Source organism: Rhinolophus ferrumequinum, chromosome 7, assembly GCF_004115265.2.
Source record: "Rhinolophus ferrumequinum isolate MPI-CBG mRhiFer1 chromosome 7, mRhiFer1_v1.p, whole genome shotgun sequence".
In the NCBI taxonomy this organism is placed as follows: domain Eukaryota; kingdom Metazoa; phylum Chordata; class Mammalia; order Chiroptera; family Rhinolophidae; genus Rhinolophus; species Rhinolophus ferrumequinum.
The window spans coordinates 89,937,125-90,009,213 of NC_046290.1; the positions used below are offsets into that span (position 1 = coordinate 89,937,125).

The 72,089-nt window shown below is 40.2% G+C and overlaps 1 protein-coding gene across 1 annotated transcript; it reads left to right on the plus strand.

Moving 5' to 3' along the window:
• The first annotated feature begins 15,578 nt into the window (after positions 1–15,578).
• LOC117024573 (cytochrome P450 3A12-like) lies at positions 15,579–53,100 on the plus strand. Its single transcript, XM_033109990.1, has 13 exons — positions 15,579–15,771; positions 19,729–19,822; positions 21,883–21,935; positions 23,809–23,908; positions 29,252–29,365; positions 30,093–30,181; positions 31,191–31,339; positions 38,670–38,797; positions 39,865–39,931; positions 43,277–43,437; positions 45,992–46,218; positions 49,806–49,968; positions 52,134–53,100. Exons 1-13 carry the CDS (start codon positions 15,701–15,703, stop codon positions 52,227–52,229), a joined length of 1,512 nt encoding a protein of 503 aa, XP_032965881.1. The 5' UTR covers positions 15,579–15,700; the 3' UTR covers positions 52,230–53,100.
• The last annotated feature ends 18,989 nt before the right edge of the window (positions 53,101–72,089 follow it).

Here is a 72,089-nt window from a genome sequence, read left to right on the forward strand (position 1 = left end):
GTCCACAGTCTTCTGCAGGGTAGGAGAGGTGGCCGTAACAAAGCACCACAACCTGGGAAAGTGGTGGCTTAGTGCAACAGAAGTTGATTGTCTCACTGTCCTGGAGGCCAGCAGGGAGAGGTCAGGGTGCTGGCAGGGTTGATTTCTATTGGGCCTCTGAAGGAGAATCTGTTCCATGCCTCTTCCTAGCTTCTGGTGGTTACCGGCAATCTTTGTGTTCCTTGGCTTCTGGTAGCATCATTTCAAGCTCTGCCTCCGTCTTTACACTGCTGCCTTCCTTACGGGGGGTTCTGGGTTTCTTCTTACAAGGACACCACTCATTGAATTGGGGCCCACACACTCCAGTGTGACCACATCTTACCTTAACTAATTACATCTGCAAATATTCCGTTTCCCAATAGAGTCACATTCTGAGGTTGCTGGTGGACATGAATTTTGGCGGACCACTATTCAAGCCAATACGGGAGGAAATCTGGAAATCTGTTTATTATGCAGATTTTAAGCAATCATCCTGTTCTCAGTCACACCTCCCGATGGTAGACATGCCTGTGCATTCAGTTCCTGAGTCTTTGTGGGCCTGGTGGCCTGGTTCTGCTTTGTCTGGTCTCCCCAGTGCTGTGGGCTCAGCTCCAGCTTTCTCTGTTCTGCACAGTGAGTGACCTTTCATGGCAGATATACAGTGGTCATGCGCGTAAATTCTGGGGCCAGAATACCTAGGTTTAAATCCTGGCTCGGTGGCTGTGTGACTTTGCACAAGTGAGTTAACCTCTCGGTGCCACAGTTTGCTCATTTGTAAAAGGCGGTTGCTAATAAAGGCACCTACTGCATACAGTTATTCTGAGGAGTAAGGGGAGTGTTTAGAAAGGTGTCCGGCAGGCAGAGCTTGTGATGACTCTTGGCTACTTCTACTTCTAGGTTTCAAACACTTGGAGGCAATTGTTTGCTCTGGTTGTCTTTGTCACTGTGAATTCATGTCTTTTAAGAAAACCCTCAGTGCATTTTACGGGGCTTCTGGAGGCTTCAGAAGTAAATGCATGTGTTCAATCACCATGTTTAAGAATCTGAGAGGAATCTTAAAGATGAGGAGGTGATTGGGAGAGAAGAGGCAAGCGGAGCAATATGAGCAAACGTGTGGAGATGTGAGCACCAGGGTGTGTGCAGGGACCTGTAAAGACTCCAGGGTGACACAGCGTGAGGTCTGAGGACGGGCACTGGGAACACAGCAGATGCAGTGAATCACCTCTCACTGGGCATGGCACAGGCAGTGTCTAACGTGAGGGATCAATTCTGGGAGCGCCATGACTGATGTGCAAAGGTCACCCAGGAGGCTGTGGTTATGGTCTAGGTCAGAGATGATGATGTCTGACTAGGGCAGGGGGTGGGGAATGAGAAAGGGGGAAGTTTGAAAGATATTTAAACTCTTAGGAAGTACTGCTAATAATGTCTTCCAGAATTTTTATGATAATTTTCAAATACAGAAAATTTCAACAAAAGATGGAAAAAAATTGTGTAGTACACACCCACCACTCTGATTCTACAATTGGTGCTTCTTTACTTGGTTTATCATTTATCTATTCACCCCTCTATCCACTCATCAACCCATTTTATTTTTTGATGCATTTCAATGTAAGTTACTGAACGAGGACACTGTGCCCCTGAACACAGCAGTATGAGTGTAATTACCTCGATGAAACTTGCTGTGTAAATAAAATTAACCTACTGATCCTCCCTTTATTTAAAATTTGATATTTTGTTCCTGATAGTTTTTTTGCATTAATATTGATTGTTAAATATATTGCATTGCAATGTAATTAATAATTATTACTGAGATTTTTTGGCAATTTTACTCTCCAGTGGATTGTTTTACTCTATTCGTCCTAGTCTCGGCCCTGCCTGGAAGTTTCCACCAAATGTTATAAATAGCCTGTGTTGGTAAGGAGGAAATAAGCTCTCCCCAATCCTTCTTGTGGTTCTTTTGGGTTTTGCCTTTTCTCTACCTACAAAGTAAAGTGTTCAACTTTGGGAACTGTTTAAAACAAATTCTGCTGCACCTGAGGAGGGTGAGAGGGACTTCAACCCATGGGGCATTAAGATCCCACAAGAGTGGGAAAAGGTGGAGTATCGTGGGCCTGCTCCAGGCCCGGTGCTCACACAGTTGGACAGACAGTTCCAGCCCGAATTCGAATCCAGGAAATTGTCTCAACATTTATGAGCTCAGCAGCTCCTCACCCAGCAAGTGGTAAAAAGAGCCATTTATTTTATTTGTTTTTTAAAATTAAATTTATTGGGTTAATAACATTATGTAATTTTCATGTGTATAAGATTATAACTGGACATCTGTGTACCCTGTTGCATTCTCTGTAACCGAAGTCTAGTTTCCTTCTGTTAGCACATATTGACCTCTTTTGCTCACTTTTCCTGCCTCCCACTGTCTTTCCCCTGTGGTTACCACCATTCAGTTGTCTGTATCTATGATTTTGTTTATTTATTTTTGTTGGTTTGTTTGTTACTCTTTGTTTTGTATTTCACAAATGAGTGAAATCATTTAGTTTTTGTCCTTTTCCATCTGATTTATTTCATTTAGCATAATACCCTTCAGATCCATTCATGCTGGCACACATGGCACTATTTCATCTTTTTTATGGCTGAGTAATAATTCATTGTATATTGGTGCCTCTTCTTTTTATCTAATCAACCATCAAAGAATACTTTGGTTGTTTTTATGTCTTCGCTATTGTAAATAATTCTACAATGAACATAGAAATACTTATATCTTTATGAGTAAATGTTTTCATACTTTTCAAGTATGAAATACTTGAAATGGAATGAAATACCCAGAAGTAAAATTGCTGGATCGTTTGGTAGTTCTATTCTTAATTTTTGAGAAATCTGCATACTGTTTTCTATAGAGGCTATAGAGGCGGGAATTTACATTCCCACCAACAGTGTATGAGGGTTCCCTTTTCTCCACATCCTTTCCAACACTTTCTGGTCTTTTTTATAATAGTCATTCTAATGGGTCTAATATGGCATCTCATTGTGATTTTGATTTGCTTTCCCTAATAGCTAGTGATGTTGAACATCTTTTTTTTTTTTGCCCCCACCACCATCACTCACCTCTCCCACCCTCCCCACCCCCCAACCCCCCTCAACCCCCGTCCTGGTTTTTGAGCCATTGTTTCTCAGTCTAGTTGTAGGGCACAGCTCCCTGGTCCATGCTGGTATTATGAGCCTTGCGCTCCACCAGCTGAGGCAGTCAGTCGCCGGTCGTCGGTTGGCCACTCACAGCAGCTCACCATGGCTCTTGCCGGCTGCCGGCCACTCACAATGGCTGCCAACCACTCACACCGATTGCCGGCCACACACTGGCTGCCAGCCAACCTCCAGCTGTTCACAGCAGCCCAGCTCCAGGGAGAGCCATTGTTCCCAGTCTTAGCTGTAGAGGGCACAGCTCACTGGCCTACGTACGAATAGACCCGGTGGGCCTTTGGTGTTAGAAACACCGCGCTCCAAACGCTTAAGCCCCTGGGCCTCCCCTGAACATCTTTTCTTATGTCTCTTGGCCATCCGTATGTCTTCCTGGGAAAAGTGTCTGTTCAGGTCCTTGCCTCTTTTTTTTTTTTTTTTTAATCATATTGTTTTTTGTTGTTTTTGTTTTGTTTTTGTTTAGTTGTGTGAGATCTTTATATATTTTGGATATTAGCTCCTTATTGGAGGTATTGTTTGCAAATATCTTCTTCCATTTGGTTGGTTGACTTTTTGTTTCATTGGCTTTTTCTTTTGCTGTGGAGGAGCTACTTAGTTTGATGTAGGCTCTTCATTTATTTTTGCTTTCACTTCCCTTACCTTTGGGGTCAAGTTTACAAAAACCCCTCCGAGACCAAGGTTGAGTGCCTGTTTTCTTCTATGTATTTTGTTGTTTCAGGTCTTACATTCAAGTCTTTAATCCATTTTGAGTTAATTTTTGTGTATGGCGTTAGATAGTCTAGTTTCATTCTTTTGCATGTGGCTGTCTGATTTTCCCAGCACTATTTATTAAAGAGACTTTCCTTTCTCCATTGAATATTCTTGGATCCTTTGTCAGAAATGAGTTCTCCATACATGTGTGGGTTTATTTCTGGCTCTCAGTTCTGTTCCATTGGTCTGTGTGTCTGTTTTCTGCCGATATCATACTGTTTTGATTATTGTAGCTTTGTAGCATAATTTGAAGTCAGGGAGTGGTATATTTCCAGCTTTGTTCTTTTTTTCTCAAGATTGTTTGGACTCTTTGGGGTCTTTTGTGGCTCCATACAAATTTAGAATTTTTTTCTTCTATTTCTGTGAAAAACACCATTGAGATTTTACATTAAATCTCTAGATTGCTTTATGTAACATGGACATTTTAATAATGTTAATTCTTCCAATTCATTAACAGGGAGTATCTTTCCATTTCTTTGTATATTCTTCCATTTCTTTCAAAAGTGTCTTGTATTTTTCAGTTTACAGTTCCTTCACATCCTCTGTTAGGTTTATTCCTATATATTTTATTCTTTTGTTGTGATGGACAGAGGAGTTTTTTTAACAGAAGAAGGAGACTGTCACCTCCTCTGGGAAGCACACCCGTCCCTCCAGGTGTTTTGCTCCAGATCCCACTTATTTCTGCCTTCCCCAAGCTCCCAATGCCTTTGGAGGTGTCTGCCTATGGTGGAGCCCTACACCTAGGTCCCTTTTTGGTGGTCTTGTTCACAGCTTGTCCCCATGGCACATCATAGCACCAGGCGTAGCAAAGATCCAAGTCAGACTTATAGAGAGGACCCATGGCCCTGGGAATAACCCTGTGACTGATTGGAATAGGGCATCTTGTGCTGTAATTCAGGAATGGGCTGAACTTGGCTGGGCAGGTCTACTGGAAAAAGGCATTGGGCTTGGCAGGCACCATGGTGACTTATCTCCTTGGGAACCCCTTTGAACTGCATACAAAATGTGAGTGTTTGTTTTCTGGGGAGGTTGTTCATTACTTTTATCTGATTATCAAAGGATCCCATGTTCTGACTAAAGGTCAAGAACTCTAGCTTGTGAACCCAGGTGATCTTAGCTGAATAAATCCCTGGGCTCTCCCTCTCCCCCTTGCTCCTTGCTACCCTTAAATCTGGCAGTTCACTCGGCTACATAAGGGAGTAAACTATTGAATTTTCTCAGTGAGTTTCAAACTCTTCGCCCTGGGATTCACAAGCAGGATTTCAGACAAAAACAAATAACTATGTTGGTCCCATTGACAGCAGCAATGAGTTAATCGATGAGATTTTCTTTATTTAAGAAGCTGAATAATACTGAATGTCAACTATAATTATATATATATGTATATATATATATATTTTTTCACAGGATGTGGAGTACAGCATAAGGAATAGAGTCGATGGAATTGTAACAGCTACATACGATGTCAGAGGGGTAGTGCATTGGGGGAGGAGGATTATCACTTTGTGAGGGGTGTAAATGTCTAACTATTACATTGTTTTGTACACCTGAAACTACTAAAAAAATTACTATTTTTGAAAAGGCTATCTGTACACTAGGTAAAATATTAAATTGTATAAGAGGATAAAGTTTTTATACTATGAAGAATGATGTTTTCTTTAGGTTTTTTAGTAGATACTTTTATCAAATTAAGGAAATCCCAGCTATGAGTAGTTTAAGATTTTTTTAGATCATAAATAGGAGTTGCGTATTATCAAATGCTTTTCCTGAAACTACTGGGATGATATGACTTTTCTCTTTTATTGCTTAATGTGATAACTGATATTTATATTTTTTCTCTGAACTACTCTTGAGTTCCTGGCCAAATCCAACTTGGCCATGATGTACTGTCACTGCTGGACTTGGTTTGCTACTGTTTTGTTTAGGATTTTTGCATTGAAGCTCCTGAGTGTGACTCTTACACAATCTTCATTTCCTGTCCTATCTTATCTGAATGGATCAAGTTGATATTGTCCTCGTAGAATGATCTAGGTATGAAATGTTCTTTTTCAATTGTCTGAATTGATTTTGTGACACTAGATTCTCTTCGCTTCACTATGTGGTCTCATTCTCTAACATGGCACCAATGGTCCCTGCCTCCTAATAGTTACATGCCTGTGTAGGAACTTCTCCTTGGTGTGGGGTGGGTCACGTGACTTCCTTCTAATGAATATAATATGGCAAAAGAGATGGATGCCACTTCTGACATTAGGTTATAAAAAGTCTGTGGCTTTCATTGTGGGGACCTGCTCTCCCTCACACACTCTGAAGGAAGCTGGCTGCCATGTTGTGAGCTGACCTATGGAGAGACCCAACTGGCAAAGTCCTGAGGGAGGCCTCCCGCCAACACGCAGTGACGGACTAAGTCCATGAGCTTGTGAGGAACTGAAGCCTGTCAATGACCACATAAGTGGACTTGAAAGTGGATCCTTCCCTGGTCAAGTTTTTTGTTGGGACTGCAGCCCAGCCTGACAGCAGGACTGTAACCTCATGAGAGCTTGAGCCAGAGGTTTCTAGCTATGCCACACCTGGATTCCTAACCAAGAAAATGTGACAGAATAAGTTTGTTGTTTTAAGCTATTCCATTTTGGGATAATTTGTTGGGAAGCATTAAGATCTAACTTACCTATCCTGGTCTTTGGCCACTTGTTTGGTTCCAGCCACCACTACCGGTACCATCTTTGCATAGGTTCCAACTTAAGTTGCATACGTGTAGCCTGAGAGTGCCTCCCAACCTACCAAATCATCAGTGATACAGAAGTTTGGAGGAGTTAATGCTCCATGGGTAGAACATTTGACCAACAGAAGGAAACCAGTGGATGCCTTCTTCCTCTTTCCTTCCCTTGGATGGACTGTCTTAGATGTAGTGGTCATGTAGCCTCTCAGAAGATAGTCTCTCTTTTTTTTTTTTTTTTTCATCTAAATTGTTGAATTTATTAGAGAAAAAAAATTGTTTATGGTATGTACTTCTTCACTTTTTTTTTTTTAAATTTATTTTTAATTTATTGGGGTGACAATTGTTAGTAGGATTACATAGATTTCAGAGAAGATAGTCTCTCTTGATCAGAGTCCATTGCTTTGGATAACAAGTGTTGGCTGGGTGGGTGAGGAACGCTCCAGTACATTCTCCGTCCTTCCATGCTTCATTCCTATGTTCTTTCACTCTTGCTCCCCTGAGATCATATTCTATAACAAAATAGTAGCACAAGTACCTGTGTCTCAGGCTCACTTTTCTTGGAATCCAGGCTGAGACTTATTTGTTCCTTGAGGGTTATTGTAAAACTCTGTGGACATGGTGTTTTCCTTGTGGGAAGATTTTGACTTCTGCTTAAATTTTTAGGACTTTTATAGATTATTTAGCTTTCTGTTTCTCTTTGGGTTGGTTTTGGTACATTATGTTTTTCTAATATTTCAAGTAATGTTTTATACAATTCTTAGCAACATTTAAATTAATAGGTATAATTTTCTTGGGTTCAGGTTTTCAATCCACAAATTAAAAAAAAAGTTACCAGGATATGCTACTGGTTAACTGCTAGAAAGTGCTTGCTTTTGACAAAGTGAACACACAGCAGCAAGTAAATATTAATTGAACAATTGAGAAATGGCGAATTATGCCTTTTTCCTTATAGACATATGTACTTGTAACTGTAATTTTATATTCCAAATCATATATTATAGTTTTATTTTTTGCTTAGTAGTGTATCTCATAGTTGGTATGACAGAATTTAAAATATCAGTATTTCATGAAACAGACTTGTGGCCTCTAGAAGCAGTTGCCTCCTAATGAAGCTTGAGAACTGCTGGCGTTTCTCCGATGTGTGGCCACGTCCAAACAGCCTTGTCCTCCACCTTCACTACCAAGTTCCTGCTTTGAACCTGGCCGACTAGGGAGCAGTGCCAACAGAGGTCTCCAGAGATTCTCAGATGACAGTGCTAATGTTTACTTTATATAGGAAACTATTTTGTATTTCCCACCTCTGAAGCAAACAACCCCTTAAACCAACTGGCTTCCCTCAATGGTGTTTGCATTATTTTACATGACTTGGATGGCTGCTTTGTTGGATCGGTCAGATACTTTTTGGTCATTGTCCTCATTACTTGAGCATTTCCCAACTTTATCTCCCTGATTACTAGCTTACTAGCTGGTTACCAGCTTAGGAGATGCTCACTCTCTCACTTGCTACTCTTTCTTATTTGTGATTTCCAGGATACTCTCAACTCTCATTAACCTTCGTCGATTTGATTCATTCAGTCAGTTTTCCATTCATTCAGCAAATATGTACTAAGTGTCTGTGATGTGCTGGCCAGTGTGCTGGGCCAGGGAGACAGAATCAAGAAGATAGTTCTTGCTCTCAAGTTGGAAATCCATGTGCAGTGTACCTCATCTCCCCAGCAGTTTCATCCCTGGCTGTATGTTAGCGTGGCTTAGAGGAGAAAGTTGTTAATTTTGGTGGTGGTGTTTGTTTTTTAATGCTAACCTTTTTTTTTCTATCCTCAGATATTCTGGTGGGCCTGGGTGTCAGTTATTTTTTAAAGCTCTTTGCACATGGAATGTAATGAGAATTCTGGGCTGAGAGTCACTCCTTATTCCTCCGTAGGTAGAATGTGTAGAAGTGGGGTGCTCCCCACCACCCACCTGCTGAGGAATGATGCGCTGGCTCCTGGAGGATGGCTAGAAATTTACCAGATAGAAAATGTAAATGTAAATGTAAAATGTGTGGGGTCCATTCCAGGTGGGAGAACAGCTTGTGTGGGTACAAGGAGACACAAACATGTCTCATTTGGGGAGTTTGAGGGAGTGCAAATTACACCATTTGCTTAAAACATTGTGTACACATGGGAAGTGTACCAAGAGAAGACTGAAGAAGGCAGCCTTTGTCAGATGAACAGCGTCTTGCATTGGTACCCTGAGGCATTTAGATCCTGTCCTGTGCATGATGGGAGCTGTTGGAGGCATTTGACCAATGGAGAAATGTTACAAGATTTGTGTTTTACCAGGCTCTGTCTGCGGGCCAAATAGCCAAGTAGGCAACCCTGGATGAGGCCAGTCTAGTGTCAGACAAAATACCTCAGGAGGTGACATCAACAATTAGGTTAGACTGTGAAAGATTTGTCCCCATTTTGCAACAAATCCTGAGTTGTTTATCATTTTTTCACGATACACTTCCTGTTTTATTAATTCCTGTCCACTTAGTCTTCTGGTATTTGCCTACCATTCTCTGATTCCTCTTTCACGCGTTGGTTTCATCACCTTTTACTTTCTGTTTCCCTGGAAGCCTAAATGATTTTGACTGTGACATGTCAGAACTATTTGGAACATCTCCTTTCTGCTGATGCCGTAAGTTCAGTGAATACGCAGTTTTGTAATGCGTAGTAGGATGTGCATTTCGTTTTGCGATAAGAACCAGCTGTGTACTATTCTTGCAACTACAGTGGAAGTGTGCTGGGAGGTGTGGAAGGACATGTTTATTCCATGTGAGGCTGACAGTCTGCCAAGTTGTTTCAGGCCTCCTGGAATGTAAGCAAGCATGACACCGGCACACTTTGGAATCACAAGATCTGGCTCCATGCCCTGGATTCATGATTAATTGCTTGGACAAAACTCTTCTCCATCCTGAATTATATTTTCACATCTGTAAAGTGGAAATTAAAATATTCCAGCACTGCTTATCTCACAGGATTTCCACAAGGGCGAATTAAGAGAGATGTGAAAGAACTTCATAAACTGGACATTAAGGGAGAGATATGTTCCTTTTTCTGGAGATCCTCTTCCAGCCTCCCATGTCTGCCCTTTGTTGGTATTAAAGGTTGCAACCTTCCTTTTAAAACTTTATCTTGAATTTTTCTCTTTACTTTTTCAATTAGAGTTGATAGTCAGTATTATTTTTTATTAATTTCACTTGTCCAGCACAGTGGTTGGACATTTGTGTAATCTATGAAGTGATTCCCCTGAATGGTCTAGTACCCACCTGGCACTCTACAGAGTTATTACCATATTATTGACTATATTCCCTGTGGTGTACTTCACATCCCCATGACTGTTTTGTAACTGCCAATTTGTACTTCTTTATCCCTTTTCCTTTTTCACCCAGTCCCCCAAACCGCTTCCTGTCTCGCAATCATCAGTTTGTTCTCTGTATCTATGAATCTCTTTTTCTGTTGTTTATTTTGTTCTTTAGATTCCACATGTAAGTGAGATCATATGGTATTTGTCTTTCTCTGTCTGATTTATTTCACTTAGCATAAAACCCTCTAGGTCCATCCATGTTGTTACAAATGGTAAGATTTCATTTTTTTTTTATGACCGAGTAATATTCTATTGCATACCTGTGCCACCTCTTCTTTACCTTATCATCTACTGAATCATCTATTGATGGGCACTAAGGTTGCTTCCATATCTTGGCTGTTATAAATAGCATTGCAGTCCCTTCTTACTTACCTCTCTGTAGGGCTCCATTATCCCTGCAGAGGTAAGCCACTTTCTCAGCACATTTATGTGTCTCTCTCCCTCCACTGGGAGGCCACTCCCAAGGACGGGGACTGTATGGCTTGTAGCCCACAGCCTGGCATGATAACACTGACCCACTTGTCCTTGACATCCAAATAGGTGTATTCGTGCATTACACTTTCCAGTGGCAGCTATGGAATTTAACGTGTCCTCCTGGAGAAAACCTTAACCCAAAGGTGACAAACCATGATGGTAGAAATTTCAGCTGCGTGACAAGCTTCCAAGTAAATAAAAGGAAGTGGGTAAGATAGTTGGGACTTAACTGCACTTACCAATGAGGCATCCACCTACTCAGTCCAGTGTCAGGCAGCCCTGGGGACTTTCCGGCCAGAGGGACCTAAAGAAATGGCAACGGATGAGTATCACTTCCTGCAGAAGGGCTGAAACTGAGAAAGGATGCAGGAGAAGGAAGTGCACAAACACAATTTCAGTGTCTCCTCTTTCTTTGTGTATTAAGAAACTTTGAGGTTTTGTTTGTGACATAATCCACAGGGTCTCAGTCCAAGCAGACACAGAACATGCATCTGAGTGATGATAATGAGTCTGTGGAAATTCCAGATGCTCAGTTCTCAAATCTTTCCTTACCAGCTCCTCAGTGCCCATTAAAAAAACCCCCACAGGTCTGAAAGCAGGAAACCATCTCTGCTATGACCCCTTTGCCCCAGAAAAAAATCTCATGTCATCTTTCTGCAGTCCTGTATACCGTGTGTACTACCCATAGTGACATTTGCCATGTCAGCTGTGGCTTAGGTGATCGGGGTCCACTTGGCCATCCAGGCTGCTGTTCTCTTCACACCCATTGTTCTTGGACTTGTGGTCTTTTCAGAGAGAGGGAGCCATTCTTTTGTCATGAAACTGTCTGTTTTTCTACTGTAGGACCCTCTGAGGGGCAGGAAAGGAAGCAGCATGAATTGATAAGCTTGGTGTAGCCATCACCCTCTTGTCCACATGCTGCCTCTCCTTCAGGGGCCCCTTGTCAACGAAATCCTGATGCATCGGCCTGAAGTTGACAATCCAGGAAGATGGTGTGGTCACCAGAGAGCTATGGAAAGAATACATAGGGCACCCAGCAATCTCACCTCTAGCAACTCAACATTTCTCCACCAACATTTCTCTCCTTTTTATTTTTCTTACACTTCATTCATTTAGACATTCCATATTATTTCATATAGATGTCAGGTATCTAGCATAGTGTTTAGATATTTATATAATTTAAGAAGTTATTCCCCTGACTGGTCTAGTACCCACCTGACACTATACATAGCTATTGCCATATTATGGACTATATTCCCTATGCTTTACTTTATATCCCCATGACTATTTTGTAACTATCAATTTGTACTTCTTAATGCCTTCACCTTTTTTATTCTGCCCCCAACCCCTCCCATCTGTCACCTCGATAAACCTAGTACCCATCTGACATCACACATAGTTATTACAACATTATTAACTATATTCCTTACACTATATTCTCCGATATTTTTTTTTTTTTAGTTTATTGGGGTGACAATTGTTAGTGAAATTACATAGATTTCAGGTGTACAATTCTGTATTACATCATCTATAAATCCCATTGTGTGTTCACCACCCAGAGTCAGTTCTCCTTCCATCACCATATATTTGATCCCCTTTACCCTCATCTCCCACCACCCCTCCCCCTTACCCTCTGGTAACCACTAAACTGTTGTCTGTATCTATGAGTTTTTGTTTTCTTTTGTTTTTTTGTTCCTTTGTTTGTCTTGTTCCTTTGTTACTTTCAGTTTCATATCCCACGTGTGAGTGAAGTCATATGGTTCTTGACTTTTTCTGTCTGACTTATTTTGCGTAGCATAATAATCTCAAGATCCATTGATGTTCTCACAAATGGCAGTATTTCATTTTTTTTATAGCTTAGTAGTAGTCCAACCATCCCTTTACTTTCAGTCTTGATTAGATCTGAAGTTGGTCTGTAGTAGGCCTCATATTCGTATGTAAGGGTCTTGTTTTTTTATGCATTCAGCCACTCTGTCTTTTGATTACAGCATTTAATCCTTTTTTCACTTAAAGTGATTGTTGATAGATATGTAGTTATTGCTATTTTATTATTCACATTTTTTATCTTTTTTGTTTTCTTTGTCTTAAAGAAGTCCCTTTTACATTTTTTGTAATACTGGTTTCATAGTGATGAACTCCTTTAGCTTTTTCTTGTCTGGGAAGCTCTTTATCTGTTCTTCGATACTAAATGATAGCTTCCTGGGGTAGAGTAATCTTGATTGTAAATCCTTGCTTTTTATCAGTTTGACTATTTCCTGCCAGTCCTTTCTGGCCTGTAAAGTTTCTGTTGAGAAATCATCTGACAGTCTTATTGGAGCTCCTTGTAGGTAACTAACTGCTTTTCTATTGTTGCTTTTATGATTCTCTCTCTGTCTTTAAGCTTTGGCATTTTAATTATGATGTGTCTTAGTGTGGGCCTGTTTGGGTTCATCTTATTTGGGACTCTGCATTTCCTGGGCTTGTATATCTATTTCCTTCGCCAGGTTAGGGAAGTTTTCCATTATTATTTCATCAAATAGATTTTCAATTCCTTGCTGTCTTCTTCTCCTTCTGGTACCCTCATAATATGACTGTTGGTACACTTGATGTTGCCCCCGAGGCTCCTTAAACTATCCTCACTGCTTTGGATTCTTTTTTCTTTTTGCTATTCTGTTTGGGTGTTTTCTGGTACCTTATTTTCAAAATCACTGATTCAATCCTCTGCTTCATCTAAACTGTTGATTCCCTGTAATGTATTCTTCATTTCTATCATTGTATTCTTTAATTCTGACTAGCTCTATCTCTGTTTTTATGTTTCCTATCTCTTTGCTGAAGCTCTTTCTGAGATCATTGAGCATCCTAATAACCAGTGTTTGGAATTCCATGTCTGGCTTGTCTCCATTTTGTTTAGTTATTTCTCTGGTACTTTGTTCTGTTCTTTTACTTGGGATATGTTTCTTTGTCTCCCCATTTTGTGTGTCTTCTTGTGTTTTTATTTATTTATTAGGTAGGGCTGCTATGCCTCCTGGTCTTAGTAGAGTGGGCTTTTGTAGTAGGTGCCCTGTGGGACCCAGTGGTGCAGTCTCTCTTGTCACTGGAACTGGGTGCTCCAGATGTGTCCCTTGTATGGTTTGTGTGTGCCCTCCTATTGTAGTTGAGAGTTGGTTACTGGTTGCACATCAAAGGGACAATGGGAGGGATTGACCCTCAGGCTGATTTGTTATGAAGGCTGACCTTGACTACAGTGGAGGAGCTGTGGTGCTGGGGCTGACCCTACAGAGCAGGGTTTGCTTTAATGGGACTCTGGTGCATGCCCAGTCTGCCGTTTGGGTGTGTTGTCCTTGGAGGTGACCGGGTGATGCTCCAGCTATGTTTGAAGCTGCCCACTGGGCCTGCCAGCCTCGGGGCCTCCTGGGAGGGAACTTGCAGCAGATCAAGTTAAGATGCAGCCTGTGCCCTGCCTTGGGCCATCTGGCATGAGCCACAAAGCAACCCGCAGATGGCCACCACCTGTGCTAGGCTTGAAGGTACCTTGAGAGGCCAAGCCACAAACCAAAGCCTGCTGCTGCTAGTACTGAAATTGGGGCTGCACAGCAAGAGGTGCAAAACATGCCATAGCCAGATGCTACTTGTTTGGTTTTTGTGAACCTTTGAGAGATTTTATGAAAGTCCGCAGCATGCACCAAGGCAGGAGGTTTGTATGGAAAAGCTGCTGGAAGTCGCTTCATTGTGCCCCAAAATTGGGTGGGGCAGTGACTCAAGGGAATTGCTAGAGTGGGGCAGACAAAAGGTGATAGCCAGTTTGATTGAGACTCAGAAATGCCTTCTGCCTGTGTCTGCATACGGGGGGGGGTGCTCAATACAGAAACAATGACTTCTGCCGGCTCTTCCAACCAGTAGGAAGCTGCCCTTCCAGCCTTGGCCCTGAAGCCAGACAATTTAGTTCTTCCCCATATGTCCTTGGCACCTTTTGAGCCTTTGCCCCAGTGCTGGAGCTCAGAGCAGGTACGTCTATCAATGAGTAAGTCCCTTTAAGAGGAACACCTGGGAGTGCAGCCACCCTCCATCTCACCTAACCACAGTCTCCACAACCAGAAGTATTGGGGACTTCTCTCCCTGGCACTGGAACCATGGGCAGAGGAGCCTGGCATGGTGCTGGGACCCTTTGCTCCTGCAGGAGGGACCTCTGCAGGTGAGATATGCCTCCCAATTTTTAATAGTCACACGCTGGGGTGGGACCAGCCTGTTCCATGTCTCGGCCCCTCCTACCAGTCTCGAGGTGGCTTCTTCTGTATGCTGTAGTTATAGGGCTTTGGTCAAACTAGATTTCAGGTGATTCTCAGTGATGGTTGTTCTGCAGTTTAGTTATAATTGATGTGGTCCTGAGAGGAGGTGAGCACAGCATTTACCTACTCTGCCATCTTGACTAGAAATCCTCCACCAACCTTTCTTGAATGCCATGTTGTATAAAGTACTATGCTAGGGACTAGTGACATAAATACCCAGACCGTGTCCTTGAGAAGCTCTCAATCTGGTAAGGGAACTTGATGTGGAAAACAACAGTGGTGCTGGAGAATAGAGAAGACAATAATAGAATTGTGTGCAGGGAATAGAGGTTGTCCAGAGGAGGAAGTGGTTATATGTTCAAGGAGGTCAGTTAAGAAAGACTCTTGCAGAAGGGGTTCTGTCTAGGCTGGATTTTGTAGGATAAGTAGGAACCTTCTAGGGGGCACACAGACATTTCTTGGCTGAGGAAACTGCATGGGTTTGTACACCTTGCTTGTTTGAAGGAATTCAAGTACTTTTTAGAGCAGGCAGCCATGGAGTCAACGGCAGGTTAGAGATTTCAGGCCAGTTGCTTTACTTGAGTTTCTGTAACCTTTGGGCTTGCTGATAAAACTGAGTGAGTTGTTGATCGATTTCCCACAGAACACGAACTCAAGGATGGTCACAGTGGGAGTGTCCATCAACTTTCAAGGTGGAGAGGGCAGGTGCAGGTGGAGCACAGATGGCCCTTTCACTGGCTGCAGATCTAGTCACGCCCCTTTTCTCAGCACATAAACATCCAGTGTAGCTGAGTCACAGCTGGGTAGGAAGGCAAGTTCTGCACGCACAGGCTGACAGAGACTAGCACACACTGCTGAAAGGGAGCCTCAGAGTGGCAGATCTTAGAAGAAAACGGCCATGGACCTGATCCCAAGCTTTTCCACAGAGACCTGGCTTCTCCTGGCTACCAGCCTGGTGCTCCTCTATCTGTGAGTAATTGTCCAAATGTGTATCCTCTGTAACTTGGACTTGGGGAGCTAATCAGGGTCCCCTTTCCCTTATGTATTTGGAAGATCAAACATTTAATGAAGGGGGAGTTGCTTAAGCATTGGGGGCTGCAAATACAAAAGGAGTTATTACTGATCTTGTTTGAAGGAGTATTGCCTCCCTCCCCCTCTAAATCCCAACCTCCGCAGCCCGGGGTTTTTAGTGACATTGTTTACTTCTGGGGATAATCTTGTAATCGACTGTCAGTTTGGATGGAGTTAGACTAACCAGAATTCAGAAGGGGCTGATTAAAAACAACTGGCTTCTGTGCAGTGGGGTACTCACTCCTATCCCATTTTGGGGGGATCCTGAAGGCAGGAGGGCGTGGCCTGGGGATTTGTCTGATTACTTTCACTTTCCAAGTTCCACCATCCAAGTTCTGCTTCTACGGCAAGAAATGTGTAGAAGGATCGTCATCCCCTGTGTGACTAGGTTGGTTCCTCCTCCCCGCCCACTGCCTGGGATCATTAACACAAGGCACCAGGGTGCACCCCAGATTTCATGGGGATTGGAGACTGTCCCACCCTCCTCTTCACACTGGCTCTTCCCTCTTTTCTGTGTCCCTCCCCTGGCGCTCCCCTCTGAAGACTCATTTCCCCACCTTGTAATAGGCAGAACTTTTTACCCCTAAATGAAAATCACAGAGTAGAGAAACTTGGCAGAAATCTTGAAATTGTATTCTTTTCTTTCACTTTTTCCTTCCAGTCTTTGGGGAGGGTCAGCATCAGTATAGAGATTAATATTCCCCGATATGAAATCAGCTAACAGCCTGCAAAGCCATGAACCGACAAGCCAATTTGGATTTGATTTTGTTCCCTTTAAGTTACAGAGCAGGAAGGCCGATCTAACAGAATTCTTTGTAAGGGTGGGATTCCTGGTATCTCGGAGCAGGTGGGAGAGGAACTTTTTTGACATGTGGGTAGGGAAGGCCCCTCCTTGTCCTGTTTGACCTCTGCCTCAATTTCAGTTTCATGAAGAGTAGGAAATCATGATGACATGAATATAGAATATATAAACTTTGCTTAATTTTTTTTGAAAGAAATATTACAAAGTCAGGGTATTGTGGCAACATATTTTCTGTGTGATGACTTTTTAAAATTAATTGACACAATTTAGTTTCATTCTATTTAACACCAGAATTTTTTACTGAGGTAAGACTGTTCCTTCTGAAGGATACAAGAGGGCTGTTCCAAATTTGTGGCTACAAAGGTGTGTAAATAACCTTACCCTTCTAGAATAATGTCAGGAATATGACTCCAGTGTACAAATGTATACTTCTATGACATAGATTATCTATACGTTTTTAAATATACCTGCCCAGCCGGTTATTTTAATCTCACAGTGCAGGTGAGTAAGTGAGATTGTGAGCCAGTGACTAAGACAGGCATCCAGGCAGCATCTGGGTGGAGTGGGAGAATATTTCCCCAGATACTCCGGGTCCTGGCCCATAGTAGGTCACTCACAGGGCAGCAAGGTAGGCATCTCATCTGCTTGAAGCCTGGCGTCAGGGACACCATCTAAGTCACACTGTGTGGTCTGTCTGGCAGTGGGGCTGTCACTACTGTCACCAGTGGATACACAGCACTCCAGCCTTAGGGTAACACTTGTACAGCTGAGTCACTGGCTGTAGTGTAGAGAGTATCCTCTTATGCCCACACAATGTAAATGCAATAGAAATGATTGGCTTTATGTTAGCCCCTTCATTTGCACCAAAGCAGTATTACTCTACCAAAAAGAGGGAAGCTGGAAAGAAACTGAAGAGTCCTCCAGCCCACCCTCGGCCTTGATATGGAACCATGTGAGTTTAGACCTTAGATCTTTCTTTGGGATCAATGTTGCTGACACATTAATTCAATTACTTAGCCTCATTTGAGAGTTTATGTAACATGTTGAAAGTTCAGAAGTAGAAACTGGTTTAATTGATTTGCTGTGGTTGTCATGGCGAAGGAAGGAACAGGGATGGGATGAACCAAGAGTACCCGTTTTTGACAGTCAGTGTACATACTTCCACCAACTTTCTGGAGGAAGGATCCAAACACCCAGCTGGGCCTGGCTGAGGTACCTCTGCTGTGTCCTTAAGTATAAGTACTTTCATACAATTTTGGGTGTTTATTTCATCACACATTATACGATTTGCTGGAGCTGTACAAAATATTTGGAACCTATATTTCCTTAAAGGCTAAACTCCAAAAAAGAGGACACAAGGTCTTAATCCAGCTCTGGAACATTTTGTAGTTACGAATTTTATGTTGTATAATGCATCTTTTGCTATCAACAGGAAGGTACCCTGTTTGCAAGGCCACCTATCTTTCAGTTGAAAGCGTTTGTAGGGTACGTGGGACCATTACACAGAGCCTGTTTTTCAGCCATAACTCCCTAATTTGCCTCTGTGGGTTTAGTCTTGTAGGCCTAGAAGCTTCATGGTTGAAATGGTTGCCAATGGCCTCTTCCTCAGCCTCTCTTCCTCCTCCCCTCTGACCTCTCTCAGTAACCCTGGAGTGGGAAGGCTTGCAAGGATCCAGAGCCCCCAGCTGTGGGACTCCACATATGACACATGGAGATCAATTTCAGGCAGGCCTGCCAGAGGAAGCACCAGCCTTAATGGGATTTTGAGATAGTTGACACACAGAGCCAGTAAACCAACTGCGTGGTGACTGGCCATCATGACAAACGGCGTGAGCCTGGCACTGCTTAGCAGGTGACCATCACAGGCTGGAGGACCAGATGCCACCAGGGGAAGAATGGTCTGGAAATGCATTATTTAGTCATTGGTTCCTTTATACAGCTTCATTCAGGGCACGTGTGGGACAATCACGCTTCTCTAGAGCACAAGGCACCAAATTTCCTGAGAACATGGGTGTAGCTGAAAAGCTATGAGGACAATGGAAGCCTTGAACCCAGTTTCATGCTATAGAAATGAGCACACTGTGGCTAGTCCAAGGCCTCTTTGTGATGATATGTTTAAGAAGACCCAGATCTCAAAACAGGGTCAGGGGCTAGAGGGAAGGAAAGGCTTAAAGTCACAGAGTGTCGTGCAGGGCGGCCTGTGGGGTATCTGCTCCCGCTCCCCACACAAGAACGCAGGATATGGTGACGCCAAAAAGGAACACCTACGGAGCCATAGGTAGGGGAGTCATACCACTATAGTCTCGCTAGTGGCTGGGTTAGAGACACAGGAAACAGGAGCCACACAATTCTCAATCCTCACTGCGCCGCTTGCAGACTCAGCCACCATCTTCTTGCTAGCCCCCCTTTTTCTTCTAGCTTAGCCACGGCAGTTATATTAGTGGCCAATGGCTCACTGGTTACAGCTGACAGCCAACTAGCCACAGCTGATGGCCACCCAATCACAGTTGATGGCCATTTACTACCTGAGCCAGCACCTTCCTATGTGAGGCCGAGAGCCTGGAAACTACTTTCTGGGGCTCTGTCCCCACACAGAGCTAACTGTAAGAACACTGTCTCGGTGGGCTCTCACTAACCCTCAGTCACTGATGGATCCAGTTATGCAAAATCTCATCATCGGAGCAGAAAAACCTTTTTCCTTTTTCTGCCTAGAATTAGAATCTCCAAAATCATGGAAGAGTTAACTTACTAAATAGAATTCCAGCCTGAGCCTCTCAGGAGTGCTCCAATCTGGAAAATTTATCAAGCATTCACTCTAGGATTGGGGCCCTGAAGTCAGCTCTTTTTAGCTAATAATCATTACTTTTTGTGGGTCTCTCAGTGGAAGTGAGAAAGGAGATGACGAGTGAATGGAATTATTGCTGTTGGAATTGCTTTATCAGTTATCGCCTGCCTACATGTTACCTCCCTGGCTTGACTGTTCCAGTTCCAACTCTGTGATCGCCAGCCCCAGGACCTATTCCACAATCCCTGCTTTCTCTTTTTCTTTATAGATATGGGACTGCTACACATGGATTTTTTAAGAAGCTGGGAATTCCTGGGCCGAAACCTCTGCCTTTTTTTGGAACTGTTCTGGGTTACCGTAAAGTGAGTGGTGTTTGGGTTCCCTCTTTCTTTTATTTTAGAATATCATCTTTGTTTATATATATATTTTTTTATTAGTTTCAGGTGTACAAAACATTGTAATAGTTAGACATTTACATCCCTCACGATGCTAACCCCCCGCCCCCAATCTACTACCCCTCTGACATCTTATATTGCGGTTACAATTCCATTGTCTGTCCCAGCTGAGTTCCATAGTCAAAGTGCCCTCCTCAGGAGGACGTTCTGAGGTTTCACACTTTCCGGAAAGGGTGTCATATGCCCCACCCAGCACCGGGCCAAGTTTACCCCAGGGCTCTGTTGTCAGCTGTTAGGAGTCTCAGGTCTTGCCTCAGTTGGGCAACAGTGCCCTCTGGCTGGTGCAGCACAGGACTTGGTGTTCCCACCTGTGAGCATCGTGAGAAGCATTTTCTTGCAGCCAGGTGAAGACCCCTAGACAGGCGTAATCGTACTTACTATTAGGTGAAAAGCATGAAGGAGGTGAGTGGCACTGCCTCATTACGGGTATAGGCTAGAGTAGACTTCCTGCTCGTAGCATGAGCTCCTGGTGGCTCTTGCTTCCTTCCTCCTGGATAGCTTCGAAACTTCAGTGTATTTGGCAGCCCAAGTGTTCACCATCGGGGAATTTGCCTACATGAATTCTCTAAGAACTGCTAAATGCCTGTAGTTATATCCATGGCTCCTACTCACCCTTTGCTCGCCATGATGACTTTGGGGGACAAGAGAGATGGAACAAGAGCTTTCTGCTTTACTTCTCTGCCCTCAGAGGAGGCACCTATGGGTGAGTCTGAGCAGGTATAACTGAGGCAACGTGGGGGCTGTCTATCAGCTTCAGATATTTAACCTCTAAATGAGTTGTGTGGGGTTTTTGTAAGTGAGAAAGAATTACTTATACAAAATCACTAGAAAAGAGATTATTTGACAAAATAATGAAAAATTGAATTTAACTGAATGGAATATAGTAGTTGACACATGGACTGTGGATTTTGGTGCGGCCTTCGTGATGTATCCTGCCCTTATGCTTCACCCAGGGTGTGGCCCCTGGACAGAAGGTTACCAGCTCACATCCCTCAGGCCAGAAGGCAGAGCCTTGCATGCTGGCTGCTCTCTGCCCAGATTTCCTTTCCCAAACAAGACCAGAGGCTTGTTTCTCAGATCCTAATTCTCCCAACTGAGATCTTCAGTATTTCTATTAGTCTAAGAACTTCCCGTAATTTTTACCTCTGAAAAAGCAATAATTTCCTTTCCACCTTGCGTACATCAACTCCTTATAGATGCATCCCCACACCCATATTCTTGGGACCTCCTTTGCATGGTTAAAACATCTAATATCACATCTACAACTTAGGAATCGGAAGATTTGTATTTTAAGTGACAGAAGTGAAAACTCAGAGCAAGTGTGTTAATTTGCTCAGGCCTGGTGGAATGGTGCCATCTCCCCAGCTTTTCCATGTTGAGCTGGAAAACCAGAAGGCAAATCCACTTTGTCATTCATTCATTCCCTCAGTCAGTTTCTCACTCAACAAACGTGTTTTACATTTATTCAAATCTGCTAGAATAAAAGATGTCACTGGTGTGTCAAACTGCCTGATTCTGCTGGAATTCTAGAGGGGGCTCATGAGATAAATGAAAATAATGCTTAACCAGGAGATCAAAGAGTGTGCAGGCCACTCTTAGTTTCCCTCAGCTTCAGTTCTCAGTGTCCATGTCAGGTAATAATTCTGGGGTTTAGGAGATTTTAGAGGCAACACATGCACAACAAAAACCTTCAGAAAGACAAGGAGTTAGTTAATATCATAGACAAGGAAGGGTCAGTCATTCAGTATCTGTACTAGTTACAGAAATTTCAAGAGTAATTTAAAATTTTCCATTTCAATTATCTATTTTCTCTCCATTTCCCAAGACACCTCTGAGTAAGAGCTTCCCTCTACCTACCACTGAAAAAGAGTAAACTTGATTTCATGAGCTTTGAGTCATTTTTGTCCCAATTAGAGGTAGGGTTCAGTACGTTTAGATTAACAATCTAATTTTGTTTCTCCTTGCAGGGTTTTTGGGATTTTGACCAGAAATGTTTTAATACATATGGAAATATGTGGGGGTGAGTATACTGGAAACTTCCATTGCATAGCCTTGCTATTCTAATGAGATCCCACACCCACCCGCTGGTGTTGAAGACAATCTCAGCCTATAGTATTATTGTAAACTTTTGGGGGCTTGTTCTACCAGGGATCCGATATGTCACCAGGTGTCCAGGTCTACATTCGGAATCAGCTGGAGAGGTGCCGGTTATCACTAGTCTCCAGATTTGGTGGTTTGGGGACTCCTGACATCTCTCTCTGTCCAGTGGTTGATCATTCCCCTTTGGTCCATTTTTCCTTCCTTAGGTCACCTTTAATTGGATAAAATGCATTATGTCATTCCTAATATGCTCATAAATGCATGTCATTTCTCCCCACATGATTCACTGTTAATCTAGAGCCAAATGTTCTTATTTAAAATTGGATTTGTTATGTCATTTTGAAAAATGGCTGTGGGTATAGGTACACAGAATGGGAAACCATTTGTACTCTTTTCATTTTCTCCGTAAGTATGAAGTTTGGGTTTTTAAAAGAGTTTTAAGCCAAGACTTTCAATAGAAGTTTAGATTATACAAGTATTGCTTTATCTACCCTATTCTCTAACTTTGAAGAGATGTAGTATATTTCCAAACCACCCTTTTCCTGGTGGGCTGATGGACTTGAGGATTGTATAAAGTGGCCTCAGCCAGTTGCAGCAGCTGTTCCCCTTTGGAGCTGCTAGAGGTGTGGTGAGAGCAGCGGGAAAGGGGTAAGGTGGTGCTTGCATGCTAGAAGCAAGTGGGAGAAGGCTTTATCTCTCTGTACTGTCCATCTTCTAAGTGGCATCTCATTAAATTATGTCACTACTTCAACACTAACTGTACTCGACACCCACTCAAACCTTCTGCATTTTAGAACATTTTTCAGAAATGGGCAGCATTAAGTATGGTGGGTCTCATCCATTTTTATTTGCAAACACAAAACCATTTGAAATCATCTGTAAAGTCAAAGAGAGAATAGGTAAGTCTTGTGGAAAATCTTCCATTTGTTCTACCTAATGCATCTGATTTATAGTAAAAAAATAAAATTCCAGAGGACAGTGTAATTATAGGAATCCAGGAGGTCAGGCCAAATTGGGATGTATCACATAGAAAGAATCCCCTTTGTGTGATACGTGTGTCAAAATTGGGCTTGCTGTGCTATTAACAGATGTCACCTACACGGAGCCCAAGTCCCACAGGGGACCCATATACAAAATAAATATAAGCAATGAAAATAAAGAATTTTTTAATGAATTATACATGCTCCCCTGTATTTTTTAATTCTCTTTCCTTAAACATTTTTCTAACCTTGATTTTACCCAGAACTTCTCTTTCATAGTTAAAATAATATTTCCTTTAAGAAATTGTAAACTACTGAACAAACTTTACAAAATAGGGCAAAGAAATCATTCATGTTCCTATTATATATTTTTGGGCATTCCCAGTCTCTTTCATTTGCTGACACGTTTTTACATATTTATGATCTATATGTCTACAATTTTCATCTAATATGAAGTCATATGCATTTTTCATGTTTTTTGATATATCTTTAAAAGTGTATATTTTAATGACTGAGTGGGTGGACTCTTATTTATTTTTTGTTCTCAGATAATTTACTTGCCTTCCCCTATTTACTAACCTAACTTCATGTTTGATAATAAGGTATTTTAACATATAAAAATTATGGAGAATTGTATAGAAAATACCCATGTACGTACCATCTGGACTTAACAAATGCTCTAATGTTGTTTCTGACCATGTCCTCTAGGAATATGGATTATGTAACATCAAAGGAAAGTCTGGACTTCCAGGAGTGGCTGCGTCTGCAGATATTGGCTTGTTAAATTTAATCAACTCTGTTTTCCCAACACAGGTTCTATGATGGTCGACAGCCTGTGTTGGCTGTCACAGATCCAGACATGATCAAAACAATACTTGTGAAAGAATGTTATTCTGTGTTCACAAACCGGCGGGTAGGCATCCATTCTTTTTTTAATTTAATATTTCATTCATTTTTTAATTTTGAAATAATAATAGGTTAACAGGAAGTTGCCAAAAAAAAAATCCAGGAAGGTACCATATTATCTACCTTGCACTCTGTTTTCCCCAAAGGTAATATCTTGTATGACTATAGTACAATACTAAAGTAAGAAACTTACATTGGTACTATCCACAGAGCTTATTCAGATTTCATCAGTTTTATGTGCACTCAGTTGTGTGTGTGTGTCACTATAAAAATTTATGATCTATGTAGATTTGTGTAACCACCACCACAATGAAGATGCAGAACTGTTCCATTGCCATAAGGCTCTCTCTTACTATTCTTTTATAGTCACAGTGTGTAACTTATTTTTTCCTTTTATTAGGGTTTTCAGCAGAGCAAAAATTTTTGACACCAATTTATCAATGTTTTTATGGGTTGTGTCTTTAGTGCCAAGTCGAAAACTGCTGTTCACCTTGCCCTGGGACCTGAAGATTTTCTCCTATTTTTCTAAATGTCATATAGTTTTATGTTTTACATTTAAGCCTGTGATCCATTTTATGTTAAGATTTGTATAACATGTGAAGTTTAGGTCAACATTCTTTTTTTTCTGCCTATGACTTTCTAATTGCTGCAGCACCATTTGTGAAAAGGCTAGCCTTCCTCCTTGAATGGCTTTTGCACCATTGTCAAAAATCATGGGGCCTATTTGTGTGGATTTATTTCTCATTCTTTGTTCTTCCATTGATCTATGTATCTACCCTCCACCAGTACCACACAATCTTGATTACTGTAGCTATATAGAAAGTCTCAGCATGGAGAATAATCCACCATTTTTTTCAGAATTGTTTTAGCTATTCCATATCCTTTGCCTTTCCATAATACAAAGTTAAAATGAGCTGATATATGTTTATAAAAAAATTGCTGAGATTTTGGTAAAATACAATTTGTCATATGGATCAGTTTGGAGAAAATGTCTATATTATTACTAGATCAATTGTTTCAATCCATGAACATAGTATGTCTCTCCATTTATTTAGGTTTTCTTTGATTCCTTTCACCAATATTTTGTAGTTTTCAGCATAAAAATCCTATACATATTTTGTTAAATTTACACCTATAGTATTTCATTTTCTTTGGAGTGATTGTAAATCGTATTGTATTTTCACATATTCATTATTATACAGAAATGTGGCTGATTTTTATCTGTTAATCTTGTATCCTGCAACCTTGTTGAACTCATTTATTAATTCTAGAGGTTTTCTTTTTATATTCCTTGAGATTTTCTACACTGACAATTATGTCACTGAAAATGGGGACACTTCTATTTTTTTCCCTTCCAATCTGTATCCCTTTAATTTCTTCTTCGTTGTTTCCTTTTTTTTTTTTTTTTTTTTTTTTTTTTGGTCTTCTTACTACACTAGCTAGGATTTCCAGTATGATGTTGTCTAAGAGTAGTGTCTGTGGAGATTTTGCCTTGTTCCTGATCTTAGGGGAAAGCATTCAGTCTTTCTCTGTTTTAAAAATTTTATACATTTATTTTTGACAAATAAAAATATAGGTATATAAGTGTATAATGTGACTTTTTTATATATGTACATACATTGTAAAGTGATTCCCACAAATGAATTAACATATCTATCACCTCTCATAGTACCTTTTATTCATTTGTAGTAAGAACAGTTAAGATTTACTGTCTTAGCAAATTTCAAATATACAATACAGTATTATTAATTATACTCACCATGCTGTACATTAGATCTCCAGAACTTATTCATCTTACAACTAAAATTTTCCGGTACAATGAGTTTACCTATTTTTTTTGGATTCCACATATAAGTAAGATTATCTGATATTTATTTTTGTCTGTCTGACTCAATTCACTTAGCATGTTGTCCTCCATGTTCATTCATATTGTTGTAAATGGCAGGATTTCCTTCTTTTTTAAGGCTGAATAAAATTCCAGTGTGTATATATGTACATATATATACATATACTACATTTTCTTTATCATTCATATGTCCACTTACATAGAAAGCTAGTATTCAGAGGTAGCAACTTACTATTGCCATTTTGTTAATTCAGATATGTCATAGATCCTTTGTTCCATCTTCTTCTCTTCTTCCTGTCTTTCTTTGGGGTTTGATTTTTTTATAGTAGTATGCTTTGATTCCTTCCTCGTCCTCTTTTCTATATCTACCATAGGTTTTTGCTTTGTGGTAACCATGAGACTTATGATCAGGAGCAAGACAGGGATACCTCCTCTCACTACTGTTATTCAACATAGTATTAGAAGTTCTAGCCAAAGCAATCAGGCAAGAGAAAGAAATAAAAGGCATCTAAATTGGGAATAAAGAGTCAAATTGTCACTTTTTGCAGATGACATGATTCTTTATATATAGAACCCTAAAGATTCCACCAAAAGAACTATTAGAAAAAAATAAACAAGTACAGTAAAGTTGCAGGATGCAAAATCAATGTACAAAAATCCATTGCATTCCTATATACTAATGACGAAAGTTCAGAAAAAAAAATGAAAAAAAAATTCTTTTTGCAATTGCAACAAAAAGAATAAAATACCTAGGAGTAAACTTAACAAAGGATATGAAGGACCTATACACTGAAAACTATAAGACATTATTAAAAGAAATTGAAGAAGACACAAAGAAAACAAAGTCATTCCATCTTCATGGATTGGAAGACTCAACATAGTTAAAATGGTCACTGACTCTTCTACTTGATTGGGTCAGATCTTATACCTCTCTGTTGCATTTTTTTAGTTCAGTCATTGTATTCTCCAGCTTCAAAATTATTTTGTTCTCTTTTATGTTTTATATCTCTTTGTTGAACTCTTGTAATTTTTTTTCTGATTTTGTTAAATTTTTCAAAAATTAAATCCATCGAGCTAAAAATGGTTAATTTTAGTACACAGAAACCATACCATTGCAAGACTGTAGGGATCATGACGAATCAGGGAAAATGATATCAAATGATCTTGTTATATTTTTAATCTGTGTTTCTTTAGCTCTCTGAACTTCTTTTGAACAAATATTTTGAATACCTTGTCAGGGCAATTTGTGATCTCCTTTTCTGCGAGGTCTGTTACTAGAAGTTTATTGTGTTCCTTTGGTAGTGCCATGTCTCCCTGATTCTTTGTGATTACTGTAGTCTTGCAATGGTGTCTGTGCATTTGAAGAAGCGGTCACCTCTTGCAGACTTGATCAACTAACTTCAGTAAGGAAAGACCTTTACATTTGGGTTGGAGCACACTGGAGTGTGCTGTGGCCCTTGGTCTAGTGGCATAGGGTGCCAGTGTGGGGGTGTGTGGTGGCTCCATGTCTGGATGGCAATGTTGATCAGGTAGTTAGGTTCACCACATCGCCAACTGCATGATCCTTGGCAGCAAGAGCTGTGGAGGGTCCATGAGGGCTGTAAAGGCTGTTGGTGTATTCAACATCTCAGCAAGTCCAGTGGTGAGGGACTGGGGCAGGCAGAAGTGGTGGCCAAAGTTGATGATATGCAAGTTGTGGGAGTTAACTGCAGGAACACCTGTCCAGTGGTAAGGGCAGGGGCCAATGGCAAGGGTTGGGGCCAACTGTGGGCACACAGGAAGCTTAGAGTCCACAGGCTGTCAGTGTGCACTCATGTGGCTACAGTGGCTACCTACTGGCACATGCACAGCAGTCAGGGCTGGTGAATGGATTTTAGGCTGAAAGTATACAGATGTGTTGCTGCAGGGGTTAGGTGTGAGCATGTGTCAGTGTAGTCCACTGACAGGAGTCAGGGCTGGCTCCAGGCACCTGAGCAGCTGCAGGAGCCTGGGCTGGTGCTATGTACATGGCCAGCCACAGAAGCCATGGCTGGCTGTTGGCATAGATCCTGAGGCTAAGGGTGTTAGTGGTGGCATTTATTTGGACAGCTCTGGTGGGGGTGGGGTGTGGTGGAGCAGGAGTCAGGCCCCTGGAGTCTGCAAATGTGAAGAAAACCTGTGGGTTAACAACAGCAGAATCTGCAGGGGGTTCACGGCGGCTATGCTGGTTGTTGGCTTCCGCAGCAGCAAAGGCTGTTGGGGTCTTCTGTAGAGCAATACACAGACAATTATGGTCACTCCTGCCTTGTGCCTGATGGTAGTTACTGCTCTTCTTTGTTCTGAGCGCTCTCAACTTCTCATCTATACCATAGAGTGGGGGTAGTGAAACCAAAGCACGTCATTTGTTCAGTGCATTGAAAGGCTGGGGAAAATTGTCATTCACCCTGTTCTTTTCTCAGCAAGGGGAAGTAGCTCAGGCTGGGGAGTTCCCTCTTGGCACTGAGCTGTGCTGGCTTGGGGGATGAGATGATGCAGGCAAAATTAAACTATTCTCCTTATCCATTTTATATAGTTAATCTCAGGATTTTTACTTCACTCTGTTTCTGATCTTCTTAAGTGAACTCCTGAGCTCTCCCAGACCTATATTTTTTTCTGAATAGCTGTCTAATTGTTGTTCTCTGTGGGGGTGCTGGAGGCTGGAGTCTCCTACTCTGATCTTGGTGATGTCATTCAATGTTCTTGTCATTAAATGTGATGTTAGTTGTAGGTTGTTTTGTAGACGCTCTTTATCAAGTTGAGGGAGTTTTCCTCTTTTCCTAGTTGGTGAGTTTTTATCATGAATATGTATTGGAGATACTCACTTTAAAACAAAGTATTGTGTTGGAAAATGGAAGAAAGTCTCAAGCGAGTTGACTTGATAAGCCAGTACCAATCTGAGAAATAGAATTACCTACTGTTTTTCTCCTTCTATCCCTGGTGGGAAAATGTAAAGGAAAAGGATTTCCATGTAATTGTATCATTTTTTCAGAATAGCCAATAGATTCCTTATCTGTAAAGTTTAACTCTATTTTACAAAAAGTTACCATATTAACACATCACTTTTTCAAGTTGCTCATGCTGTAAAGCTAGAACTGGTCTGAAGCAACATAGAGTTTGCCTAGGCTATGTGGCTATCTCTCAACAATCCCTTTCTACTCTACTGAGCCCTGCAGGATATACTAGAACTTACTCCTTTTTATTCCCCTGGAAGAGCAGTTTCCCTACCACATGGGTCATTTGCATTGAAAAAGAGATTGGAATACAAATGCCTAATACCATATCAGGTAGCTGGATGTCTCCTCCACCCTCACAGGAAGCTAGACATTTGGGAGAAGTATTTATTGAGTCTCTAGCATTGGGTCTGCTACTAAGTAGACTGTCACTAAATATTTGTTGAATAATTGATGCCCATTTAACAAATATTCTACAACTGTTGAGACCTTCAAAACTTTTGTAGAGCAAAATGTCTTTTGCTTTCAACTCTAGTCTATTGGCCCAGTCGGATTTTTGAAAAGTGCCATCTCTATGGCTGCGGATGAAGATTGGAAGAGAATACGAACGTTGCTGTCGCCAACCTTCACCAGTGGAAAGCTCAAAGAGGTAAGAAAATAGAGGACTTTTAATGAGAAAGTTGAAGAATGTATCTGGGAATAGACTCAGAGATATAGAAAACAAAAGTGTTGGTCGTTAGATGGGAGAGGGGAGGGGACGGAGGAGAAGGTGAGGGATTAGAAAGAGAAAGTTAGTAGACACAATATAGTCATGGGGATATGAAATACAGAATGGGTAATATAATCAACAATGTTGTAAAGATTATGTAAGGTGCCGGATGGGCACTGGACTGATCAAGGGGATGACTTCATGGACGTAGATGCCTGACTAATGCCCTGTACAACTGAATAATATTGTATGTCAACTATAAGAATATATGTATATATGTGGTCATGGGGGGTGGAGTACAGCATGAGGAAGATAGTCAATGCTATTGTAATAGCTATATAAGATGTCAGAGGGGTGGTAGATTGGGGAAGGGAGGTAATCGCTTTATGAGGGGTATAAATGTCTAACTATTATGTTGCTTTGTACACCTGAAACTAATTAAAAATAAAATGAAATAAAAAGAATGCATCTGGGGACAGGTAGAAAATAAGGTAGTTTCCTTCCAATGAGTAGTAGCATGCTGAATTTGAGCTTCCAAAAATGGTCTTTTATCTTTAGGTCCTAGAAGTGACATTAGAAAGGGTCACTGTTCCGTGGTCTTGAAAGCCAGGTCCTTCTAGGACTTGAGTATTCGCATTTAACTTCAAGTGTTGTACTTTGTGTCTAGATGTTCCCCATCATTGGCCAGTATGCAGATGTGTTGGTGAGAAACCTGAGAATGGATGCAGAGAAAGGCAATCCCACCACCCTAAAAGAGTAAGTATGATTGCAGCTGCTGGGATTCTGAGCTCTGCCCCAAGACCCTCCAGCTTCTTGCCATGGAGTCGAAATTCCCACTGTTGAGTAACTCGAGTGACCAAACAGAAGTAGGTGTGTAGTGTTAGAACACCAATGGGGTACCCAAGAAGACGTGGCTCATCCAAAAGGGCAGGGAAGGCAGGAGAGAAAATTTCTAAGTACACGAGCCAAGATTAATGTATCTGCTTAAGTATTATATATATATGTATATATATATATGTGTGTGTATATATATGTATATATATATATGTATATATATGTATACATACATATATATGTGTATATATGTGTGTGTATATGTATATGTATATATATAAATATTTTAAACTAGGAACATTCTTAATTCTTACATTTATACAGAAATGAGTCTGCCTTCGGGGGAACCTCAGATCACTGGAGTTGAGAGCAGGTCTTTCACTTGCTCACCTTAGCAGGGGTGTAGAAAAGGAAGGATGACATTCCTGGCAACTCAGAGCAGGGTGCTGTTGCTCTGTAATGTGCTGAGGAGGAATCAGCTCAGCATAGACTCTGTGGTGACACAAGACCCAGATCAATGTCGCCTTTTTTGACTCCACGAGGAAGAGTTGCTTTTTCTACCCTTTGTCCCCCTCAAACACAGTGCAGCTACTATTGCCCACACTCAAAACACACTACTGTCATTTGTCTGATTATGGTCTCCATCCTTCTGTGACTGATCTCCTTGAGCTCACAGGGGGTGTAACTTGTCATAGTGACCCCATCACCCCCAGCACAGGGCCAGCTACATCAGTGCCACCCGATAAACACCTCATGTGTGAGTGTGGCAAGAGCATAGACTCTTCAGAAGGTCCAGCAGATGGTTTTACAGCATGTGGCTCTTTACCTGTCTGCCTGAGCATATGATCTTACATGCTCTTCTTGCTGCAGCTGTTGGATAAGGATAGCAAAGAGGTGCGGATGTTAATTTCCCATGTCTGTCTTTATGCAGCATCTTTGGGGCCTACAGCATGGATGTGATCACCAGCACATCATTTGGAGTGAACATCGATTCCCTCAACAACCCACAAGATCCCTTTGTGCAAAACATCAAATTGCTGTTAAAATTTAATTTCTTGGATCCATTCGTTCTCTTAATAAGTACGTGGACTACTATATTTATTTTTCTTTCTCCCTCAGTCCCTCCCTTCTCACCCACTTTCCCCACCTCTCGTCCTTCCTACCGTCCCTCCTTTTCTCCCTTTCTTCCTTCATCTCTCTCTTTCATTCTTTAGAAGTTTTATTGAGATATATGAGGTGTGATCACAAAATATGGTGAGTGTCTAAATAAAAAAAATGTATTACAATAAAAGACATTGCCATTAATCCCCTTCAAAATACTCCCCCTCATTTCAAACATACTTATTCCATCATTCTTGCCACTTTTTGAAGCAGTTCTGGAAGTCCTCTTTCATGAGTGTCTTTAGTTGCTCTGTCGTGGCTGCCTCAATGTCCTGAATCATTTTGACTTTAGGGAAGAGCCAGAAGTCACATGGTGCCAGATCCAGTGAACAAGGTGGATGAGGACACACCATAATATTTTCATGTGACAGAAATTTCCATACCAGAAGCTATGTGTGACACGGAGGCTTTGTGTTGTGATCACAAAATGCAGTGAATGCTGCTGCCAAGAGCCATCCAACAGAAAGGCAGGGATGTTCAATATGGGAAGTGGCGCATCCAACCTTAGTAACAGTGTGTGACAAGTTTAAACTTATTCAGTGCAGTCAGTTGGATATTAGCTGTGGTTGAGAAAAGGAGTGTGTGGTATTTATTTATTTATTTGTTATTAGTTTCAGGTTGTACAAAGCAATGTAATCATTAGACATTTACATCCCTCACAAAGTGATAACCCCCTGCAATCTCCTACTCCTTTAACATCGTATATAGCTGTTGTAATACCATTGACTATATTCCTTATGCTGTACTTTACATCCTGTGACTATATATATAATATATTATTTATTAATCTTTACTATTATATTATATTTAATATTTAATTATAGTTGACTTTCAATATTATTCTACTTTAGCTTCAGGTGTATAGTGCAGTGGTCAGCCATCTACACAGTCTATGAAATGAACCCCCTGATAAGTCCAGTACCCATCTGGCATCCTACATAGTCTTTACAACATTATTGATTATATTCCCCATACTGTATTTTATATCCCTGTGACTATATTGTGACTACTATTTTGAGAGAAGTTTGATTTAAAGTGTGCTGTAAATCATCCTCTATCATAACAATGCTCCGTGTCACACATCACTTCTGGTATACAGGAATTTCTGTCAAATAAAAACATTATAGTGTGTCCTCATCTACCTTATTCACTGTATCTAGCACCATGTGACTTCTGGCTCTTCCTCAAAGTCAAAATGATTCAGGACATCAAAGCAGCCACGACAGCTCAGCTAGAGATTCACGAAAGAGGACTTTCAGAACTGCTTCATAAAGTGGCAAGAACAATGGGATAAGTGTTTTCAAAGCAAGGGGGAGTAGTTTGAGGGGGATTAGTAGCAATGTGTCTTTTTTTATTTAAACATTCACATATTGTTTGATCATACCTCGTAATTCACATAGTACATAATTCATTCACTTAAAGTGTACAGTTTAATCACTTTTACAACCTAGTGTCCATTGGTAGATGAATGGATGAAGAAAATATGAACAGGAAGAGGACTTCTTGCTTCCAATAGCGGGGGTTGGGGGGGTGAGGTTACTCAGACTAACCTTTCCATTGTAAAAAACCTGAATAAAATATTTTTTAAAAATATACATACACACAATGGGATACTCTTCAGTTGTAAAGAGGAAAGAAATTTTGTTACTTGTGACAGCAATGCTGGACCTTGAGAGCATTATAATAAGTGAAATAAGTCAGACAGAGAAAAACAAATACTGTATGATCTCACTTATATATGGAACCTAAAAAAATACCAAAACTTGAGAAAACGAGAAATGGTTTGTGGTTTTCAAGGTAGGGAATTGGATGAAGGTGGTCAAAACATACAAACTTTTAGTTGTAGGATAAATAACAGTGTAGATTCTAAAAGTTCTCATTACATGTGAGAAAAATATTTTTGTAGCTACGAGGTGATTGATGTTAACTAAACTTACTATGGCAATTATTTTGCAATATATGAATGTCAAGTCATTATGCTGTACACCTTAAACTTATACGCTAATATATTTCAATTATAACTCAATAAAACTGAAAAAATGGTTTTTAGTACATTCAAAGATACATACAACCATCATGATATCAATTGTTAGAACAATTTTGTCTACTTAGAAACCCTGTAAGTTTTAACTTTCACCTCCCAATCCCCTTAGCCCTAAGAAACCACCAATCTACTTTATGTCTTTATAGATTTGCCTCTGCTAGACACTTCATATAGATGGAATCACATAATATGTGGTCTTTGTGGCTTGCTTCTTTCATTTAGCAGAATGTTTTCAAGGCTCTTTCATGTTGTGCATGTATCAGTACTTCATTTCTTATTATGGCCAAATAATATTCTACTTTATGGACACTACATTTTGTTTATCCATTCACCAGTTGATGGACATTTGGGTTGTTTCTACCTTTTGTCTATTGTAAATAGTGCTGCTATGAACATTCATGTACAAGTTTTTGTTTGAATACCTGTTTCAATTCTTTTTTAAAAAATTAATTTATTGGGGTGACAATGGTTAGTAAAGTTACACAGGTTTCAAGTGTATAATTCTGTAATACATCATCTATACATCACATTATGTGCTCACCACCCAGCGTCAGTTCATCTGTCACCATATATTTGACCCCGTTTACCCTCATCTACCATTCCTCTCCCCCCTTAACCTCTGGTAACCTCTAAACTATTGTCTATGTCTATAAGTTTTTGTTTATTTATTTGTTTGTCTTTATTTGTTTCCTTTGTTGCTTTCAGTTTTATATCCCACATATCAGTGAAAGCACACAGGTCTTGACTTTTTCTGTCTGATTTATTTTGCTTAGCATAATAATCTCAAGATCCACCCATGTTATTGCAAATGGCACTATTTGATCTTTTCTTATGGCAGAATGGTATTCCATTGTGTGTCTATCGAAGAGCACTTTGGTTGTTTCCATGTCTTGGCCACCATAAATAAGGCTGCAATGAACATTGAAGCACATGTATCTTTACAGATAAATGTTTTCAGATTTTTTGGGTAGATACCCAAGACAGGGATTTCTGGGTCATATGGTAATTCTATTCGTAATTTTTTGAGGAACCTCCACACTGCCTTCCATAACGGCTGCACCAGTCTACATTCCCACCAACAATGTATGAGGGTTCCTTTTTCTCCACAGCCTCTCCAACACTTGTTACTATTTGTCTTGTTGATGACAGCCATTCTAACTGGAGTGAGGTGATATCTCATTGCGCCTTTTATTTGCATTTCTCTGATGATTAGTGATGTTGAGCATTTGTTCATATGTCTATTTGCCATTTGTATGTCCTCTTTGGAGACATCTCTATTCAGGTCCTTTGCCCATTTTTTAATTGGATCTTTTTTTTTTTGGTGAGTTGTATGAGTTCCTTATATATTTTGGATATTAACCCCTTATCAGATGTATCATTGGTGAATATCGTCTCCCATTCTTTTGCTGTGCAAAAATTTTTTAGTTTCATGTAGTCTCATTTATTTTTTCTTTTGTTTCCCTTGCCTGAGGAGATATATCAGAAAAAAATATTGCTAATAGCAATGTCAGAGAATTTACTGCCTATGTTTTCTTCTAGGAGTTTTATGGTTTTGGCTCTTACATTTAAGTCTTTAATCCATTTTGAATTTATTCTTGTATATGGTGTAATATATAGTCTAGTTTCAGTCTTTTGCATGTATTTGCCCTGTTTTCCCACCATCATTTATTGAATAGATTGTCTTTACCCCATTGTATAGTCTTCTTCTTTTGTCATGACCATATAGATTTGGTTTATTTCTGGACTCTATTCTGTTCCAGTGATTTATGTGTTTATTTTTATGTTAGTACCATTGATGTTCTGATAACTATAGCCTTGTAATATAGTTTCATATCAGGTAGCATAATACATCCAGATTTGTTCTTCTATCTCAAGATTGCCATGGCTTTTGATTGCCATGGCATTTGGGGTCTTTTATGGTTTCATATAAATTTTAAGATTATTTGTTCTAGTTCTGTTTAAAATGCCATTGGTATTTTGATAATGATTGCATTGAATCTGTAGATTGCTTTGAGTTGTATTGACATTTTAATGACGCTAATTCTTCCTATCCATGAGCACAATGCATGTTTCCATTTATTTGTATCTTCTTCAATTTCTTTCTTCAGTGTCCTATAATATTCGGAGTACAAGTCTTTTACTTCCTTGGCTAAATTTATTTCTAGGTATTTTATTATTTTTTTGATGCAATTGTAAATTGGATTGTTTTCTTAATTTCTCTTTCTAATAGTTCATTATTGGTGTATAAAATGCAACCAATTTCTGAGTATTAATTTTGTATCCTGCTGCTTTACTGAATTCATTTATCAATTCTAATAGTTTTATGGTGGACTATTTAGGGTTCTCTATATGTAGTATCATGTCATCTTCAAATAATGACAGTTTTACTTATTTTTTTTCCAATTTGGATGCCTTTTATATTTTTTTCTTGTTTGATTCATTTGGCTAGGACTTCCAATACTATGTTGAATAGAAGTGGTGAAAGTGCACATCCTTGTCTTGTTCTGATCTGAAGGAAAATGCTTTTGGTTTCTCCCTATTGAGTATAATGTTAGCTTTGTGTTTGTGATATATGGCCTCTATTATATTGAGGTATGTTCCCTCTGTTTCCACATTGCAGAAAATTTTTTTTTTAATCATAAATGGATTCTGGAATTTTTTAAATGTTTTTTTTCTGCATCTGTTGATATGGTCATATGGTTTTTATCCCTCATTTTGTTTATGTGGTGCATCATAGTAATCGATTTGCAGATATCGAACCAACTTTGCATCCTAAGAATAAATCTCACTTGATCATGGTGTATGATCTTTTTAAATGTATTGTTCAATTTGGTTTGCTAATATTTTGTTGATGATTTTTGCATTTATGTTCATCAGGGATATTGGCCTATAATTTTCTATTTTGTAATGCCTTTGTCTGGTTTTGGAAGCAGGGTAATGGTAGCCTCATAAAATGAGTTTAGGAGCCTTACCTCCTCTTGAATTTTTTGGACAATTTTGAGAAGAATAAGCATTCATTCTTTAAATGTTTGTTAAAATTTACCTGTGAAGCCATCTAATCCAGGACTTTTTTTTGTTGGGAGTTTCTTTTTTTTTACTAGGAGGATTTTGTTAGTCGTAAACGGGCAGTTCAGATTTTCTGTTTCTTCTTGATTCAATCTTGAAAGATTGCATACTTCTAGAAATTTATCCATTTCCTCCAAATAGTCCTACTTGTTGGCATATAATTGCTCATAGTATTTTTTTTTTTATAATCCTTTCTATTTCTGTGATGTCAGTTGTCACTTCTCCTCTTTCAATTCTGATTTTATTTATTTCAGTCCTGTCTATTTTTTTCTTGATGAGTCTGATTAAAGGTTTATCAGTTTTGTTTATCTTTTCAAGAACCAGCTCTTCATTTCATTGATCATTTGTATTATTATTTTAGACTCTATTTCATTTATTTCTGGTCTGATCTTTATTATTTCCTTTTGTTTTCTCACTTTGGGCTTTGTTAGCTATTCTTTTTCTAGTTCCTTTAAGTGCAAGGTTAGACTGTGTTATTTTTTTTTTTTTTTACATTTTAAAAAATTAGTTTCAGGTGCACAAACAATGTAATAGTTAGACATTTATCATTTATATCCCTCGCACAGTGACAACCCCCTCCCCCCATCCACTACCCCTCTGACATCGCTCACAGCCATTACATTTCCACTGTTTCTATTCCTAATTCTGTACTCCGCTTCTTGTAACTATATGTATACATATATATAAAATTGTAGTTGACATTCATTATTGTTCAGCTTCAGAAGGTTAGATTGTTTATGTGAGAATTTTTTTGTTTGTTTCTTGAGGTAAGCCTGTATTGCTATGAATTTCCCTTAGGACTGCTTTCACTGTGTCCCATAGATTTTGGATCATTGTGTTTTCATTTGCATTTGTCTCAAGGTATCTTTTGATTTCTTCCTTGATCTCGTTGTTGACCCATTCTTTATTTAGTACCATGTTATTTAGTCTCCATGTGTTTGTGTGTTTTTCAATTTTTTTCTTGTAATTGATTTCTAGTTTCATACCACTGTGATCAGAGAATATGCTTGATATCACTTCAGTCTTCTTAAATTTATTGAGACTTGCTTTGTGGCCTATCATGTAGTCTACCATGGATAATGTTCCATGTGCCCTTGAAAAGAATGTATATTCTGCTGCTTTGTGGTGAAATGCTCTAAAAATATCAATTAAATCCATCTGATATAGTGTGTTACTTAAGGCCACTCTTTCCGTGTTGAATTTTCTGTCTGGAGGATCTGTCTGTTGGTGTCATTGTGTTGTTAAAGTCCCCTACGATGATTGTGTTACTCTTGATCTCTGCCCTTACGTCTGTCAATATTTGTTTTATATATTTAGGTGCTCCTATGTTGGGTTCATAGATGTTTACTAAGGTTATGTCCTATTGTTTCTTCTGCTTTGTGGTGAAATGTTCCTGATTCCTTTATTATTACGTAGTGTCCTCTTTGTCTCTTATTACAGTCTTCGTTTTAAAATCTATTTTGTCCGATGTAAGTATTGGTATCCCATATTTTTTCTCATTTCCATTTGCATGAAATATCTTTTTCCATCCCTTTACTTTCAGTCTATGTATGTCTTTAGATATGAGGTGTGTCTCTTGTAGATAGCATATGTATGGGTCTTTTTTTCTTATCTATTCAGCTACCCTATGTCTTTTGGTTGGAGCATTTAATTCATTTACATTTAAAGTGATTATTGCTAGGTATGTAGTTACTGCCATTTTATTATTCATATTTTTGATCTTCGGTAATTTGTTTATTTTCTTTTTTCTTCTGCTTAAAGAAGTCCTTTTAACATTTCCTGTAATACTGACTTGGTGGTAATGAATTCCTTTAGCTTTTTTTTTTTTTTTTTTTTTTTAATCTGGAAAGCTGTTTATCTCTCCTTCAATTTTAAATGATAAACTTGCTGGGCAGAGTAGTCTTGGTTGTAGACTCTTGTGTTTCATTACTTTGAATATTTCCTTCCACTTCCTTCTGGCCTGCAAAGTTTCTGTTGAGAAATCAGCTGATAGTCTTATGGGAGCTCCCTTGTGAGTAACTAGTTGTCTTTCTCTTGTGGAGAAGGCTGGTGTCTTTTACTCTTCTGATAGGTAGACAAAAATATAATTGCTCCAGGTACATTTTGTATTTTCACTGTGGTTTCCTTTTTTTCCTGTAGCATTCTTTCCATGGCTTACCCCAGTTTTTGAAGCATTAAATATCTCTCTGTTTCCAAGAAGTGTTACTGAGTTTTTCAAAAAATCTGTAAAAATGATGAAAGAAAATCGTCTCCAAGAGAAACAAAAGGTAAAACCTGGTGATGGTTACGAGTGTGTTCACTTTTGATAATTTATTGAGCTGTATACATATGATTTGTGCACTTCTCTGTTTTTAAAGGTAGGTAGAGACTCTAGGGTTTAGCACAGGAGAGTTATAGCATTTCATGGAGAATGAAGAAAGTAGAGGTTTGGGAAGGAAATAAGAAAATGAGTCAGAAAGATAATATTTATAATGTAATAATAGGCTCAACAATTAGTACGTCACTTCATGAATGTTATTGAGATAAAAAATATACTATTATACTACCCTTCAATAAATTGTCAAAAAAGAATTATTGTTTAAAAATTATTTCTGTGGTGTTATAATTTCTCCAGATATTATGTAGGCAAAGAATCACATCAACTCTAAATCTCTTATTTTACACATTCTGCAATGGAAATTCCAATGAATTTCCACCTGATGGAACATAATTTATGTTACATTTGAGCCTGCCAGAGACTGGAGAGGGCAATAATCGTCTCTTGGCATTGGAACTTTGCCTTGATGGGCCTGGAGGCCAGCACAGGAATGTCTGCAGGTCAGGGGGACAGGGCTGGGTACCCCAGGGTGTCACTGCAGGTTGTTCAGAGTTCTGGGAGGGGGGGGCATTTGAAGCTACTCATGGAAAATATGCCGATCAACTCAGCAAGTGTCAGGGTTGTAATCTATGTGGCCATTCATTAAGGATTAAGGATGGAGAAAATGAAAATGATTGAAGTCAGTGACTTTTTTCTGAGCAAGCACTCATGATAGGAGAGAGAGGAGGCAACTCTTTTGTGAGGAAGCTGTGTTTAAAACCAGAGAATTTGCAGATCAAAGACAGTTAAGACCAAAAAGCAGTTGGACATGATGGCTGGATTTCCCTCAGGGAAACATCCTGCTCTCCAAGATTTGTAGATGGATGTTTCATTCACTGATGACTCAGGCAGCACTAGTCAAACTTCTGGACTAAAACAGGCCATACTCTCAGGGAAGAGGTGAAGTACTGCATTCCTGACTTATTTCTGATTTCACAAGTGACTTTCTGTCATTGAAATTTCTCCTTCTGCTTCCAGCACCGAGTGGATTTTCTTCAGCTGATGATTAACTCCCAGAATTCTGCAGAAATGGACAACCATAAAGGTAACCAAGGCGAGCTTCAGAGGGCTAGTGATGGAGAAGCTCAGAGGTAGAGGGTTGGTTCTGAAAATGTGCAGGAAGACTTTTATGCAGATAAGAGTTTCTGCCAAACTGAAGAAAGGCACATGTTTAGAGATTGAAGCTAGGCAGTGGCACTTTCAAGAAGTATGCAGACATGACTTTGTTCAAAGCTTAAATGGCAACCATAAACAAGTATTTTATGCCCAGAAATCAGTTAGTGGTCTGTACGTCAGAAGCTCTGGGGAGCTTATTTCCAATGTCGATTCTCTGCCCTCATCAGCCCCACTGAATCAGAGTCTCTGCCTGGAAGTTTGCTTTAAGGCTCCATCACATCAGGGGGCACGTTGCCCCAGTGTGGGTGACCTTAACTTGTGTTGAAATTGTGTTCACTAGCTTATCTACTGTAAATTTTTATTTTTCCTTTGTAACTAATAAGTAACTTGTGTGGAAGCCTTCGAGACTAAGTAAATATTCTATTTTCTCTTCAAACTTTCCCCTACTAGTTTTATCATCCATGAATGGTTTTTGACTGAAATCATTATTACTGTGATAGTTGCAAAATGATGACTTCCTAATTCCATCATTTCTTTTACATTTATGAGTTGATATTCCATTGTAAGGGAGAGCTCTTCATTCTCCCTCGTTTGTTTGTTTGTTTGTTTGTGTGTTTGTTTGTTTATATGAGTATGATCTCATATATTACCAATTACTCTCTATTATCATTCTTTCTTTGTTGATGGTCAATTCTCTCAGCTTTGTCCACTGGAGCCCTTTCAAGTAGGCTTCGGGGTCCTTTTTTACTTTACTTTCTTTTGAATTTTTCAATAGACTTTATTTTTAAGAGCAGTTTGAAGTTCACAGCAAAATTGCAGGGAAGTGACAGAGATTTCCCATGTACCCCCCACTCCACGTATACTCAGCCTCCCTGACTATCAAAGTCCCTCATAGGTATGGATCATTTGTTATAATCAGAGAACTTACATTGACACATGATTATCACGCAAAGTCCATAGTTTACATTAGGGTTCACTCTTGGTGTTGTACGTTCCAAGGGTTGTACATTCTATGTATAATGACATATGGCCACCATTATACTATACAGAGTATCCTGCATCCTTTTCACCCATCATTTTTGAACACTTCTTTGCTTTCTCATGTGAGCCATTCCAGGTTTCTCTATATTTCCCTTGATCAGCTCTAGAATCAGCCATTTCACCAAGGAGCTCTGTTTGATTTTATGAGATATGGTATTTAGTATCAAAATCTGGGATTTGGGAATCCTCATTACTACTAAGGTTTCTTTGTGTCTAAATCCTTTCAGTGGACAAAGCTAAGGACATCAAATATATTTCCATAGCTCTGATAAACATAAACATATTCTCTCTCTCAAAACAAGAAAAATCCATGTATTAATTTCCATGATATAAATATTCCCATTATGGTTAATTTCAAACTACCAACAGTTTTACACCATCTCACAAAATTTCTGAATATTTAATAGTTGGTTATAGATAGTAGGTATGAGATTACTCTAGTACACCGGTATAAATATATCTATATCTATACCTTTCTGTCTACCTCTCTCTCTCCCTCTCTCCCTTCCTTTTCTTTCTTTCTTCTTTCTTTCTTTCTTTCTTTCTTTCTTTCTTTCTTTCTTTCTTCTTTCTTTCTTTCTTTCTTTCTTTCTTTCCTTCTTTCTTTCCTTCTTTCCTTTTCTTTCTCTTTCATCTATTTATCTGTCTATCCTTGCCTATCTATCTATCAACTATCAATCAATCAGTCTATCTATCTGTCTATCTATCTATCTATCTATCTATCTATCTATCTATCTATCTATCTATCTATCTACATGGTCCAATGCAACCTTCTGTGATGAAGGAAATATTCTATGTGCACATTGTTTAATACAATAACCACTAGACACATGTGCCTGTTGAGCACTTGACATGTGACCAGTGCAACTGATAACTGAATCTTAAATTGTATTAATTTTAATTAATTAAAATTTAAATTGCCACATGTGGCTAGTTGTTGCCATATTGGACAGCACAGCTCTGAACTTTGAATATCATGAGCTATATTCTAACTGGGGGAAAGAATTTGATAGTTGAATTTACCCCCAACAGCATCATAGAAAACCTCATTGGAAAATCAGAACTCTGAAGACATTTCTTAACTCATTTTGTATTGCATTTACTCACAAATTACATGGTTAGAGTGGGTCCCATGTTTATTTCAGTGCTCTAAGTAGCTACAGGTCCTAATCTAGTCCCAGTCAAATAAATTAGAGCCTGACCATGCTTAGTTTCTCTCAGGAAAAAATTAAAAAGGAGGCCAATTTGATCATAAGAACTGTTTGCTGAGTATACAGTAGAGGAAAGAGAGAGTGCGTGTGCTGAGAAAGATGACATTCAGGCCATGATTGAATAAGCATTGCTAATTCCACTCACTGGTGCTGATGTTTCTATATTTCATACTGGTCGATGCCCTTCTATTGATACATTCATTCTTCAGCTATTTTAATGCTACTAACTAGAATAGAGTAGTGCACCCCTCTTCTAGCTTTGTGTCTAGCTCTGTAGTTTCTGTACACATCTGAGATCATCTATGTTGAAGACATTTGCCCAGGTCTTCTATTACCTGATGCCTCTTAAAGGTATAATGCATGCAAATCATCACATCTCTTAAAAGTTCAGATTGTGATTCAATAGTTCTACTGTGGAGTTTGAGATTGTGCATTTCTAATAACCTCCCAGATAGTGCTGATATTGCTGGTGCATGGACGATGCTTTGAGTAAAAGGATCTGTAGCCCAACTGTTCTCTTAAGTTTCTGTAAAATGTTTAAATAAAAGATCCTTCAGTTTTCCCCTGCATAAGCCTCAGTATTGTAAACTCTCTCAAAGTTTTTCAAGTGTATCTCAGCCAAAATAATTTGAATTTTTCCTGATGGAGAATGCTACCCCATATTACTTGTAGCTAAATTACTTTTAGGGTTCTCTGAAGAACATACTGATCACACTGTGTGTGTTACACAAAAATGCTATCTCTGAAATTACACATCTCTGTTAGTGGTGAGAGTGGCATAACCAGGAGCAGATGGCCAAGAATAGCATGGACGTTGGGGAAAGCTAGATTAAGATAATTTTTGCATTTTTCTGGCTCTGTAAGATACACGTCAGTGGGAAAACCACTCCCAGTTTGACTCTGAATAGCTTTTTCAATTTTTCCCCTAGAGCTTTGGGAGTTTCATTTAGATTTCCCTTCACCAAAACTGTGATAATGTACATTGACCTTCTTTACATAAAATGTCTTTCCTCTCCTTTTAGGCTTGTCTGATCTGGAGCTCGTGGCCCAATCTATTATCTTTATTTTTGCTGGCTATGAGACCACTAGCACTACTCTTTCCTTCCTTATGTATTTTTTGGCCACTCACCCTGAAGTGCAGCAGAAACTGCAGGAGGAGATTGATACAACTTTCCCCAATAAGGTGAGTAGGTGATACCTGGAGAGAGAGGGAGAAAGTGAAGCCTTAGCAAGAATGTCTCCTAGCCAGTTCCTAGAATTTTGAAGGACATAAGCATCAATTCTTTCATCTGCGCTATTTAGGAAGGGTGTAAAGAAACCAAAGAAAATGGAAACACTTAGGTAATGTATGCTTTTCACGTATATATAAGATCTTTGAAAAAAGTGCTTGTCGTGGCATGTCAGTTATCTGTTACCATAATAATGCCAAGTAAAAATCAACAAACCTCACTGAATATTAACAATAAGCACTTATTGCTCAAGCCTCTGGATAGTTATCTACGTTGATACTGGCTGGACGTGCTTTCGTGTGCCTCTTGGCTGATCTTGACTGCCTTTGATAAGCTGGCTTGGCTGATTCAGACCCACATGGTCTCAATACTTCTCCCATACTCCAGAAAACTAGCCTGGGTGTGTTCTCCTTAATAATGGCAGAGGGCAGGAGCAAGAAACTCAATTATATAGGTACCTTTCAGAATCTGCCTGCATGACATGTAGCCAGCATACCTTTGGTTCAAAGCAAACCACATGGCCAAGCCCATAAGGGAGGGCTCCACAGAGTTAGATGGCGAAGGACATGGAAACAGGAAGGGGTGGAGAATTGGCACCAGTAGTGCAATGTGCCCTGGATAAACTTTGCAGACAAAGAGCAGCTGGTATACAGGAAAGAGCATAGGGTAGGAAATAGAAGACATGAGTTTGACTCCAGACTGTGGTTTTGGACAAGTCCAAAACCCTTTCTAAGTTATAGGTCATTTGGATATAGGATAAATATTTTAGGGCCTATCAAATGAGAGATTATCTGTCTTCTCTGGGAAAGCCCATCTTGGGATTCTTTTGATTGCAGGAAGATGGAAAGGTCACTAAAGCATTGTGACTACCTAAAGCATTGTGTTCTGCCCTTTTCATAGTAGTAATTGCAAAGAAATAACACTAAAGCTAACATTTGCTTTTTACTATATATGTGTATTCTAAATGCCTTCTATTTATAAATGAATTTAATATTCAAATCTTCTGTATTAGTCAGGATAGGCTAGGCTATGTCTCAGTAACAGATCGGCCTTCAAATCTGTGTGGCTTTATATAGCAAAAGTTTACTTGTTACTCACATTTGCATGTCCAACGTGGCTAGTTAATGGAGGGTGAAAGTGGGACTCTCTGTTCCACATTGTTACCCAGAACTATAGGCAAAAGAGGCTCCACTTTCTGGTAGCTGCACTGTCTGGAACATGATACATTCATGTGAGCTGGGGAATAAAAACCTAGAGCGTTGCTCTTTGGAGTTTCAAATGTTTTGGCCTCCAACTGACATATATCACTTCGGCTCACAGCCCATTCACAAAGTTGGTTTCCCTAACTTCAAGTGTCCTTGGAGATATGGGAGACTACAAGGATACTGGGTGAGCAGTGAATGTCTCTGCCACACAACCCTATGAAGAGTCAGCTCTAACTATCTCCGTGTAACATATGAGAAAACTGAGCTATGGAGAGACGAAGTCGTTTTCATCCACTAGTCACAAAGCTAGAGGTTAAGACCAGTGTATGAACCAGGGTGTCTAGCTCCTGAGTCCAACTCTTACCCTCTACAATATTGCCTCTTCAGTATGACACCAAGTGATAACCACCTTTTGCCCACAGAGTTTTCAGATCTCCGCTGAAACTGGAATGCTTTGTGGTGTGAAGAGACTGGCCTCTGGGGCTGGAGAGGCTTGTTTGAGGTCTTCACAGCTTACAGTCAAGCCCTGAAGTGACAATCAGGGAATTGTTCCAGTGAGACAGCATGGGGCTGATTGCAGTCCATCTCTTTATAACTTTCCCTAGAATGAAATTGTGGACCTTGGAAGCATCCAGCCAAACCCTCCTTTTGACATATTTGGTTCAGAAAGGACCTAGTTTCTCTCCAAATTACTTGTAGAGTCTCTACATAATATAGTGTGCTTCACTAATTTTATGTACATGTATATATATATGGCTCTATTTGCTAAATTTACATATATATACAAATATATACATATATATGTTTAAATTTACATATATACATATTTATACATGTATATATTTATAAACTTAGCAAGCAGGGCTTTTTTACTAAAAACTGCTATGTTAAACATGGAATTTGGTCTTTTACACATTCTCTTACCTTGGTACAGATGTGAAGCCTCTCCTTTGAAAGGAAACAGTGACGTTGGCTCATTTCACCTAAGAGTAAGGGTCCTAGTTTATTAGTTATATTTGTTCACCCATGAAGGAAAATCGCTACGTGGTCATGTGAGGGATTTCGGGTCCTGTTTAGGGAATTGTCCCAACAGTCTCCCATAGTCATAACACCTCTACACGCCTCAGTGGGCCATTGAGCAGGTCAAAGCACACAACAGAAGTTAAAATGCCTGTAAATCTAAGGTCCTTTACCAAAAAGAAGTCATTCTTTGTAGCTCCTAACAGTTCAGGAGTACTGCATAGGCGGAGTTCAAAGTCGATCCCAAATTTCAATTTATCAAAATCTGTTTCTTTCTTCCCAGGCACCTCCCACGTATGACGCCCTGGTACAGATGGAGTATCTTGACATGGTGTTGAATGAAACTCTCAGATTATTCCCAGTTGCTGGAAGAATTGAGAGGGTCTGTAAGAAGGACGTAGAAGTCAAGGGGGTGCTCATTCCCAAAGGGACAGTGGTGATGGTGCCAAGCATTGTTCTTCAGCGAGACTCAACATTCTGGCCAGAGCCTGAGGAATTCCGTCCTGAAAGGTACTGGGCTCCGTGGAGGGAGAACCCACCCTGACGCAAGCTGGTTGGAGCATATTCTGATGTCTGTTAGTAAGATGACAATGTGTGGTTGTGCAATAATTGATTTGTACTTCTTTTTGTTTTAACAAGTTTGTTTACTTGTTATAAGAGTGATTATGTTTACTTACAAAGTTTAACAAATTCTAGACTAGCAGAGGAAAACTGTGTTTTTCTACAGTCCCACTACCCTAAGATAGGCCTCATTAAGAATGTGATGTATATCATATTGATGTTTTTCTATGCGTATATTTTTTAAGTTAAAATGGTCATACATTTTATTTTGAACTTCTTACATCATTTAACAGTAAAGTAAAAACAGCATCCTATTATATATACAATCATATATAGGTGTATATAAACCATCATATACATATTTATGTGTGTGTGATTATATGCATAGGCCATAATTTACTTAACCACTATCAGATTTTAGGAATATAAGCTTTTTTTTTTCTTTAAGTTTTTCTGTGCTGGACTCTTTAGCTCTCTGAGTTTACCACAATGTTCCCACATTCTATTTTTTTACACACTGGCCATCGTTCCTGTAGAGTTACTGTGAGAGTGCAGGCTGAGAACCTGACAGGTCCTCATCCCTGATGGTTTAAGCCGCCTCATTGAGGATGGAGGGGAACTCAGGTCCCCGGTACCTCTGTGGCTGCTGTCCTGTGGCAGCTCCCTCCTACTCTCAGCATTTGGTGACTCTTCCAAAGCGAAGTGATCTGTTTCTATATGTTGAGACACTCCTTGGGAGGGTGGAGGGAGTCTTTAGCAGGCTCTCCTGGGAATTCAGAGCCAAGGTCTGGCCTTTGGGCACAGCTTGAACTCTGGAAAGAGGTGATATTTCCCATTTATTGTATTGCTGAGCAAAATTGGACTGAACTAATAGAGGCTCTAGCTGGGATCCAGACTTTTATCAGCTCGACTGTACAATCCCTAATGGCAGGGACCTTGTCTCGTTTGCCATCATGTCCTCAGCTCCAGCGTAGAGCCGACACATGATATTTGTTGAAAGAAGCAGCTAGAGTTGACCAAGTGCTCTGTTTCCTGGACCAGGGCAACTCTGTGTTTCCTCCAAGCTCAGCAGTTTCCCTCACTGTAGTTTCATGAACATGAAACCAGAGATCCTTACTGTACTTCTCTTTTTTTTATTAAATGTATTGGGCTAACTTTGGATAATAATAATATATAAATTTCAGGGGTACATCTTTATAATATATCTGTATACCCTATTGTGTGCTCTCTATCTGAGAGCTAGCTTCCTTCTTTCATTTTGTATTTCCCCCTCTTTACCCCCACGCTCCTTCTTCCCCCCACCCCCCACTCTCCTTCACTTCTGGTAACTGACATTCCATTATCTGTATCTTGTTGTTTGTTTATCTTGTTCATTGCTTTTTGTTTTACATTCCACAGTGAATGATATCATGCTGTTGTTGTCCTTTTCTGTCTCAGTCATTTCACTTAGCCGAATACACTCAAGATCCATCGATGTTGTCACAATTAGCAATATTTCATCTTTTTTATGGCTCAGTAGTATTCCATTGTGTGTGTGTGTGTGTGTGTGTGTGTGTGTGTGTGTCTGTGTGTCTGTGTATCACATCTTCTTTATCCAATCGTTTGTCAAAGGATACTTGGGTTGTTTCAATGTCTTTGCTATTGTAAATAATGCTGCAATGAACATAGGGGTACACATATCTTTACAAAAAAATATTTACAAATTATTCAGGTAGATACCCAGAAGAGGGATTACTGGGTCATATGATAGCTCTATTCTTATTTTTTGAGGAACCTCCATATTGTTTTCCATAGCGCTGCACAAGTTTAAATTCAGACCAGCAGTGTATGATGGTTCCCTTTTCTTCACATCTTCTCCAGCGTTTGTTATTTTTTGTCCCATTTTGTTTGTGTGTATTCCTTCTATTTATTTATGTATTTTTGCTTTTAACTTTTTCTTTTAATTAAAGTTTACTGGGGTGACAATCATTACTAAAGGTTACATAGGTTTCAAGTGTACAATTCTGTAATGCATCATCTGTATATCACATTGTGCGTTCACCACCCAGAGTCAGTTCTCCTTCCATCGCCATATATTTGATCCCATTTACCCTCATCTACCACCCTCCTCCCCACTTACCCTCTGGTAACCACTAAACTATTGTCTGTGTCTATGAGTTTTTGTTTCTTTATTTGTTTGTCTCATTCCATTGTTGCTTTCAGTTTTATATCCCACATATCAGTGAAATCACATGGTTTTTGACTTTTTCTGTCTGACTTATTTTGCTTACCATAAGAATTTCAAAATCCATCCATGTTGTCACAAATGGCACTATTTCATCTTTTCTCATGGTACATTTGTCCTATTGTTAGTAGCCTTCTAACCAGAGTGAGGTTAGCTTTAATTTGCATTTCTCTTATAGCTGTTGATGTTGAGCATTTTTTCATATATCAGTTGGCAATCTTGTAATTCTGTTTGATTCATTCAGTCATCATACAGAGAGTAAGTGCTTACCATGTGTGAGGAAGTGGGCCAGGCAGTGAGAAATCCAAATGTTAAAATAATGGCTATATGGAAAATTTTTGACATGTACACAAGTCTATGTGTATTTGACATACACACGAGCATTTTCTATAGGCATAAGGGATGTGTCTGTAGAATACTATGGAACACTTGAATGCATCTATGTGAGTCCATCACCTGCCTTAGAGCCATCAGCCCATGTCCACTGTCCCATCCACACACCACTACTGCCCTTCTCCTGATTCCCATATTATTTTAAGGCACATCATCTATAAATAGACAATGTTCTCCAAAATATGGAGACTATTAAAAAATACATAACAACAATGCCATGATCACTTTCGCCAATATCAGATTTTTCCTCAATAAAATCAAATATTGAGGAATCAAATTTAAATAAAACATAGATCTAACCATCAAGAAATTTATAGCCCAGCGGAACAGACAGACAAGGAAATCAGGGATGAGAGTAGAGTAGCGTCATATGCCCATGAAAATCATCTGATTTATGCTATTCTGTGGGAGGTAGGGGGACAGAAGCTGAGAGGCCAGGGGAGAGGGTGGGAAGGAAGTGAAGACAGAGGAAGGAAAGGGAAAGGAAGGGAAAGAAAAACTAACAATGTAACTAATGGGAGGCATTATTCCTGCTTCCTTCCTCCCTGAGCATGTAACCAACGTGAGTTTGAGTGGAGACAGGAACCCACCTTTCCTTCAGTCTCATTTCTTCCTTGCAGCTCAGAGGGTGAATATCTCACACTAAATGCAATTTTAGTGTTTGAAGATAAATTTTCCTTTAAATAGCACTCATCTCGTATCTTCAATGAGACTGAAAGCTCCTATAGCCTAAGGAGAATGGAAAGGACCTATAGCTTATAATTCTCACTGCAAAATAATCAGAGCAGCATCTCAATGACTAGCCCAGGAAGTATCCTGTGTACCTCTGGTTAAGGAGTCTGAGCAAGAACCCCAAACATGTAAGGGTTCTGGTGTTTATGTTTCATTAACTTGTTTTCATCTACTGTTGTGGAACCAGGTTCAGTAAGGAGAACAAGGACGGCATAAATCCTTACATATACCTGCCCTTTGGAACTGGACCCCGAAACTGCATTGGCATGAGGTTCGCTTTCATGAACATGAAACTTGCTGTCGTCAGAGTCCTGCAGAATTTCTCCTTCAAACCTTGCAAAGAAACCCAGGTCAGACAGTTAACTTTCTGCATGCATAATGCTGCATTGGGAGATTTGTCTTACTGGGGGATACATATGCATATATATTATGAATGTGCTCATTCACTGTTTGGTAATTTAGTCTACATGCCAGAGAATCTATTTGGAGTCATCTGTGACCTTTAAGATCCTGTTAGCTCTGGAGTGCTAAGTCTGTGATTTTATATTAACCCAACTAAAAATGTCATCTGGAATCAATGCAATTAGCGTGACATGAAGCTGTGCAGTCCTTTCAGCAAAGTTTTAAATTTAGTTTCAAGTCCACTGGAAGGGAGGGGAAGTGTTGTGTGCAGTCATGAAGTGCAAAGAGAATAACCACGTCGTGACTTTTGAACAATGCTCTTCTCCGCCAGAACTTACAGAAGCTCTTGCAGCAGTGGTTCTCAAGTACTGGCTGTGCACTGAAATCAGTGGGGAGGTTAAAAAATTCCTGATGCCTAGGTCATCTCAGATTCTAAAATCATCCATCCTGTGTGACTTTAAAAGTACCCCCTTTGATTCTCATGTGCAGCCAAGGTTGAGAATCACTGATTAAAGCCTTTCTGCCAGATGTGAAGGACTCCCGCAGTCCAAGGCCATCCTGGCTACTTGACCCCACCTCCTGGGAGCCCCCCCTGCATTCAAGCTGGGCTCCTTTTACATCTGAATAAGATCTCTGTGATGCTCTCTCTCTCCTCCCCATTCTGTTCTCATCTTTCAAGTCCTAGTTCAAATCCCCACCCCCTCCAGGAGCCATCCCCATCTAGTCCAGAGCCCGTTCTCTCCTCTGCTCCGTTATTGCTTACTGCAGGCTGGTATCGTTGCTTGTACCACCTCACCTAACACTTTGTTGTTAAATCATCCTGTCTGGTCCTCCATTTCTTTGGACCTAAGAAAGGTACAAAACTCCTCATTTTGTGCCTTTCATAAACTCTTTGGCACTCATGCAGGAAATGATTAAGGAGTGATTTGCAGTTGATCAGAGCTCTTGGAGATAAAGTTTAAGCATCTTAATTTGAAAAATTTAACAAATAACATTTGTGATGTGCATTCTGTACAAGTGCTAGTGTTTATAGAGGAAATATATACATGTGATTTTAAATTGTAAAATGGAAAGTTTTCACACTAATAGAAAGATCTGGAATCTCTCCTCTGAAGAACAGAGAACAGCTGCCACTGGTTCATATCAAGTAAGGCATAGTAAGGCTTATTTCTAGGCCTCGTGCGTTTAATATTCACCCACTCCCCTTAAGGAGGCTTTCTCAGGGAAGCGGAGGAGGGTAGAGATGGTTCCCATCTTATTTGTGGCTTTGGGCAGCTGAGGAGCCGTCCTGTAAATGTGGACCAGCAGGGGACTCAGTCCTGAGAGGAAGTGGGCCTCTGGCACAGCTGGGTGGGGCAGACACTCCTGCAAACTCCCAGTCATCCACGGCTGGTGCTTCTCAAACTCCATGACAATTTGCTTGCCCTTCTCTCAACTGAGATAAGAAGTTATCGTGTTGGTGGCTCTCCTAACACTGAAGGAGCGATTGGGTGAGAATGGAGCTAAAAGTATTAGTCAAAACACTACATAGGCCTGCAGAAGTTCACCATTTACACTACCCCTGAGAACCAGGACATGTTACAACACAGGCATAATGCTTCACAGAGAACTCTCCCATCATGAAACTGGGAAACTCCCGTCGTTCTACTGGGAGAGGTGACTGGACTCTAGAAGTCAAGGATGGTCCACACTATTAAAATGCGTAATATGTACTCAGGATTACCTTGCAATTTCCAATACGCACAAAATTAATTCTATATGGCTTTTCAAAATACTTTGCCATAATGCCTAAGAATCTGGTTTAAATTAAAAAAAATTCATCCTTTTTGTTTAAAATTTAAACCAAACACAAACCAGCATGGTTTTGTCTCTGGCCTCGTATATAATAGGCACTGTATAGATATTTTGTTGAATGAATGGATGGGTGCATATTTTCACTATCCAGTCTTGACACAGCTGATTGAATAAGTATTAGGAATCAAGATGTATGAGGCTAAAAGTAGTTTTTATATGTTTGTAAGTCATTATGGTTCTTAATGTATCTTGTCTACTTTGCTTCTGTTGTTGACAATGCTTTATTAATTGATTCTCATATGCTGTTTAACCTTTGCAGATCCCTCTGGAAATACAAGCTCAAGGACTTATTCAACCACAAAAACCAATTGTTCTAAAGGCTGAGTTGAGAGATGGGACTGTAAGTGGAGCCTGACTTTCCCTAAGGACTTACGCTTTGTTCTTCAAGGGAGCTGCATCCCACAACACCCAAGACCTCAATTTACTTTGTGGATAAAACCCAGAAATGAAGATGAGCTCTACCTACTGCACTTGATGGATAACCAGGGGGTCTGTACATTCACTTAGCTTTCTCAGTATCTACAAAGTGTATGCTACACTGTGTAATATAAAAGATGTGACTAAATAAGTGCCAGATATGCAGACCCAGTTTATTTGGTTCTCATAGTACTATCTCCATTCACCCCCACTTAGGACCATTTACTCTTCCTGAGCACTGATCAAGAATACAAATTTTTCAACAATTTTACCACAAACTTTAATAAAAACAAGAATTATTGTGATAACTGCAGTTGTGACATTTATATCCCATGTTTTATTTTGAATATTTCATATTGTATGTTATACAAGCAAGTCAAGAAACATCTCTCTACAATAGTATTATCTGCTGCCTTCATGACAGTAGGGGGAATCGAATCAGTGAGAGCCAGTGACTAAATGTTTTTGACTCTCACAATCGCTGGCTGGGTGGGGCCTTTTTCAGAACTCCAGTTTGATATATTAATGTAGGTAAGAGTTAATCCCCTGTGTCTTAGCCCTTGTTTCAAAAGTATATTCATAGTTTAATTCTACATTTATGGAGCACATATTTTTCCATCCTCGCTGAGGCACTTATTATTATATTTTACTTTTGATTTAATGTTTCGTCTCATCTCCCTTGATGTTTCTGGAAGGCAAGAGACATGTGTTTGTTTATTTCTTTGTATTTCATCCTCAACTCCCAACTGTCTTAACACAATGAACATGAAATAAAAGATGGTCGACTGGTCAATTGATTGGGCAGAAAAGCTGCAAGCATTCATCAGTTTCAATTGGCATCAGAAGCTGCACCGGGTTCTTTATTTTCTTTCTCTGTCCCTCCCCTCCCCTTTATGTTCCTTCCCTTTCCTTCTCCCCTGTATATTCCACCTGCCTCACCTCGCTTTGCCTTGCCTTCCACTCGCCTTACCTGTCCTTCCTGGATAATTCAGTCCTAAAGCAAATCGCTGGGGACAGCATTGTGGGTAAACATACACTGGTAGTGGGGAGACAGGGGCAGAGAAGGGTGTCCCAGTGACTCCAAGTCAGAGACCGAGAAGGGTGGGAGGGTGTCCACATGGGGGAGCAGACTGTCATGTGCCTGGGAACCCATGTAGAGCGTGTCACGGTGTGGCAAGAACTTAACAGGGTTTGGAGAATCTAAGTAGAGTAAGGAGGGCATCCGTGTGTGTCAAGTGATGTGCGGGGCTTGTCTATATTAAGGGGAAGTTGATCAAATAAGGAAATGTGTTATGGATAATGGCAGCCAGGTTTCACACTGTTGGAGAAGGGAGTCACTCATTCAGAAAGGGAGAAAACCAGAATGAATCCTGTGGATTCGGCGATGGGACCAAAATGTATTGTGTAAATTCATGCTTTTGATGATACCTAGCTCTGTGTGTGTGTGTGTGTGTGTGTGTGTGTGTGTGTGTGTGTGTGTACACATGTGAAGGAATAGGGTTCAGCAGTTGTCCTGAAGGGAGGGCAAAGATTACAGCTGCTGGTAGGGTGTGGTGGTTGAGGTGGAAAGCTTTCCCTGAATTCATTAAGCAGCTCTGTCACTTGGAGGCTGGGTAACCTAGTTATTTAAGCTTGGGGCACCTCACATTCCTCATCTGTGACGCAGGGATGATCACAGCACCCTCCTTGTGGGCTAATTGCGAGGATTATGGAAGTTAATACAGATGAGACTGAGAATGATTCCAGCCATGTGGTGAGCCAACTGCAGTACTGGCCGTTGGTATTATGATTCATACTACCAGAACAGTGCTCTTCTGAGCTGCACATATCATGGAAGAGCCCAATTTGTCACAAATCAATTTGCGGGAGAGCCAATTTGCTGAATGACTTAGTCACTGGGTTCCTGAGATCCTCTCTGAGGTTTCGGTTCTTTCCCAAACTGGGCTCTGCAACTCTGCTCTAAGATGTGAATGTGGGGACAGAGCCAGGAGTGCAGTTTCCAGGCTCTCGGCCTCACGTAGAAAGGTGCTGGCTCGGGTAGTAGATGGCCGTCAGCTGTGACGGGTTGGCCATCAGCTGTGACCAGTTAGCCATTAGCCACTGATACAACTGCCGTGACTGCGTTGGTTTGCTGGTTGGTTGGCAGGCAGAAAAGCTGACGGTGGATTGTGGATCGTGTGGATCCTACTGCCTGTGTGTGTCTCGCCTAGCTGCCAGCGAAAACATAGTGGTATGACTCCCCTATCTATGGCTCCGCTGGTGTTCCTTTTTGGCCTCACCATATCCTGCATTCTTATGTGGGGAGCAGGAGCTGAGACACCGCATGAAAGTGAATAAGTGGGTTTTCCTGCAAACATAATGTACTGTTTTTTTCTACACTTATGTCCTACCCTGGCATCTGCCCCATGCCCTGCGTTGTAACTTTCTTTGGCCCACCCTGCTGCCCCCATTCAATGGGCACATTTGGTGCATTCGTGGGCTTTTCTTTAAACACACTTCATTGTTTTCTCTATTTTTGTGGATTTATGTTTTAGTGTTTGGCAGAAAATTGGCAGTAATGGAATATCATAGGTCTTAATGTCTTGTGGATTTGTCTTATGTCTTAACGTCTTCTCAATTGACTTATCTTGAATTGACTTCAGGTGAAGTGCTAGAAGCGGGCACTGGGCTTAAAGCCAACTGCTCCAGGTGTCAATGGTCCTATGGCCCTGGCCACATTTGCTCAGAGCTTGGCCCTGCCTATCCCAGTGAATTGCAAGTGGCTTCCATTATTGTGTCCCATGACCCTTCATGTTATGCCATAAGAACTGGTCCTAATGATAAATCAATTAGTCTATTTGCAGAGTGATGTGACCTATGCATAATCCATCTTATCAAATTTGAAGGTGATTGTGCAAAATGGAGGTGATTCCTTCATTCATGTATTCATTCAAAATCACCATGCCAACTATACCATTCTTAGGCCTCAGGACTATAGAAGGGAATACATTGTGGAGCTCAAAATTTAATTGGAGAGACAGAAACATAATTGTTGTACAATCATTGAGTCCCCAGGCACCCTTGAGAGAAGGAGAATGGATCTGTATTAGTCTGCTGGAGTTGCCATAGCAAAGTTCAATAGACTGGATGACTTAAGCAGAAGAAATTTATTCTCTCACAACTATGGAGGCTGGAAGTCCAAGATCAAAGTGTCAGCAGGGTTGGTTCCTCTCAGTTGGCTTCAGGAAGGCCATCTCTTCCTGTTCTTCACATGGTCTTCCCTCTGGCCTGTCTGTGTCTGAATCTCCTTTTCTTATAAGGATACCAGTCATTGTAAATTAGGGCCCACCCTATGGTCTTATTTAAACTTAATTAATACTTTAAAGGCCCAATCTCCAACTACAGTCCATTCTGAGGTGCTGGAGGTTAGGAATACAACATGAATTGGGGGTAGGGGGGCACAATTCAGCCTATAACAGGATTTGAGGAGAGCCCATGGGTCTGCACGTAGCTGTCACAGGAGGGCTAAGGGCTCCCACACAGCACTGAACATATACTCTCACCAAGTCTGGGTGGAGGATGGGGCCAGGGCCTGGATGCCAGTGAGAAGTGCCCAGGGGCGACTCTCAGGTCTAATAGAGCCCCGAATGCAGCAGCAGACCCTCTGGAGCCTCTGCAGAAGACGGCAGGGAGCAGACGTGGCCTACCAGGCCCCGGGGGAGGGTGAAGGTCTGAGGCTCACTTTCCCATTCCATAGTTCATACCCCTCAATATCCTGACCTCATCCTGGGAGGAGCAGAAAAAGGAGGGGCTCAGAAAGTCCGACTCAGAGAAGCTCCTTACGCAAATGAGACCACAAAGTTGTTTTACGGTAACCAAAATATTCTCCCTTCCCAATCCTGCCTCAGGTAGGGTATCACGAGGATGACGATCTCATTTATGAAAAGTTAAAACACTGCATTTTCTTTGAGCATCTGTTTGCATTTTCAAAAGTGCTATATCTCTCATTTCTACAGTTGGTACAATAACACAGATGATTCATAGACAAGGATGAAATGAAAATCAGACAGAAGTCATCTCAGAGGTCAATCCAAAGCTTAAGTTTACAGATTTCTCACTTATTCCTCCTAATAGCCCTCAGAGGAGACTGAGGCACAGAGAAATGAATGACTTGCCCAAGGTGAGAGCTGGGAAAGGCAGAGCCTCCCAGACCTGGGGCCTTAACCATATGCGGTGCTGTGGCCAAACAGCCTCCTGAGTCTCACTGCTGGGATAAACCCCAGGAGACCCCAAAGTTAGACTCATGAACAGATCAATTAACTATGGTGGGAGGTCAGCCTGGTGCTTTTGGAGCACAGAGAAGGGCACTTAGCCCCAGAGGAGGTTTGGAGGAGGTGACATCGGATCTAAGACTTTTAAAAATTCATTTTAAAAATAAAATTTATAGATGTACATGCTTTAATTTTTTAAGATTTTTATTAAACCATAGCTAACGTACAATATTATATTATTTTCAGGTGTACACCATAGTTATTCAACATTTATATACCTAAAGAAGTGATCACCATGATAAGTCCAAAACCATCTGATACCATGTTATGCTATCACAATATTATTGACTATATTCCCTATGCTGCACATCACATCCCCATGACTTATTTGTTTTATACCTGGAGATTTGAATCTCTTATTCCCCTTCACCTTTCCCCCCTCTTTTTACATTTTTTAATTACAGTTGACATTCAATGTTATTTTATATTAATTCCAGGTGTACAGCACAGTGGTTACACATTTATATAATTTAAGAAGTGATCCCCCTGACTAGTCTAGTACTCACCTGGCACTATGCAGAGTTATTACCATATTGTTGACTATATTTCCTGTGCTTCACTTGACATCACCATGATTACAGAGTAACTACCAATTTATACTTTTTAATCCCTTCCGCTTTTCACCCTGTCCCCACCCCCCCTCCCATCTGGCAAGCATCAATATGTTCTCTGGATCTATGAGTTTCTTTCTGTTTTGTTTGTTTATTTTGTTCTTTAGATTCCACATACTTATAAGGGAAATCACATTGCATTTGTTTTTGTCTTACGCTCCGCTCAGCACAGTACCCTCCAGGTTGCTCCAAGCCACTGCAGACGGCAAGAATCCATTCCCTTTCATGGCCAAGCAATATTCCATTGTATATTAAGTTCCACCTCCTCTTTATCCATTCTTCCATAGACAGACACCCAGGTTGCCTCCACATCTTGGCCATTATAAGCAATGCTGCAATGAACATATAAATGCGCATGTTCCTTCGTTTGGGTTTCTTCAGATAAATACCCAGAAGTGGGATTACAGCGTCCTTCCTTGTCTCTTGTTATAGTCTTTGTTTTAAAGTGTATTTTGTCTCATATAAGTACTACTATCCCGGCTTTTTTTTTTTCCATTTCCATTTTCATGAAATATGTTTTTCCATCTCTTTCGTTTGTGTGTGTGTGTTTTTCAATCTGAAATGATTTTCTTGTAGGCAGAATATGTAAGGATTTTATTTTCTTATCTATTCAGCCCTCCTATGACTTTTGATTGGCGCATTTAATCTATTTACATTGAAAGTAATTGTTGATAGATATGTAGCTATTGCCATTTTATTATTCATAATAGTGATTTTTGTTTCCATCTTAAAGAAATCCCTATAACATTCCTTGTAATACTGGTTTGGTGGTGGTGAACTCCTTTAGCTTTCTCTTGTCTGGGAAACTCTTTTTCTGTCCTTCAATTCTAAATGGTAGCCTTACTGGGTGGAGTAATTTTGGTTGTAGGTCCTTTCTTTCCATCACATTGAATGTTTTATGCCAATCCCTTCTGGCTTGCAAAGTTGCTGTTAAGAAATCAGCTGACAATCTTATGGGAGCTCCCTTATAAGTTACTAGTTGCCTTTCTCTTGCTGCTTTTAGGATTCTCTTTTTGTCTTTAACCTTTGCCGTTCTAATTATAACGTGTCTTGGTGTGGGCCTGTTTGGGTTCATCTTGTTTCAAACTCTCTGCACTTCCAGGGCTTGCTTACATGTCTATTTTCTTCACCTGGTTAAAGTTTTCAGTCATTATTTCTTCAAATAAGTTCTCAATCCCTTGCTTTTTCTCTTCTCCTTATGGTGCCCCTATGATGCAAATTTTGGTATGCTGTACGTTGTCCCAGAGGTGTCTTAAACTATCCTCATTTTTCTGAATTCTTTTTTTCTTTCTGCTGTTCTGATTGGGTGATCTCTGCTAACTTCTATTCCAAATCACCATTTCAATCCTCTGCTTCATCTCTTTTGATGGTGATTCCTTCTAGTGCATTCTTCATTTCAGTTATTGTAATCTTCACGTCAGGCTAGTTCTTATTTATGGTTTCCGTGTACTTTTTTATGCTTGCTAACTCTTTGCAGAAGTTCTCACTAAGTTCCTTGAGCTTCCTTATAACCATTGTTTTAAAGTCTTTCTCTGCTAATTTGCTTGCCTCCATTTGTTTAGTTCTGTTTCTGGCATTTTCCCCTGTTATTTCATTTGGGATGTGTTTCTTTGTTTCCTCATTTTTGCTGCCTCATTGTGTGTTTCTATTTACAGCAGATGCCCTGTGTGTTTTTATGCTCTGTCTCCCAGTCTTGGCTGGGTGGCTTTATAGCAGGTGCCCTGTGGGGCCCTGGCACAGTCTCCCTGGTCACCTGCTCTGGCTGCTCCAGGAGTGTCACTTGTGGGGGTTGTGTGTGCCCTCCTGCTATAGTAGAGCCTTCATTGCTATTGGCACATCAGTGGGTAGGATTGATCCCCAAGCTGATTGGCTGTGAGGTTTGGCCACATCCACAGCTAACAACCTGCTGTGCAGGAGGCTTACTCCACTGAGTGGGATTCACCCCAGTGGGTTCTTGTGCCTGTTGACACTGCCCTTTGTGTGTGCTGCTTGTGGGGTTAATTGGGTGTTACTTTGCTGTGGTCTGAAGCCATCCTCCAGGTATGTTGGTTCTGGGGCCTTTTTGGAGAGGCTTTGGTGCAGGCTCCGGTCACGCACTGACAGTGACTGATCTGGGGCTACCTGGTAGGAGCTACAAAGTGATCCGTGGTTGTTCACTGCCTGTGGTGCATAGGAGAGGCCACACTGCAAACCAAGGATGTCTGCCAACAGTACCGGGGCTGGGTTTAGCTCTACAAAATACCAGGACACCCCAAGGCTTGCTGCCACCTGTCAGCTCCCTTAAGGTTCAGCCACTGATAAAGTTTTGTGTGGTATGTATGTTGGGTGAAGCAGGGTTGCAGAGAGTCTCTCGAGTGGGAAGAGCTGTTGTCACCAGGTTAATGTAAATTCTGGTTGGTGCCAGCGCTGAGCCTGAAGCTACTCAGCAAAAGTCTCAGAGCACACCAAGGTCAGTTGTCGTCTGCCTGATGGCTGTGGACTCATACAGTTTTCCAAGAAAGAGTGCAATGCGGGAGGTGCTGCTCTTGGAGAAAATGCCTCTGGTGTTGGGGGACTTGGGTTGGGCAGGGTCCCAGCTGAGCCAGCAGGGTGGAGCCGCAGAGCTGCAGAGCACACCAGACCAATCAGATTCTGATTTGGCCATAAGCATAGGGGGAGAGCTCGACACAGGAAAGATGGTGGCCACCTGCTGGCTGCATGGGTGCCGGACCCCACACAGGGTACATGGCGACTGTCCTCCAGCCATCCCACTGAGGCCACATACCACAAACTGCCCCCTGTATGCCTCCGACACTCCTCGAGTCACCGTCTGTGTGCTGGAGCCCAAGGTGAGTGCCTGCAAGAGAGTGAATCTGTGCACAGGCCTTTTAAGAGGACACCTGGGTTTCCTGCTGCCTTCCGTCCCAACTGGATAGTCAGAATCCCCACTGTTTTTCACAGCCAGATATTGTGATGGCTCCTCTTCCTGGCAGCAGTATTCTGGACTAGGGAGTCTGGTGTGGACCTGGGGTCTCTTGCTCCTCTGGGGGGAACCTCTGTGGCCAAGATATCCCTCCCAGTTCTCAACCACCAAACAGAGGTTTGGGGCCAGTCCGTTTCTCATCTTTGCCCCTCCTACAAGTCTCAACTTTGCTTCTTCTTTATGTCCTTAGTTATAAAATTTCTGCTCAGTCACACGTCAAATGGTTCTCCAGGTTGATTGTTCTATAATTTAGTTGTAATTTTAATGTGTTCACAGAAGGAAGCAGGCACAATGTTTATCTACTCTGCCATCTTGGATCTCCTCTCTAGATGTACATGGTTTAAAAACTCAGACAGTCCTACAAGGTTTATAACAAAACTATTGTCGCCTTGCTCTACCTGATCCCCACTGCAGTGTTACCATCCAGAGTCCACTTTCAAACAGTTTAGTAGTTTATTCTAGTGTTTATTTCTTGATTACTATGGAAGATAAGTGTTCAGGTTCCTACCATCCTCCTCTGCCTCACCCCACTTCCCACCTTCCCAAAACAAGGATGGGACTCTGATTCCTATTCAGTGTTTGCATCAATATAACTTAAGTGTCTATTATTCATAATTGAGCCACACGCACTCTGTGCTTCCATTTATGTTCTTAACAACTTTTCATCTTCATTTTCCTTGACACCAATAGTACCTTTTTGTAATTTGATGAGTTTTCTCTGTCCTTACCATCCGTTTTCCACCAGAACTGTAATTCCCTCCTCTGCCCCTTTAAGCCCTCTGGAGGCCCTCTCCTTGCTTTCCATCTGGACTGCTTACTCCTGATGGCTTCTGCACAGCCTTGCCCCCTTGCCTCTCAGCTGTGCTGAATGACCTGTTCCCAGATCCTGTGCCTGTCTCTCTCTCACTTGGTTTTCACCATCCTTTTGGTAGGGTGCCATCTTGTGACTTGCAGAGGAATGATACATAGGAGTAAATTTTTAAAATAACTTCCACATCTCAATGCGTCTAATGTATGTACCGTGATGCTAGGTTGATTATTTCGGCATAGAATTCTAGGCTGGCCAGAATTTTCTCTCTGAATTTGGAGACATAAAGTCTTGCTTCTAGTTTTGCTGTTGAGAAGTCAAATGTCTTTCTGAATTCTGAGACTTTGTATGTTTCCTGCTCTTGCTACACTTTCTGCCAGGTTTGATATGTTCATGTTGTCCCTGGTGTTCTGAAATTCCATTACAATGTGTCTTAGTGGATCTGCTTTCATCCATTATTTTAGGCCAGAGCTGTTCAATCAACCTTTCCGTGATGATTCAAATGTTCTCTGTCTGTATTGTCCAATAAGGTGGTTGCCAGCTATATGAGGCTATTGAGCACTGAGGAATTGCTTTTGTAATTTTTTTTTTAATTAAAATGTATTGGGGGTGACAATGGTTAGTAAAGTTACATAGGTTTCAAGTGTACTATTCTGTAATATATCATCTATATATCACATTGTGTGTTCACCAACTAGTGTCAGTTCTCCTTCCATCACCATATATTTGACCCTGTTTACCCTCTTCTACTAGCGCCCTCCCTCATTACCCTCTAGTAATCACTAAACTGTTGTCTGTGTCTATGAGTTTTTGTTTCTTTGTTTGTCTCATTCCTTTGTGCTTTCAGTTTTATATTACACATATAAGTGAAGTCATACGGTTCTCGACTTTTTCTGTCTAACTTATTTCACTTAGCATAATAATCTCAAGATCCATCCATGTTGTTGCAAATGTCACTATTTCATCTTTTCTTATGGTAGAATGGTATTCCATTGTGTGTATATAACACATCTTTCTTATCCAATCATCTATCAAAGGACACTTTGGTTGTTTCCATGTCTTGGCCACCATAAATAAAGCTGCAATGAACATCAGAGCATATATATCTTTACGGATAAATGTTTTCAGAATTTTGGGGTACATACCCAGGAGAGGGTTGCTGGGTCATATGGTAATTCTGTTCTTAATTTTTTGAAGAACCTCCATACTGCCTTCCATAGCAGCTGCACCAGTCTGCATTCCCACCAACAGTGTATGAGGGTTCCTTTTTCTCCACAGCCTCTCTAACACTCGCTATTATTTGTCTTGTTGATGATAGCCATTCTAACTGGTGTGAGGTGATATCTCATTGTGGTTTTTATTTGCATTTCTCTGATGATTAGTGATGTTGAGCATCTTTTAATATATCTATTTGCCATCTGTATGTCCTCCTTGGAGAAATCTCTATTCAGGTCCTTTGCCCATTTTTCAATTGGATTGTTTGTTGTGGTTGTTGTTGATGTCGTTGTTGAGTTATATGAGTTCCTTATATATATTTTTGGATATTAGCCCCTTATCAAAGGTGTTGTTTGCAAATATCTCTTTCATTCTGTTGGTTGCCTCTTTAGTTTGTTGATGGATTCTTTTGTTGTTCAGAAAACCCACATAAATATGGATAGATACTTTTCAACAAAGGAGCCAAAAACATGCAATGGAGAAAAGACAGCCTCTTCAATAAATGGTGCTGGGCGAACTGGAAAGCCACATGCAAAAGAATGAAACTGGACTGCTATCTGTCACCATGTACCAAAATTAACTCAAAATGGATCAAAGACCTAAACATATGACCTGAAACAAAAAACTGCATAGAAGAAAACATTGGTACAAAACTTATGGACTTTGGGTTCCAAGAGGATTTTATTAATTTGACCTCAAAGGCAAGAGAAGTAAAAGTTAAAATAAATGAATGGGATTATATCAAAGCATTGATGATTTTATTTAATTTCAATTAACTTATATTTAAATATGACCATCAGTGGGACTACTGTATTGGACAGAGCAGTATATCATCTTTTCATTTGAAGACTCCTGTCCTTTGATTCTGGTAAATTTTCTTGAATTCCTTCCTGTATTTCTTATTCTATTTTCTCTTTTGATACCCTTATTTGACAGAAGATGGAACTCCTAGAATGCTTCTGTAGTTTTCTGATGTTTTATCTTCCATTTTCCATCTCTTTACTTCTCTTTTGAAGTGACTTGGTTAACTTTCCCCTCCTATCTTTCTGTTACGTCTTCTGTGATATATCTTATTTACAACAGTTCCTTTTTACGCTGTTCTGATTTAATGTCAGCATATTGCTCAGGTCACTATCACTATGGCTGCTTTCCAAGCTCCATTCCTACCCCACACTGCTTGTTTTCCTTTAAGCTTCTATCCCTGTTTGTTTTCATCTTTTCCTTAAATGCTGTCTGGTCCTTGCCGGTTTGCCTGTATTTGAGAGCGTGTGTAATTTGTCAGTAGTGGGCTTTGGAGTAGAGCCATCTGACTGGAGGACCCCTAAATCTCCATGTCAGTAGGTCATTGGGACTGTTCAGCTTCCCAAGGAGGAATTCCTTTGTCTTCTGCCCAGGAGGCGGAGGGTGAGGGAAATCTCATGATTACCCTTGATTCCAGTCCAGCGCCCCCTTCTCCTCTCTGCCAGGGGTCCCCAAGTCCAGTGTGTCCAGTTCAACATGAGCAGAGTCGTGTCCACAGTCTTCTGCAGGGTAGGAGAGGTGGCTGTAACAAAGCACCACAAACTGGAAAAGTGGTGGCTTAGTACAACAGAAATTGATTGTCTTACTGTCCTGGAGGCCAGCAGGGAGAGGTCAGGGTGCTGGCAGGGTTGATTTCTATTGGGCCTCTGAAGGAGAATCTGTTCCATGCCTCTTCCTAGCTTCTGGTGGTTACCGGCAATCTTTGTGTTCCTTGGCTTCTGGTAGCATCATTTCAAGCTCTGCCTCCGTCTTTACACTGCTGCCTTCCTTACGGGGGGTTCTGGGTTTCTTCTTACAAGGACACCACTCATTGAATTGGGGCCCACACACTCCAGTATGACCACATCTTACCTTAACTAACTACATCTGCAAATATTCTTTTCCCAATAGAGTCACATTCTGAGGTTGCTGGTGGACATGAATTTTGGGGGACCACTATTCAAGCCAGCACGGGAGGAAATCTGGAAATCTATTTATTATGCAGACTTTAAGCAATCATCCTGTTCTCAGTCACACCTCCCGATGGTAGACATGCCTGTGCATTCAGTTCCTGAGTTTTTGTGGGCCTGGTGGCCTGATTCTGTTTTGTCTGGTCTCCCCAGTGCTGCGGGCTCAGCTCCAGCTTTCTCTGTTCTGCACAGTGAGTGACCTTTCATGGAAGATATACAGTGGTCATGCGCGTAAATTCTGGGGCCTGAACACCTAGGTTTAAATCCTGGCTCGGTGGCTGTGTGACCTTGCAAAAGTGAGTTAACTTCTCTGTGCCTCAGTTTGCTTATTTGTAAAAGGCAGTTGCTAATAAAGGTACCTACTGCATACAGTTATTCTGAGGAGTAAGGGGAGTGTTTAGAAAGGTGTTCGGCAGGCAGAGCTTGTGATGACTCTTGGCTACTTCTACTTCTAGGTGACAAACACTTGGAGGCAATTGTTTGCTCTGGTTATCTTTGTCACTGTGGATTTATGGCTTTTAAGAAAACCCTCAGTGCATTTTACGGGGCTTCTGGAGGCTTCAGAAGTAAACACATGTGTTCAATCACCATGTTTAAGTTTCTGAGAGGAATCTTAAAGATGAGGAGGTGATTGAGAGAGAAGAGGCAAGCGGAGTAATATGAGCAAACGTGTGAAGATGTGAGCACCAGGGTGTGTGCTGGGACCTGTAAAGACTCCAGGGTGACACAGCGTGAGGTCTGAGGACGGGCACTGGGAACACAACAGGTGCAGTCAGTGACCTCTCACCCGGGCGTGGCACAGGCAGTGTCTAATGTGAGGGATCAATTATGGGAGCGCCCTGACTGATGTGCAAAGGTCACCCGGGAGGCTGTGGTTATGGTCTAGGTCAGAGATGACAATGTCTGACTAAGGCAGTGGGTGGGGAATGAGAAAGAGGGAAGTTTGAAAGATATTTAAACTCTTAGAAAGTACTGCTAATAATGTCTTCCCGAATATTTATGATAATTTTCAAATACAAAAAACTTCAAGAGAAAGATGGAAAAAAATTTGTAATAAGCCCTCATGTACCCACCACTGAGATACTACAATTAGCATTTCTTTATTTAGTTTATCACTTATCTATCCACGCCTCACTCCATTCATCAACCCGTTTTATTTTTTGATGCATTTCATTGTAAGTTACTGAACGAGGACACTGCCCCTGAACACAGCAGTATGAGTGTAATTACCTCGATGGACCTTGCTGTGTAAAAAAAGTTAACCTACTGATCCTCCCTTTATTGAAAATTTTAGTATTTTGTTCCTCATATTTTTTGCATTACTATTGATTTTTAAAATATTGCATTAAAATGTAATTAATAATTATTACTGAAGAGGCATTTTTCCTGTCAAGGGGAAAGCTTCTCTGATTCGGCCTAGTCTTCCCTGCCTGGAAGTCCTCACCGATTTTTTTGTGTTTTAAGACAGGGAATACTTTATTGAAACCCATCAGAGAAATGGACAGGTTGGGTCTGTGACAAGCGTCCTGTTTTAAAGCGTAGGCCAGTAATTGTATATGAGAGTATACACTGCGACCTACAAATTAACTGATCAGACCACAGCTTTTTAATGTTTAAAACAGAATAAGCCTCCCTGTAAAAACAGCACCTTTGTGACATATTAACTTTAGTATTCCTCTCCCTCTTCCTTATCCCTTCTTCCACTTATTTTTATAGATACGTTGTGTTGGCAAAGACGGAATAAGCTCTCCCTATTCCTTTATATGGTTCCTTTGGGTTTTGCCTTTTCTCTGCCTACAAAGTAAAGTGTTCAACTTTGGGAACTGTTTAAAACAAGTTCTGCTGCACCTGAGGAGGGTGAGAGGGATTTCAACCCATGGGGGCTTCAAGATCCCACAAGAGTGGGAAAAGGTGGGGTGTCGTGGGCCTGCTCCAGGCCCGGTGCTCACACAGTTGGACAGACAGTTCCAGCCCGAATTAGAATCCAGGAAATTGTCTCAACATTTATGAGCTCAGCATCTCCTCACCCAGCAAGTGGTAAAAAGAGCCATTTATTTTATTTATCTTTTAAATTAAATTTATCGGGGTAACAATGGTTAATAACGTTATATAATTTTATATAATTATATAATACAAGATTATAACTGGACATCTGTGTACCCTGTTGCATGCTCTGCAACCGAAGTCTAGTTTCCTCCTGTTAGCACATATTGACCTCTGTTGCTCACTTTTCCTGCCTCCCACTGTCTTTCCCCTGTGGTTACCACCATTCAGTTGTCTGTCTCTATCATTTTGTTTTTGTTTGTTTTATTTCATTGCTTTTTGTTCTGTATTCCACATATGAGTGAAATCATATGATTTTTGTCCTTTTCCATCTGACTTATTTCACTTAGCATAATATCCTCCAGATTCATCCATGTTGTCAAAAATGATAATATTTTATTTTTTTATGACTGAGTAGTAATCCATTGTATATATGTACCACAACTTCTTTATTCAATAATCTGTCAATGGACACAGGTTGTTTCCATGTCTTGGCTATTGTAAATAATGCTGAAGTCAATGTAGGGGTACATATATCTTTAGGAATAAATATGTTTTCATATTTTGGGGATAAATACCTTCAAATGAATTGCCAGATCATATCATAGTTTGATTCTTAATCCTTTGAAAAACCACCATACTGTTTTTCATAGTGACTGTACTAATTTATACTCCTACCAACAGTGTGTGAGGATTTTCTTTTCTCCCCATCCTCTTCTACACTTGTTGTTTTTTGTCTTTTTCATAATAGCAATTCTAATGGGTGTGAGGTGGTATCTCATCTTGGTTTTGATTTGCATTTCTCTGATGCTTAGTGGTGTTGAACATCTCTGCATATGTCTGTTGGCCATCTGTATGTCTTTCTTGGAAAAGTATCTATTTAGATCCTCTGTCCATTATTTAAATCAGATTGTCTGTTTGTTTTTTTGTTGTTGAGTTGTGTAAGTTCTTTACATATTTTGGATATCAGAGGTATCACTTGCAAATATCTTCTACCATTCAGTTTGTTGCCTTTTTGTTTTCTTAATGGGTTCTTTTGCTGTGCAGTAGCTTTTAGAGTGATGTAGTCCCACTCTTTATTTTTGCTTTTACTTCCCTTGTCTTTGGGATCAAGTTTACAAACACCTCTCTGAGACCGAGGTTTATAAGTTCGGTACCTATGTTTTCTTCTAGGAGTTTTATGGTTTCGGGCCTTACATTTAAGTCTTTAATCCATTTTGAATTTATTCTTGTATATGATATAAGATAGTAGTATAGTTTCATTCTTTTACATGTGTCTGCCCAGTTATCCCAAGACCATTTATTAAAGAGACTGTTTTTACCCCATTGTATATTCTTGCCTCCTTTGTCATAGATTAAATGACTATATAGGCATAGGTTTATTTCTGGACTCTCTGTTCTGTTCCATTAATCTATGTGTCTGTTTTTCTCCCAGTACCATGCTTTTTTTTATTACTATGGACTTGTAGTAAGTCTGATATAAGGTATTGTGATATCTCCAGCTTTGTTCTTCTTTCTCAAGATTGCTTTGGCTTTCGGGGTCTTTTTAAAAAAAGATTGTTATTAAAATATAGCTAACATACAATATTATATTAGTTTCAGATGTACACCATAGTTATTCAACATTTATATACCTAAAGAAGTGATCACCATGATAAGTCCAGCAACCGTCTGACACTGTACCACGCTATCACAATATTATTAATTATATTCCCTATGCTGTACAATACATCCCATGACTTATTTATTGTATGTCTGGAAATTTGAACCTCTTATTCCCCTTCACTATGGGGAATATATACACACTTTTAATTTTTTCAATTAGAGTTGATATTCAATGTTATTTTATATTAATTTCAGGTGTACAGCATAGTTATTAAACATTTACATAATTTAAGAAGTGATCCCCCTCATGAGTCTAGTACTCACCGGGCACTATACAGAGTTATTACCAAATTATTGACTATCTTCCCTATGTTTTACTTTATATCCTCATGACTGCTTTGTAACTATCAATTTGTACTTAATCCCTTCACTTTTTCTCCCTCCCTCCAATTCCCCTCCCATCTATTACTCTGATATCTAGTACCTATCTGACACCATACATAGTTACCACAATATTATTGACTAAATTTTTTTTATACTATACCCTACATCCCCATGACAACTATGTGACAACAAATTTGTACTTCTTAATCCCTCCCCTTTTTAAACCACCCCCCACACCCTCCCATCTGGTAACCATCAAAATGTCACCTGTATCTATGAGTTTGTTTCTGTTTTGTTTGTTTGTTTAACTTGTTCTTTAGATTTCACATACAAGTGAAATCACGTTACATCTGTCTTCCTCTGTCTGACATACTTATACAGTCATCTATTGATGGGCGCTTAGGTTGCTTCCACATACTGGCTGTCTTAAGCAGTGAACATAGCAGTGTGTTTATCTTTTTGAATTAGTGTTTTGGATTTCTTCAGGTAAATACCGAAAAGTGAAATTGCTGGGTCATAATTTTTTGAGGAACCTCCGAACTGTTTTCCATAGTGTCTGCACCAATTTGCAGTCCCACCAACAGTGTACAAGGTTTCCCTTTTCTCTACCACCTCACCCGCAGTTGTTATTTTTTGATTTATTGATGATAGCCATCCTGAGAGGTGTGAGGTGATATCTCATTGTGGTTTTAATTTATATGTCTCTGATGATTAGTCATGTTGAGCATCTTTTCATATGTCTGTTGGCCATCTGTATGTCCTCTGGAGAAATATTTATTCAGGCTCTCTGCCCATTTTTTAATTGGACTGTTTGCTTTTTTGGTGTTGAGTTGTATGTGTTCTTTATAAATTTTGGATATTAACCCCTTATCAGATGTATCCTTGGCAAATACCTTCTCCCGTTCAGTAGGATGTCTTTTCATCTTATGAATGGTTTCCTTTGCTGGGCAAAAACTTTTTTGATTGATGTAGTTTCATTTGTTTATTTTTTTCTTCTTTTGTTTCCTTGCCTGAGGAGATATATAGAAAAAACTATTACAAAGAACAATGTCAGAGAATTTACTACCTATATTTTCTCCTTGGCATTTTATGGTTCAGATCTTACATTTAAGTCTTTAATCCACTTTAAGTTTATTCTTGTATATGGTGTAAAATAGTAGTCTGGTTTCATTCTTTTGCATGATATCTGTCCAGTTTTCCCATAACCATGTATTGAGTAGACTGTCTCTATCCCATTGTATATTCTAAAGCTGATATTTCCTTATTGGCTTTCTTTCTGTCTGGATGACCTATCTATTGCTACAGGTTGGGTGTTCAACTCCCCTCCTGTAATTATATTTTTGTCAGTTTCTCTCTTAAGATCTGTTATTGTTTCATATATTTGGTGCTTACAAATTGGGTGTGTATATATTGATAAACCTTTTGATGAATTTTCCCCTTTATCATTATAAAATGTCCATCTTAATCTCTTTTTACCTTCTTGGTCTTGAAATCTATTCTGTCTAATGTAAATAGTGATACACTTTTCTCTGGATGCTATCAGCATGGAGTATCATCTTCCACCCCTTCTCTTTAAGCCTATGTTTACCTTTGGATCTCAGATGAATCTCCTGAAAGTAGTATATAGCTGGGTCTTATTTTTTTAAATACATCCCAGCACTTTCTCCCAAGAAGAGCCATTTAAAGACAACTGATGACATGGAAAAAGGTAAACACAATCAGCAAATTCCCAACATTCTAATTATTTTTCAACTAAACCTCAAAGTTGTTTCCCCTTCTTGCTAAAAGAAAATACATTACACAATTTGGAGTTACTCTATAATTCTTGTCCTCTCTCAGCCACTGTTTGAACTGTTTATGAGTTCACATGAGTAAACATTTCTAGATGAACTGTTCATCTAGATCAGGGGTGTCCAAACTGCGGCCCACAATCCATTGTTAATTGGCCTGCAGCAAATTCCAAAAATATATTTCATTTACTTAAATAAACCAGGTGAGGCAATACGTACTTCACCTCGAGTGAGCGGCCCGGCTGTTTGTGTATTTTACCGCATATGGCCCTTGGTGAAAAACGTTGAGAAAAGTTTGGACACCCCTGATCTAGATGAAAGGGTCAGCTATCTGACTCGACAATGTCATATGTTTTCTTCAGTCGTAGTCACCATGAGTCAGACTTGCAGATCGAGGTCTCAAACCACGGCAGTTCACAGATCAGGGTCTCCTCTGCTCAGGGTTCCTTTGGGAAGGAAAAGCATAAAATATTAATGCTCATTTTATTAATGCTCATTCAGCAACTGAGGCTGAGGGTGCTTAAGTAATTCCTAGAGGGCCTGTGGATCTCTACTAGCTGGCTGTGTACACACAGAGAACACACATGTCCCTGGAGTCCATAGGAAGCTCAGGAGCCAACCAGGCCAAGTCCCCACCACACCCTTTACTTGTCCCCGTCTGTCCCTGGCTTGTTCTCACAGGTTCTTACGCATTATATTGCACGAAGTAAAAATCCCAGAAAATTTAGCACTTTACAACCACGAGGATGGCTGTAAAGAAAAATAACAACTGTTGATAAGAATGTAGAGTAATTGAAACACTTGTACGTTACTGTTGGGAATGTACAATGGTTCATCTACTGTGGAAAACATTTTGATAGTTCCTCAACAAGTTAAGCATAAAATCACCATATAACCCAGCGTTTCTACTCATGGGTATGTACCTAAGAAACCTGGAACCAGTTTCTTAAACAAATACTTGTACCCTTATGTTCAAAGCAGCATTTTTCACACTAACCAAAAGGTGGAAACAACACAAAATAATGGATTAATGGCCAAGCAAATTATGGTATATACATACAACACAATAGTATTCAGCCATAAAAGGACTGAGGTACTAATAATACATGCTACAGTAGGGATGAATCTTGAAAACTTTACCCTACTTGAAGGCTGTCAGATACATAAGGCCATATATACCTAATTCCATTTATATGAAACATGTAGAATGGGTAAATTCATAAAGCCAGAATGTACATTGGTGATAGCCAGGGGCTGGGGCAAGCAGAGAGTGGGGAGACACTGCTCAATGGGCACAGGATTTTATTGTGGTGCAATGGAAATGTTCTGGAAGTAGGTTGTACCACATGTACTAAACAACACTGAATTGTTCACTCTAAAATGGCTAATTTTATGTTTTATGGAATTTACCTATGTACATTTTTTTTTCACTCCCAGAAATGTACCCTAATAAGTGCAAGACAGGTCACCATGGAGGCTGCCAAGCACAGTGGCTGTTTTCAGAGGCCCTGCCCAACCTCCAGTCCCCTGCTGACTGGTCAGGGCTGACCTTGGCCCTAAAAACAGAGGCTCCCCAGTGTGGCCTGTGAACTGATTACCTCCTTATTAGCAGTAATAAGAGTTGGCATGATTCAAACTCTGTACTTTGCAACCAAGAAATGATAAACATAATAAATAATGATGATGGTAAGCTAGGCCATTCTTGCAGCCTGAGAGGCCCTCTCTCCTTCTTCTTTTCAAACACTTCTCTGTCCATCACACTGTAAGCAGACTGCCACCTCCTCTGGGAAGCACACCCGTCCCTCTAAGTGGCTCCAGATCCCACTTATTTCTGCCTTCCCCAAGCTCCCAATGCCTTTGGAGGTGTCTGCCTACAGTGGAGCCCCACACCTAGGTCCCTTTTTGGTGGTCTTGTTCACAGCTTGTCCCCATGGCACATCATAGCACCAGGCACAGCAAAGATCCAAGTCAGACTTATAGAGAGGACCCATGGCCCTGGGAATAACCCTGTGACTGATTGGAATAGGGCATCTTGTGCTGTAATTCAGGAATGGGCTGAACTTGGCTGGGCAGGTCTACTGGAAAAAGGTATTGGGCTTG

Coding starts and splice junctions, on each gene's coding strand:
- LOC117024573 (XM_033109990.1), top strand. CDS start 15,701: ATGGACCTGATCCCAAGCTTTTCCACAGAGACCTGGCTTCTCCTGGCT. Junction 23,909..29,251: donor CTGTGTTCACAAACCGGCGG/GTAGGCATCCAT, acceptor TTTCAACTCTAG/TCTATTGGCCCAGTCGGATT. Junction 30,182..31,190: donor AATCCCACCACCCTAAAAGA/GTAAGTATGATT, acceptor GTCTTTATGCAG/CATCTTTGGGGCCTACAGCA.